Genomic DNA, 72,089 nt, shown 5'->3' on the forward strand with positions numbered 1-72,089 from the left:
TAAAAATTGAATCTTTGTGAAAACAAAACAAAACAATGTCTAAAGATTGGGAGAATGAATGGGAAAGTGACATATGTAGTAGGCAATCTTTGCAAACCAACCCATACTACGATAATAAACAATTAAAAACCAGTCAAACTATATCCGACTCGACTGACAATGTAAACAACATGGCGCCAACATATGCAAAAGTAACTGCTGGCAACTTAACGATTAATACAGATACAAATGGTACAAACGATACAAACGGTGTCAAACCAATATTCATTAAAGAAACAGACGTATTTGGAGCCTCAAACCCAGCCAAAGAACTCTGGCTTTCCCACACAGAAATATTCAAAGGGATGGCAATGTCAATAAAAAGAGAACACATAAAAGGAATTCAGAGAATAGGCAAAATGTAGAGATTATACCTAGATACAGAAGAAGACAGACTTAAACTCCTAGGTGAAGGAGTAGTTCTCAGAGGAAAAACTATCCCCCTTCTTCCCAACAACCCCAACAATCCAAACTACAAAAGCAACCTAAGAAAAGTCAGAGTAAAGAATGTGCCATTGTCTGCTGATGATGGCCAGATACAGAGAAAATTAGAGATGAGAAACATAAAAGTCATTTCATTATACAGAGAAAGGTTGAGAATTGACAATAAAATGACAAACTGCCAGACAGGAGATAGAATACTTTTTTGTGAGAAATTTGAAAAAACAATTACCCAAAACAATGCAATTCGGGAAATACCTAGCAAGGGTTTCACACTTTGGACAGATAGATGAAAACACTCTATTTATTTGTAGTAAATGCCTCCAGAAAGGCCACTTTACAAGTGACTGTCCCAATGAATGGGTGTGTAGGGGCTGCAACAAGTCAGGCCACAAATTTTTAGAATGTCCCATCTTTTTGGAAAGAATGAAGCAAAAAGAAACAAAAGACCAACAAGAAAAGGAAAACCAAATTATTGTACATGACTCTACAAGACAAGAAACAGAACAAAATGAGCACATAGAAGAAATTACAAATCAAAGCAACCAAGAATGCGACACAACAGATGAATGTACAGATCCTTTTAAACAACCAAGTGCAATTTTGGAACAGAACAGGAAAGTAACCACAAACGACAAAAAAGATCAAGCTAAAGAAATGAAAAAAGAAAAAAAGAAGAAAAACATGCCAGAAAAAAATGAAAACATTTCGCACAGTGTAGACTCAAAAACTAAAAATACTGATAAACCAGCAAAGGAAAGAACAAGTCAGAAACAATTGGACATTAACAGATTTACTACTCCAAATAGGAGACAAGAAACCCTGAAAGGAAGAACACCACCAACTCCACCAGACTAAGATAGAGAAAACAAGTCTTCAAAAACTTAATCAAATAATTAAAACATATCTTTTATCTTAACATAAAAATGAAGAAAAAAAATATGTCATTGTATATATAGTCTTTTTGATTGTCATTTATCATTTATTACAATAGCGTAATAACACAAGTGCATTTTATATGTCATACACTCAGTATCAACATAAAAGTAAATGCTATCTCAATTATAAAAATGTTAATATTAATAATACCAGTACTTTTGTATTTTATCAACACATTTACCTTAAAGAAATGTAACTCAAATACACTTTCAAAAATGGGTTTTCCCATAACTATTTTTAGTAACAAAACAAACATTATTCGCAACAAGTATAACGTAATAAAATCACAACAAAAAGTATTTAAAGAAATGAAAACAACGGCTATACTTACATTAGCTGTTCTGACAAGTACCGCTTGTCTAATCTGTTCTAATAAACCTGAAATTCTTTCAATTAAAGAAACTAAAGTAATACATATTTATATACATAAGTTTTCATATTATTATTACATGGCGATACTGTTTGTAGATAGATGTATTAAGGTACACAAACAAAAGTTATGTAACACGGTAATGAAATCGTGTAGTAAACGAATGACTTTATGTTTTAGAACTTGTTGTATTACTATTACGCAATGTGTACATTTACAGCTATATAGACATTGGTTAGTATGTAATTTGTTGTATACCATTTGTTACGAGAACACAACAGAGAAACCAAAAGACTATTTAACATCGTATAGGTATTCTCTGTTTTTATCATACATGTGTTACAGATTGTATGATACATACTTTGTACGCGCATGGATTGTCTGCCTGCGCTATTGCTATATACTCGTATTTATATATTGTATACATTGTCCAGTATGTAAAACTCTTATAACATGTATAAGATCAGAAAACATCATGAAGTTTATATGTAAAGTAAGAACAAACACGTTAAACTACCATACACGGCACCCGGGGACTTCAGCTAAATTAGTTACCTTTCAAAAAAAAGCAAATGATATAAAAAAATCTAAACCTAAAGTCCCAGAAAAATATAACTATACAAATAACAAGTGTGTTTGTGTGAAAAAAGAACAACGTTTATTTGTATCCATACTTTTTAAAAGTAAAAGTGTGCTTAGGAAGGAAAGAATACCTAAACCACATAAGATTAAAATCAAAATTATAAACACCTTTGAAATTTTTAAGAATGGCAATATAAGTAATTCGACAACTCTAAACACCTTTATCATCAGGTTGTCACGTATTAAACCTTTGGAATTTATCAACAAAGAAAGTAATTACAAGCCAGTCAAGCGTACTTTAAATAAAGTAAATAAAAAATTTAAGAACAATCAAAACAATAATCAATATGATAAAAGACATCCATATTTGTACGCTTAACGTCAAAGGACTCAGAGATAAAGAGAAAAGAGCAAGATTTTATCAGTGGACAAAAAATCAAAAAAGTCTTATAACTTTTATACAAGAAAGTCATTTTGACGAAAATATAGAACAAAAATTATATACTGAAACTAGTAACCATTTCTATTTTAGTCATGGTACAACCCAAAGTAAAGGTGTAGCTATTATAATTGATAATAGACTAGAATGCAAAGTGATCAATGAAAACAAAGACAAAGACGGCAGAATACTAATGTTAAACATAGAAATAGAAAATATAATTTATTCGCTCATTAACATCTATGCACCAAACATAGAAACTGAAAGAAACAAGTTCTATAAAAATCTGTCTGATTTCATAAGTAATTATGCAATTGGAACTGTAATAATAGGAGGTGATATGAATGATGCACTGTCAAACTGATAAACGTAAAAATATAAAACCAGTGAATAGTTTAAAAACTTTAATTAAAACGCACAATCTTATTGATATTTGGCGATATTTAAACCCCCAAAAAATTCAGTTCACCTGGAAAAGACAAAATTTCAGTCAAGCAAGTCGAATTGATTACTTTTTAATAAATAAAGACTTTGTTCTTAATACAAAATCAAGTGATATTAGACTTGCATTAATAAAAAGTACAGACCACCAAGGCGTATCTCTCAAATTACAAAGCGTAACTGCCGACAGTAAAGGCCCGGGATACTGGAAATTAAACAATTCTATTCTAGAAGAAAATGAATATTGTAAAGAAATAGAAATAATAATTGAAAAATGTAAGACTATCATGCAAGACACAATTATGGATTTGCATCTTCTTTGGGATGCGATAAAACTTGATATTAAACTGTTTACCATAAACTATTGCAAAAGTAGAGCATACAATAAAAAAAATGAAATAAAACAATTGGAAAAAAATTTAACCATTTTAACTGAAAAGTATCAGAAAAATGAAAACAATGATGTACTGCAAAAAGTAAATCAAATTGAAAATCAGTTAGAAAAGCACTATGAATATAAAGCAAAAGGCGCCCAATTAAGATCGAAACAAGACTGGGTAGAAAAAGGCGAAAAAAATACAGCATACTTTTTAGGCTTAGAAAAAAATAAACAAACAAAAAAAACAATTATAAAACTAAAAGATCACCAAGGAAATATTGTTACAGATCAAAGCGAAATACTTGAAATTGAAAAGAAATTTTACGAAAAACTATATTCAAAAGAAAACGAAGATATTGCCCAATCATGGGAATATTTTAACAGCACTGAAATAAAAAATAAATTATCAAAACATGAAAGTCAGACGTGCGACGGATATGTTACAATAGAAGAATTAACACTAGCAGTTAATAATTTAAAACCCAATAAAAGTCCAGGTAAAGATGGTATCACGACAAATTTTTATAAAAAGTTTTGGCAATCATTAGGCCCAATCCTTGTTAACATTTTTAATACAAGCTATGACAGTCAAAAGCTACCATTTTCCCAAAGACAAAGTATTCTTAATCTAATATACAAAAAGAATGATCCATTAGATCTTTCAAATTATAGGCCAATTTCCTCATTAAATTCAGACTATAAAATATTATCATACACGTTAGCTCAAAGAATAAAAAATGTATTAAATCTAATTAAAAACGCAGACCAAACAGGGTATATAAAAAAAAGATATATTGGTTTCAATCTCAGACAAATACAAGATATCATAGATTACGCCGACAAATTTAATGTTGAAGGTGCAATTTTGTTTCTAGATTTTTCAAAAGCATTTGATACTTTAAAATGGTCCTTTATGTACCAAACTCTCGAACATTTCGTCTTTAATAGTTCATTTATTAACTGGATCAAGACGTTATATTCAGATATAAATAGCTCAGTGTTCAATAATGGATGGATTTCTGCACCAATTAGTCTAAAAAGGGGGGTACGTCAGGGATGTCCTTGTTCTTCCATGATCTTCGTGATCGCAGTAGAAATCATGGCATGTAAATTAAGAAATGATAATAACATTAAAGGCATTGAAATAAAACTTGACCATTTAAAACATAATTTGAAAATTTCCCAGTTAGCAGATGACACCACTTTGTTTCTCAAATCAAAAAAATGAAATTATAGCAGCATTAAACGTTATTGAAATATTTGGCACATTTTCTGGTCTTAAATTAAATTAAAATAAAACGGAAGGCATTTGGATAGGAAAACTAAAAAATTGTAAAGAAAAAGTAGATGATAGAAAGTTCACAGATAAACCCGTCAAAGTTTTAGGCTTGTATTTCGGTACAAATCAAATAGAATGCGCAAAACTAAATTGGGAAAACAAGTTTGAAAAAGCAAAAAAACTAATGAAATCATGGGAAAAAAGACATCTTACTATCATCGGTAAAATTTTAATAATCAAATCACTTATAATTCCACAATTCACATATTTAGCAAGTATGACAGTCATAAATAAAACGTATATTTGCAATTTAGAAAGAGAAATTTTTAATTTCATTTGGGACGGAAAACAAGATAAAGTAAAACGATCAACTCTTCTATCAGATTACAGCAAAGGAGGACTCAATATGATTGATATCGACAGTTACTTTAACACACTTAAAATTAAATGGGTATCAAGATTAATAGAGTCAAAACATGAGAATTGGTCAATTATTCCAAGATTCTTTTTTGATAAATATGGTGAAAACTTCCTTATCTTTAAAATGAATTTAGAAATTAATAATTTTAAACCACTTAAAATTACAACTAGATTACCAGAATTTTATCTAGATATTGTAAAATGCTGGATACTTAAAGGTGGAGGTCAAACTAAATCGCCCACTAACTTTAGAGATATACGCAAAGAAATAATATGGGGTAATAAAAACATAAAAATAAAAAATAAACCATTATTGATGTTAAGCTGGATCAAAAGCAACATAATCTATATTAATGAACTTATTGACGAAAACGGTCAAATCGATGAAAAGACAATACTGCGAAAGTTAGAAATAAAACACAAATGGATAGCCGAAATATCAATACTAAAAAAAGCTATACCAAGAAGTTGGACAGATATCCTAAAACAAATAACTCTGTTAAAACCCGAGTTAATATTAACGAAAAATTAATTAGAATGAATAAAACAGAAATAAATTTATCAGACCTAGACAATAAAACCGTATATCAACATTTTATAAAAAACAAAATAACTCCTAACATTGGAATAATAAAATGGCAAAGAATATTAGACGCAAAACAATTACAAATTAGACAATCCTTATCCTTTACGAACAATGAAATATACATAAACAAACTTAAAGTTTATAAATGGAAATTATTTAGCTATATATTACCGAACCAAGAAAATCTTTTCAAATGGAAAATATCAAATACCCCAGAGTGTGCTTTATGTAAATGCACAGATAACTATCAACATTTTTTTAACGACTGTAGATTTGTAAAAGACTTTCGGAATAAAATAACAGAAAAAATGAAAAACATAAACTTTTGTAAGAAAATAACCCTAATAGATATAGTCTTTGGATATAAAATCGGAGACCGACATTATAATGACATAAACCTTATTATAACTTTGATAGGTTTCTCAATTTACAAATCATTTTACACATCGGAACAAAGAACAAAATCCGCTATATACAATATCTTTAAAAACGAACTTGAATTATACTTTGAAGTAAACAGACATGTGAAAGAACGCAAAAGTAATCTAATTCGCAAATTTCAAAAATTTCTGTCAAATGTGCTAGATTAAAATATATATATATATAAATACATATATAGTTGTGAAGCATAATGTATAGAATAATAACTAATGTATCTATAAAATGAGATACTACACGTGCAAATTTAAAATTGACACCTCTGCGTCCGTTAAGAAAAACCTTAAATTACACTTATTTTAAAACTTTAAATCATAATACAAAACCCCCCAAGGGTCACTGGGGAATAGAAGTATGGTCACCATTGGTCTTCCTCCGACCGGCAGTAAAACCCGTGCTAAAGTGGGGCGTCCGTTTGGCTGTGCGGGATGTACAAATTTGCAGCCACGTCCGGTCAGAATGGGGACGTTAAATCCGATGCCTCGTGTTAAGAGAGTGCCACGCTCTTTGCACGTTAAGAACCCTTGCAACAACTCTTTGAGGGGTCCGTAGGTGACCTGTTGCAAGGCTAAATTTCTGTCCCTATCCAATATACCCTCATTTCCCGTGGTAGTCTAAATTTCTCCGACCTTAATCCCTTAACCTATTACAGAACCTACCTATTGTATTTATTGTGAAATTGTTCTCGTCCTGAATATGCATGAAATATTTGCCACTGGACGTTAAGCAACCAACAATCAATCAATCATAATACAAAATTCACGAAATATTATGAAAGACAATAAAAATTCTATTTCGATAACAAGAAACATATAATACCTTACCTTTTGATTATAATCCAAAATCAATAAGATTAACACATGCACTATATTATCCTTCAATCATGTCAGGTTACGATTATTTGATCACACTGGACACACGCACGATTTTTCTAAACGAGTAAAATAGGTGTCTAGTAGATTGTATAAGGATGGAAAAGTAAAGGTCAAATCCGGAACAAAAAATACGTAAATAAAAATTTAAATCATTTTCAAATATATATTATATATATTATAGTATATTTGTATTTGTAATTAGCTAACAGTTATAAAGTAAAACTTATCTTTAAGACACCCTGTTCTTAAAGATATTAATATACCAGGGTACCTTGTTTGTGAAAGCTGTAGTAATAAGGTTATTGTAACAGCTTTAGAGCAATAAATCAATTATCATAGTCAAAAAAAAAAAAAAAAAAAAAAAAGTTCAACTTGTATTAAAAAGACATGTGGAATAGACGCAATTTAACAATGCATAGTAAACGGACGGTATTACAATAAATTCACCCTACAGACTACAAAACTCTTGACTTCTTACTGACTAAAATAATGCCTAACCCCCCCCCCCCCCCCCCCCCTCCCCCCCCTACTTATACTCCCCCAATTAACCTGAATAATCATAAAAAACTTAACTCCCTTAACCAATGAAAAAGAGACACATAAACTGGTAGGGCTAGTAGGGCACCTGGTAGGGCACTACAGCTCCAGTGGTAGGGCTCTGCAAACTTGGTCAACAAAACAGGAAATGTCTGTCATTGATAGTTAAATTACATTAATGAAACAAAGAACAACCTTTAAAACAGTGGGCTGACTAATTATAACTGACAAACTTATATATGAATGATGAAACTTGTTAACCCCACCTTAAAAAGAGCAAGGTAAATGATAACACTATTGCTATAACTGTAAATACAAATACATATAAAATCTTGAAAAAGGGGGAGAATACCAAAATACAATATTCATTACAAAACGCTATTCCAAGCATGTCTTTGTTGATGTGATTTCCGAGTATTATCACTCAATACTAATACTCCTAATACAATTCAACGCCTCTAATTGTACTAACTTACCAAATATCCTATGATACGCTCTGGTAATATATTTCTCGCTCGCTATATTTCCGCCAATACGCCAATTCTCGTTACCTGGTAACTATCTGAGATCTCATCCTGAGTTAGGTAGTTTACAATGGATCATTCCGGGAACCGGGCTACGCGGTATATCTAACTACCGTACTGTCTACATAGTAATGTCACGTCCATTATACAATATTACACAACACTCCCCCCCCCACTTTGAAAGGAGTGAGTTTACTTCCTATTCGAATATTCACTATATTTCTTTAGTCCACCCCGTCTGGTCGCACCACGGGGATACAAATAAATCTCCAAAATATATATAAATATATTTTCCAATGTTGACTTTTCGACAACACACATATTTCAAAATTCCACAATTGCTCCGTTGTCGCTCTGCGGAGTTAATTTATAACTAGCATATATTTCCTTGATATATATATATATATATAGATGTATTAAACACAATCTATTCACATCTGATGTAATTTCCAATCACAATTTACAACTGATTTTCTATGTCCACATGAATCTGCTCTATTTACATTTCAGAATAAACCTGTCTCCTGCAGGCTGCTTAACTAATATATAACACAGTTCACTATTTAGCCATATAGACTTTTGCCATTCTCCATGGTTAATGCAAAAATTTCAGCCACTGGCTGACCCCTTAAACCTGCCAAAATCATGGCAACTTGTCCAATTCTCCGCGGATTATTAATCCGTATGTTTGAAGGAATTGTGCAGTAGGGCGAATCAGTCTCTATTAAAATACGATGATTTGGAACATTCCTTGCTGCATGTATCTGATCCTCGTGAAAGTCCTTTACCTTTAACGAAAAACTAAAATACGTATTTGGAATTACCCGACGCCAAGTGTCCATTTGTGTAGTGCTTCCATGATAACAATGAAGATGGATTTTTTGTTCAGGTTCACATTTGCTTTGCACTATTTCTAAAGCCCTGGTGTAAACTGCTTCAGACATTGTTTCCGTGGCCTGGCCACGCAAATGCAGAATGACTGGTTTGTTTGGTCTCGCCAAACCCAACAATTTGTCCAAAATTTTCTCTTGGGACACCCAGTGTATTGGATTTACGGTTCTGTCCAACCCAATTTCACCTAGCGCATATACGCGCATCTCTGATAATGCCTCTTGCATCGCTGTAAATTGGTCATTGTTGAAATATGGTGCAGCTTTTAGATGCAGTCCTATGGCGATTTTCCATTTGGAGGTGTCCGGTAAAACCTGCGGATATGTATCCGGATCACAATAAACCATTACCCCTCCAACCACCTCAACTGAAATATATGGCTGTGGTATCAATTTCTCCTGTAAATATTGTTCCACAGACATCGCCAAGGAACCGGTCAGCAAAATACTGGCCCTGTCTAAATAAAAATGGCTGTCAAATACTGCTGACACAAGTGTAACCTTTTGTATACGTTTAATGTTATTGTTACTATCTGATGCAGGATTCGATACCTGTATAACAGAATGTACCGGCATATCCGTCTTTCGGCTTTTATTTTCTGATTCTGAACGGGAAGAATCCCGGGATTGTCTTTTCCTGTTTAAAATTTCCCTGGCGTCCATAGGTTTGCCAGCAAGCTGACTCTGTAAATTACTTAAAGTCTTCACTACAGTTTTAACTGTCGGTGGATTGATTTCACGGGCCCTGCCCGATATAGTGACCATCTGTCGTCCCTCAGTTGGACGACTGCTCTTATAGGATTTCGGCAGTGGTAGGTTTACCAACATCTCCGCCTTTCTCTTCACTGGAGACTGTTGTTGCTGTCTTGGGGGCAACACATACTCAGTTCCAATTCTGCGGAATTCCACCCTCCTACTTGGAGACAACTGTGAAAGCAGTGTTATTAGGATACGCCACTGCATTAGAACTGCTGGCGAATTCACAGGATACATCGTATAAATGTCCTCTGCTGGTGGGTACCAGTTCATTACCGCAGTTAAATTCCTCATCTGGTCCTGGCATCTTTGCATCATTGTGCAATTTCGTGGCAAGATATTGTTACTATTGATGTAACGCACCAAATCATACACTGTAGCACGTGGACCAACAATCCACGAAGCCAATTTCTGGATGCCTGCACCTCTTAGTTTTTGAAAACCTGGCTCCTTCTCAAATTGATCCAAGGGACGGTCTTTAAAAATATATGGCAAGTGATACTGCCAGCAGTGGTGTTTTAACTTTTTGGTCGATTCTCCACACGTTAATATTGGGCACGTAGAATGTTTGTTGCTGTCATGGTATTTTCTAACATCAGGCTGTTGAACATCCTGCTCCTGACTCTCGGTCCCTTTTGCTGCTGGTACACTGACGGATCTGGTTCCAGAACCGTCAGTTGATATAACTATGTCTGCCTGGTGTTCTTTTACAAGAATAACACGTGACGAATCACGTTCTTCTTCCACTGGGGCAGTAGGCTCTTGTGGAACCTGAATATCTGTCTAATCTATATAATTTATGTCATGTAGATCAAGAACATCTTCTGGACTTTCTGCAGGTTCTGTCTTGAACTCTTGATCGTGACTTTCACGTACATCTCCCCGCTGTTCCCCCGGGGGGGAAAGGCAATGGTGTCCCTTCATATGCCTCTGAAGGTGTAGGCCAACTGTACTCATCACCCTTACTTGGCCTTTTACTCATGATTAATCAATCCAAAATACACAATCTGAAAAACACAATAAAAACTATTTATAACATATGCTAAAAATGTACATCATACTACTGATATTGCCTTAAAATATAAATTTACCTTGCGGTGCCAGAGTCCTGGCACCGTGGACATCTAAACTTTACCATAGTGTCCGCCAGCTCTGGTGTCAAATCTACACAAGCTCCATGGTACCACTCATGACAAAAATCACACTGTATCATAAACAGTCCATCATCTGGTTTTCTGCACAAACAGTGTAAGTCTGGGTTAGTCGCCTTGGTCACATCTTCACCGTCCTGTAACCGGTGCTGGCACTGTTTTAACCAGGGTGGTACTTCTCTGTCTTTACATGGCTTTAAACGGTCATGATTTATTGTCAGTACAGTTTTTTGTAATTTTATCTTGTACACATACGAAGATAATTTGGCACATACGAGTCCTGGACCTTTCCAAGGTGGGTCCAATTTCTTCTTCTACCTTTAATTTTTGCAGTGTCTAAAACATAAACTAAATCTCCTATTTTGTATTCTCTCTCCAGGATACGTACATCATAATCACGTTTCATGGTATTCTGTGTAGTTTTTAGCGTGTTGCGCGCTATTTCATGTGCAGATGTTATGGCATCTCTGAGTCTTATCACATACTCATCTTGTGACTCGTCTGTTTTAGAACCAGGTACGCTGTACAATAAATCAACAGGCTGGTTAACCTCTCTCCCAAGCATCAGCATGTCTGGCGTAAAACCAGTACTTCTGTTAACTGACGATCGAACAGCTCCTGCCAACTGTGCCAAGTGTTCATCCCAATTGTTCTGTTGTTTAGACACGAAGCAACGGACGGCGTCCATTAAGGTTCTGTTGCAACGTTCTGCTTGTCCGTTTGATGATGGTCTGTACGGAGTAGTTCTCGCTTTGTGCATTTGCAAGATTTCACAGATGGATTTGAAAAGCTTGCTTTCAAAATTGCGTCCTTGGTCTGTAAAAACCTGAAATGGGAATCCAAAACGAGAGAAAAACTCGTTCACAGCAGCTCTTGCCGTATGTTCTGCACTTTGTGCTGGTAACGGAATACATTCCATCCATTTTGAAAACTGATCAACAATAACTAGTACATGTGCATTCCCAAATTTCGTCTCTGGCAGTGGTCCTAGAAAATCTAAGTGGACACGCTCCATTGGTGCACCTGCATGAAACTGGGTAAGCGGACATTTAGCCTTCCTGTTTGGCTTCTTGTGTAAATTGCATGTACTACATGTTTTGACAAAGTCTCTTATTCGTTGTGTCATACCATACTATTGATATTTCGCCTTGATTCTCAATGTGGTTCTATTCATACCTTGGTGACCTGCAGCAGGAATATCATGACATAATGATATCACTTGTTCAACAAGATCTCTTGGTACTACAAGTCTTGGTGTTCTGTCTTTCTTGTCCAAATTTCTCAATATTCCATTATTATCTAAATAGAACATATCTTTGTTTATCCAATATTTCTTAGCTATTGGACTGCATCTGAATATTGTAGCCTCTGATGGTTCTGTTTTGTCCCTGAACCATACCAGTATTAGCTCCAAGTCTGGGTCTTTAGACTGATAATCTCGTAATTCCTCTGGTGAATAAGTACTAGCTTCTATACCTGTCACAGTAATGGCATTTACATTTGGAAGGTCCAAATATGTCGCGTAAACTGACATACCAAGTGGTGTAGTGACAATTTCAACTGAACTGTGACAAACATTTTGGTTCTGGCTTACTGTATCTTGATTGGTACTGTCAAATTCTTGTGGCTGGACCGGATATGTACCTAAATTCTCATTCACGTGACTTGTCACGTTCTGGTCCCCGTCTTGTGATATTGAACTATCTGGTGTAGCATTATCCTTTATAATCACATTTGTATGTTGTGCATTGTCCTGTTTCATTAAATTGTTCTCAGAAATCAAAGTACTGTTAGTGGTCCTGTATTGTGTGTTTGATCATAACTTTTACAGTCCTGATGCGAAGCTAAGGGAATAACGTTATCTACGTCTTCTTGAAAACCAAGCCAACTTTGGTGAGCACGAGTACAATAATCGCATGCTCCACAGGGTAGATTGTGTTTTAGCACGTTTCCAGCTGCTAATCTATTCTGTGGACAGGCTAAATCTGACAGACGTGATAATGCGTCCGCATTTTGGTGTCTTTTACCTGGCCTGTGCTTTACTGTCATGTGATACTGGCTTAGCTCCTCTAACCATCGAGCTAGTTGTCCTTGTGGCTCTTTAAAGTGCAATAACCACGTTAAACTACTATGGTCTGTACGGACTATAAACTCTCTTCCTAAAAGGTAATGTCTATAATGTCTGGTGAATTTCACTACTGCAAGCAATTCTTTCCGTGTCGTGCAGTATCGTTTATGCTCATGGGTTAATGAAAAACTTCCGTAGGCAACGGGACGCTCTACACCATCTTGTACTTGTATTAATTCTGCGCCAATTGCGAAATTGGAAGCATCTGTGTCCAAAATAAACGGATCTTTATTGTTGGGTAATGCCAATAAAGGAGTTGTTATCAATGCCTCTACAAGTCTGTCAAAAGCCTCTTGCTCTGAATCTCCCCATTTGTAAGGTTTCTTACCGGTCAATTGATACAAAGGGTAGGATAAATCTGCAAAATTCTTGATGAAAGTTCTATGATAATTAGCAAAGCCAAGAAATTGTTCAACCTCTCTTGTTGTTGTAGGTATTTTCCATTTCTTAACAACTTCAACATATTCACTGCCAATTGCCATACCATCTCTATTGATTGTTCTGCATAAAAAGTCTATTTTCTTTTTAAAGAAATCACATTTCCTGGGTTTCAATTTGAGCCCATACTGTCTGAAACGTTCAAAAACTGACCGCAAATTCTGTAAATGGTCTTCAAATGTCTTTCCCATTACTAGAATATCGTCCAGGAAGGCGAGTACAACATTCCATGTTAAACCTCTGAGAACGAGATTCATTACTCGTGAATATGTTCCAGGGGCGTTGCAAAGGCCAAAACTCATTCGGACAAAGTGGAATAATCCATATTTAGTGATGAAGGCAGTCTTTTCCTTGTCTGAGTCCTTCACTTTAATCTGATAATATGCACTATTAGCGTCCAATTTTGAAAACCATTCGTTTTCCGCCAAAGTGTCCAAACATTCAAGGGAAGCGGATAGACATCTTTTTTCGTCACGGAATTCAACTTCCTGTAATCAATGCACATGCGCACGTTGCCATCGCGCTTGCGCACAAGTACTGGGGCAGATGCCCATTCTGACATAGATGGTTCTATGATACCTGCATCTAACATTTTCTTTAAATGGTTTTCTTCTTCGTGTGCAAAACACATGGGTGTTCGTCTTATTCGTTGTTTGATAGGGCTCGCATCACCTGTATCAATCTCGTGTTCAATGTGGTTAAATGTTCCCAAGTCAAAATAATCTAGTGCAAAAACATCAGCAAATTCATGAAGTAAATTTGCAACTTTGGACTTTTGGTCTTCAGCAAGTGTACTGGATTTATCCAATATGTTCTGCAACTGTTCCGGTAGTGTATTGTTATCTCTGGCTATTCCAGTTGTTGCTACTGACGGGGCTGGCCCCGTTTCAACAATGTCAGCTTCAATTGCTTCGCCTAATAGAGTTCCCTTTTGCAAAACTATCTTGTTGTTCGTTACATTAAGTAAACTGACACATGGCAAAGAACTAGCATTGTAATAACCACGTGGGATTAACAGATCTATCTCTTTATTAGGTTCAATTATAAAATCAGTTAACTCTGCTGACAAATCTGACTCTAATTGTACGACTGAATTAGGAGGTATGACTGTTCTATGTGGAACGGTAATTTTAGCTACTCTTGCTATAACGTTCACAGGCGGTACCAGTCCAATATGTCCATGTACCATAGGTAGTGCCTCTCCATTGATGAAGAAGATTAATTTTCTGCAGTCTAAAATTACTTTTGCTTTGACTAGAAAATCAAGTTCTAATAGCATGTCATTATCAATAGGCGCAACATAAATATCTGTCCGATATTTTCTTTCACCAATTTGTAATTCAACTGGTCCCACTACAAACGCATCCATGTGCATACCACGCCCTGCTGCATGCATTGTTGTTTTTCTTTTCATGGGTGGTTTTTTGCTAAGAGATTCATAAACTTTGTCAGAAATTATTGTAACTTCTGCTGCGGTATCTACTACCGAAATTACAGGCTGTCCATGCACTTTTAAAGTCAATCGAAGCATAGATGCTGAGCCTAACTGGTAAATAGTTCCTCCTAAGTGTACGGGATCTTGCAACTGAAGGTCAATTACTTTCTGTAAATCATTATCAGGCTGCGTTGTGTGCAATAGTGAATTAGACAGAGTATCTGTGGATGTTGACATATCACATGTTTTCAACGGGGTAATCCCCGAAACAAGTGTCTTGTTTCTTTCGTTTGAAATAGTGTTCAACGTTAGGCGGTTAGGTATGGTCTGAGTCAGGGTTCCGCCCTTTAGCCCGACTCTTTCTTGTTTAATGGTCAGTGTAATTTTTTCCTGTTGATGAATGCAAGTCAGGACAGTCCCGTTGTATATGGCCAAACTGGTGACAGAAGTAGCAAGCCATATTTGCTAATTTTTCAGGTGGAATAGGTCCCCAGCGCCTTTTAAATGGTGATTGTCGCTGATTATCTTGCCTATTATCCCTGTTACGCCATTGTTGGCGATTACCTTGATTTTGCTGGCTGAATGGTTGGGTTGCTGGCTGGACTTCATTTTGTGCAGGAAACTGTTTTGCCTGCTGTTGTTTTTGAAGCTGCTGTTTAAGGTCTCCTATTTCCTGTTTATGAAATGCTTCCATAGCAGTCATCTTCTCTAGCAATGTTTCCATTTGTTTAGACAATTCAGACTTCGTGTCTGTCTTACCAATGGCGTGAACAGCTAGGTCGCTATCATAATCACTTGGTCCATCCTGATTTGGTGTCGGGTCACGTCTACCGGTTGGTTTACCAAATATAGCTGTGTGGTTATGTTGGAACCATTTTATCTGGTCAATTGCTGCTTTAACAGATGTTGGTCTGGCTGTGGCTCCATGTTGACCAGCTTCTTTATCTGAGCATCCCTGGCATATTTTCCAGATAGCTTGTGTATACATATAACTGTTGGGAAGATTTCTAAAGGCTTTACAGGCTAACGAGAGAACTCGGTCTGCCCAATCTTCCAATTTCTCATTTGTATTTTGTCGTGCACTCATGAACTGAACTTGCAACGTCTCTGGTAAGTCTTGAAAATTGAACCTTTTCTCTATTTGTGAATTAATTCAAAGTAATCCACACTTTGGTCTCTATCCAGTAAATTTGCATAGTAATCACCTGCTTTACCATGTAAACACCAACACAGTTGGTCTTTTCGTTCCGTGGTAGTCCACGAGGATTGATCAGCATACCTTTGAAACTTGGTGTAAAAAGTTTTCCAACTTGAGGAACCATCATACTTCATTCCTTTTGGTATTTCTAGGTTCTTTGATTTTGGCTTTGCTGGAGGCATTAATTGCGGCGACTCCCCATAACTTAAATATGGTCTTGGAGGGTACATATTTCTGTTTATTGTAGAAGAGTATGTTGGATTTGGTGTTCTCAAGGAATATACTGGTTCCCTAAATATTTCTGGTGAAGGTATTCTGCGTCGGATTTCTGGTGAAGGTATATGTGATTCTACCTGTTGACGACGTCTTGGGACTGGGACTGGCCTTTCTGATCTAGGTTCATGCTCGTTGGGTCCTTGCTGCCATCCCAATTTTGATGTCTGCTGTTGTGTATTTTGGTTACGTGAATAATCACGTTTTTCAATGTGCTCATTGGGACCTTGCTGCCATCCCAATTGTGATATCTGCTGGTGTGTATTTTGGTTACGTGAATAATCACGTTTTTCAATGTTTTCCTCAACATTTAATCTGATACTTGGTTTCGTGTACCCTAATTTATCTGTTCTATGAATTTTGTCTGGCTTAAACTGTCGATCAATTGAAAAATCTTGAACTTTATCCTGGTCATCATACTTGATTTGTAGTAATGGTTTTCTTTCATCAGGTCTTGACAATTTTGTTGAATACTGGTGGTCCCCATACTGCAAAGTGTAATTGAATGGCTTGCTCATCGTTGAACTGGGACGTGATAACTCGCGTTTGACTTCCTCAGGCTCAGGTTTAAGCAAACATTCATCAGAAGGTGTGTCAGAATCTGAAAAGTCATTGATTTCTGCTTCTCGTCTTGCATATTCCGAATGAAATCCAGATGTTTTAACTTCACCATAATCAACATAGTCTTGTAAATCATAACTTGACTGAGTCCGTGATTTGTATTCTTGTTGCTGTGTAACTGGTGTAAAATCTATCAAATCCATCAATGCTTCAGTAATTCTTAGTCTTGGTATTTCAGAAAGATGCTCAGGCTGAATATTACCAAATGTCTCTCTCATAGACATAATCTTGTCAGCTATGACATTTCCCACACCAGGTAACAACCTTAATTCCTCATAAGAACAGCTGTTAATTTTTACCCATTGCTGCTGAAAAGCTAATGTTGTCATAATGTTATATTAACACAAACACAGTTCAATTAAATCACTGGTTGCTGAACAAGAAAAAAAAATTAATGTGTATGTGCTATGTGGCTAACCACACAAAAAACGGCTGATTTTTCCGAAAGTGGCTAATTTTCTCCAAATTGTTCTGATAACGGCTAATTTGTCTAGTTTCTACACAAAACGGCTAATTTTAGCAAAACGTGAAACAATTTTCGAAAATAGATTTGTAAACACTGTAATTAACGCAAGTTTTTATGCTTATATTATCTCCGTGTTCAAACACTTCATAATATACCAAATATAGCAATATGAACTTCGCAATTACACGTGATGTACTCACTTCTGTTTCTCATTTAATTCGTCTTTTTAACACAGGAAACCCTGCTCGCCAAGCGCCAGTGATGTGATTTCCGAGTATTATCACTCAATACTAATACTACTAATACAATTCAACGCCTCTAATTGTACTAACTTACCAAATATCCTATGATACGCTCTGGTAATATATTTCTCGCTCGCTATATTTCCGCCAATACGCCAACTCTCGTTACCTGGTAACTATCTGAGATCTTATCCTGAGTTAGGTAGTTTACAATGGATCATTCCGGGAACCGGGCTACGCGGTATATCTAACTACCGTACTGTCTACATAGTAATGTCACGTCCATTATACCATATTACACAACATTGTTTACAAGTTTATCTGTGGCATTCTTGTATTGATTTTACCTGTTTTTAAATAATGAGCGACAAACTGACAAAAGAAATACCAAAGGTAACACATCAGGACAGTTTAGACGTTGTCACGAGGGCACGATATCGAGAAAAATTAAGTAATTGACAATAAGGACCCGTAGAAAATCCCAAAGAAAGAGTTGTCAAATGATCTAAAAGATTTGCCCGATATTCAGTATGAAGATGCATTTTGTTTACCCTTGAATCTATGTTTTACTTAATTTGAAGTTTAACGGGAAGTGTACGGCATAATGTTATTAAATACTATAAGTACTGTCAACTACAAAATCTTTTGTGTTTAGGTCTACGGTAAATTTAATTTCAACTGCAATATTATTTCTATTAGACATGTTAGTTTGAAGTTTTTAGAAAGTTGTGTTGTTTTTTTTTTATGTTTATACAATTTTGTCTGCTGGATTCCGATTGTGTTTGTTTCGCTCTCCCCATTTTTATCACAAAACACAAGTTAGTATTATCAATGACAAAACTATTTCATATTAATATGGTAAAATCTTTATGACATATTAAACAAGTATTCAACTTTTTCTATATGTAATGATAAAGGATGAGAATATGATTTTTAAAGATATGAAATAGTTATCAAAGGTACCAGGCTTATAATTTGATACGCCAGACGCGCGTTTCGTCTATACAAGACTCATCAGTGACGCTCATATCAAAATAGTTAGAAATAAGTGAGCAAACATGTGGAGCAATCTTGCAATTTGTCTTTCTGGTTTCCATTTTCATTTTCCACGGTGTTTTCCTGCTTCGTGCTTTGTTTGGCATGTTTGGCTTTTTTTTATTCGAGCGTTGCCAGTGGGTCTTTTGTGGACGAGACGCGCGTCTGGCGCAGATTCAAAATTTCAATCCTGGTGTCTGTGATCAGTTTACTTATTTAAGTTTATGATGCGGATGAACAAATATATTTACCAGATTTCTGGAAAAAAGTCTTAAATCGTCCTGTCTATTTGATCGAAGAGGTCAAAACAGATGTGTATACGCCCAGTTCCCTTCAGAGGAATTACTATTTTCATCAGAATCCTCCTGAATGCTTCCAGACTGCTGTAATGTAGGCATCAATGAATGTTAAGGATTCAAAAACCAATGCTTGGAAGCAGAGGAATCACTTGCGCTGTTGGCAATAGTAAGATCTCGTTGTTTGGGTGGTGATAAAATGAAATTTGACATTTCTAGCTCGTCGATTTCTGCATTTTCGTGACTAAATCCCCCTTCCGGTTGAAATATTGTGATTCATTTCAACGTCACGGTCTACGTTAGCTCCGAGGTTATCTACATCTATATTTTGGTTTATTTCTAAATGTTGGTTAGTGTTTGCACTTTTAAATTTTTTTTGTGTAAACAACAGCAAACGATACTGCAACTAAGAAAGAGAAAAATTCCAGCTACACACGATACAAAAATAAAAACTTCAGTACCTATGTCCGACAATGATAGGTCTGAGGTGCAAGTTGAAAGGCTTGTATATCATTTTCCATCCGTGAAAGTAACCGAGAATTAGGTGTCAAATCTACCTGGTAGAATGCTGCTTCGTCTTGATGAATTTCAAGATATCTTCAAGTTGTTCTATCCCGTCTGTGTACTGACATTTAACCTTCTGAAATGAAAAAAAAACAATGTACTTTTTTATTCTTATTTACAATTTAACTTTTATAATGCCACACCAAGTTGTAAAGGCAAAATATAAAAAATGAAAAAGGGCCTTCCTTTTTGGCTAAGCAAAATGTTACAGTACTGTAACTATTATTATTTTTGACGGTCAAACCATCGAAGAATAATGAATCGTTATTTAATTCCATTAAACTGACCATAACCTTTATTTATGAAATGCAGTTTGAAAGCATATCAACTTTTAACCCCTAGTCTATCAGCAACGGTTGTTTTCTATGTATTGCATTCCTTCTGTCTCTACTAGCAATATGCCACTTTATTCTGGCATGTACTGTGAGATTGAACAAAGTCACATTTCTCAGTGAGTGTTCTGTATAGTAAATACATTCTGCAATAACATATAAACAATTGCAATATTTCAAAATAAATTGCATCCCCAACTACACTGACAATGTAGAAATAAAATGAGACAAGTAAGATTTTAAGTGAGTCTCTAAACCACTTTGTTCTGCACCTTCCCAAAACTGGTCTAAGATGACTTTTTTGCGGTCATTCTCGAAAAATAGGCAACCGACGCTTTAGGTATAGTATGCTTTGGATGTTGCAGATGTCCTCAGACTTATTCCTGCAGATTCAGAGAAAAGTTTGTTTTATTGCAGACTACGCACCTAACAGTTGCTTCTTTGGGTACTTTATTGTCCTTTGACAGGGGCGTGGTGTACAAATGATCACTTAGGGCAATGGAATCTTCAATTTGTCTGTCGTGGCAGGTTGCAATTTGTCTTATTGTACTAATTTAGAAGATGAGGATCGCTTACATTCATTACATATGGCTACATGCCGAATGCAATTGTCATATCTTGCCTTGAATATTTTGAGACATACTTTTTCCATCCTTGCACACAAAATAATGTCTATGGCAAAGTTTATAATTGCCAGTGTAACATACGGGTATGGCATCAACGGTGAAAGATAATTTATTCTGGACTTTGCCTAAGTCACTGCTATATATTTCCATGGCCAGGGTAATCTCGGACTGACATTTCTCAGCTAAATGCAAAGCAATAATGTTGAAAAGCTTTTCAGTGTTTTTGTTTGGTTCTACCAGGCAATATTTCTGCCAATTCCTTAATATTTTAGATATTTTTCCTATGATTATTTAAGAAACGCTTTGTATCTAGAAAATGTTTTGGCTCTGTTAATAATATGAATAAGGCATTGAAAAGCCAATTAATCGACACAATGAACTACAATGCATTGTGGGAAACTCATATTGTGTATGTCACTCGCAAATTCAATATTTTTTATTAGCCAACATTTCAACTGTAAAATTATAACATTACATTGTCTTCCATTTTCCTGCACATGTTAAAAAATATTGTCTGTTGGCTGAAATAACCAACATTAACTTTCTTTTCCCTCTTGTCCTTGTTTAACATGTTTTTATCATTAGTTTTGCACTGTACCATTGCATTCATTACGTGAAAACCAAATCTAAATTATGTGCATATGTACATGTAAGTGCTAATCTAATATAGCAATACTACCCGTTTCCTTTAAAGCTCCAAGAAAGACCATTTCTTCCCCATCTGTGTATCCTTGTTTCACGGCATTCTACAACAGCAAAATATTGTTTTTAAAACATTAACAAATTTCTCTGCCATCCAGATGTTTAAATAATTTTCCACCGATAGATAAGAATGAACCAATATTAATCTAACAGAGACTATGATTAACAATATTATCAACACAAGTTTTTTTAAATCATTTATTTCAAAGGTGAGAGGACTATATGGATTAACAACTAGTAAAGCTAGCACTAAAGTGAAAGGATGCAAGGATGTGTTAAAAGTATATGTGTACTTTTTTCGACAGTTGGATTTGAATCATCATTATTGCAATCGAAGTATGGAAACTCTTACTTTACAATGGCATGTTAGTAAATGTTAGTAAATTTTGAACTTTTTAAAACTTCAAAAATTATTTTACTGAGTGTTTATGGTTTTCTGTATGATAGTTTAATACTTTAACATTTATATCGTAAATTGATATAATAATGATTTAAATTAAAATGAAACAATACATTTAACTGAATAGTGTTGTATAAGGAGTATGTAAGAAATTTAGTGTAGATCAGTTGATTTCATAAACTAGTATCTGACAACAGAGCTTTTCTGTTGATCATATAACGGGTTCTGGATGCTATTGGTGATGATAGGGTTGATTCGGATGATAAGAATTCTAATTCTTCCATGGGTGGTGCATAGGGTTCTGGTGATTGGTCTAAAACAACCATATGGGATACCAATGGTATTGATGATGTTGTACTGACTGGTGCAGGTTCTCGGAATGATTCTATGGAGTGAAATGATGTTGACGATCTTGATGAAGGCTTTTGCGGAGTTGAGGTTAATGGTGGATTTAAAATCTGTTGAGGAACCACTGGTCTGGAAGAGTCATGCTTAAATATGCTGGTGCACATGTTGGCTCTGTAATAGCATTTCTGTTAAAAGGTACATATTGTGGTTGCTGTTTTCGGAGGTGCAGGTATAATTTCAAAATTTTAGACACAGTTAACTATAAACACATAAATGAATTACAATATATTAAAGAGCTATAGTTTCATACCTATGGTGGGTGTCATCTTTTGTATGATGCCTTCAACTGTTATATTTTGATATGTAACTAAAAATTATGTTTCTGTTTTTATACATTAATTTTTACCATGGGTACTGTCTTTTTGGGTAGGATGAGTTAAAATAGGTCAATAAATTTAGTGTTTTTTTTAAATTAACTACTTTAATATTGGATATTTCTTTCTTTTTTTCATTGATAAGAGTAATAAGTAATTGTTATCAGTAAAACATGACTCAAAATAATTGAAAGGCTAAATAAAATACAGAGTTGAACAGCATTGAGGATCATAAATAGACAGAAAATGGTAACAATTTCATACCTGTAGTTGTTGTTTTACTTTTTGTGGTAAACTTTGTCCATGTTATGCCCTTAACTGAAAAACAAAATACAATAATTTAACATACTTAGAAAGAATAATGATAATGACATATACGATTCTGTTCAGATTCATACAACATACAATGTTGGCTATAGCTCTGTCTTTATCTATAGCAAGTTAGAACTTTGACATTAACTTATTTTTTATAACTATTCTATGGATATTTCTTTCAATGAAAAGGAATATAAGATATACAGAAAGATTATAATCTAGTTTCATATCTGTGGTTGTTGTTTTAGTTGTTTTGGCTGGATTACTATTGTCTTTAGTCTGTTTATTTTATCTTTACCTGAAAAGGTAAATAATAACCTTTATCATTAGCATAAGTTTATCTAGAGGGAGTTAAAAATATGACATCAAGATTACTCTTTTTGATTACTATTCTAATGCTATATATTTTTTCAATGACAAGGAATAGAAGATATTTAAAAATATTAAGGCATAGATTCATACCTGTAGGTTGTATTTTTGTTATTTTTGTAGTCTTAGTTCTTTGACTTTGTGTTATCTGCTTTTGGTCTTTTACTGAAAAAAAAATTATTTACTGATGGTACAGGTTGACCCTAACTAATTGTTGTTGTAATAACTGTCAAATAGTCATGATATTCAAATATCTTTGATCTTTTCTATTTAACAATTGATCAAAGTATGTACAAAATTATAAACATTATTACATACCAGTACTAGATGTTGATATTGGTGTAGTCTGTTCTTGTTCCATACTGTAAAACAAACATAATAGTTTTTTTTTCTCACAATAATTGAAAATTTAATGTAAATTTGCACCAGATGGTATAGATTGAAAACGTTAATAGTGAATCTCATACTTAAATATAATACTACAGGTTGCATTATTCTGTTGAAAATCAAAATTGTTATTATGTTTTATACTATGTAACCACATTGGTACAATGTAGATTATCCTTTATTAACACATTGATCTGTGATTGTAATCCAATTTTTGTCTTTTAAGTGTATTTAGCTAAGTTGCACATACAGGTTGAGACCACTAATTACATTTGAATAGTAATTTTCAAAATACTAATAAATAAAACACAGCCTTGAAAAATTGACCAATCGACACTATGAACTGTAATGCATTGTGAGTTACTACAAATTTACTAGGCATCACATAAATCATATAGAATTATATGTTAAAAACTATGAACTCATATAGTGTATTAGACTCAAATTCAACATTGTTTTTTATTAGACAACATATAAATTGTAAAATCTATAACAATACATTGTCTTCAATTTGCATGCACAGGTTAAAAAAAATTCTCTGGTGCCTGAAACAACCAACATCAACGTGTTTTCCTTCTTGTCAACACAGTAGAACGGGTTTAGACCATTAGATGTGCTTAAGCTTTGTACACAAGCATTCATTACGTGAAAACAAAATTTTAGGTGCTGATCAAATATTGTAATAATACCTTTTTCCTTCAAAGCTCCAACAGAGACCTTTTTCTTCTCCATCCTTGTGCCCTTGTTTCACAGCATTCTACAACATCAGAGTTCATTAAAGATTTTTTTTTTGCCAATTGAATTACTAAAATAATTAAGGAATAACTGTACTGTAAATGAAGAGTTGCCACCGTCAATTGTCGATTTGACAGTCGAAAATACAGTCTTACTGGGGAGGCGTAGTAATAACAAAAAGAAATGATATGTTAGAGCTTGAAAAAATGTATAAATTTGACAATAAATCGAAAAAATGTATAAATATGACAATTAAAAAAATTATGCAAAACTTCACGAATAATTTTGGTGCAAAGACGCTAAACGTGATGTCATACAAATGAAAACTTACAATATGGAGGTTATTATGTTACCTCTATGATTCAAATTTTGATAAAATCACATTAATACAGTAAATTCAAGGTAGGTATCTAACATTTGTTGATCCGATTAATTTTAAATGACGGGTCCTTCCTTACTTACTTACGTCTTATCAACTGTGGATTTGACGGTAACTTTTAGCCAATGAAAAAAATTGTTACATAAATAATGCATTCGAATTTTGCATTTATTTAAGTTAAAAATTATAGGGCCTTGTTTGATGGTGGTAATGGGGGTAACTTCATGACGAATAATGGTAAAAATTCTTGCCAAATGACGTTAACGGTATTTTTTGGTGCATGACAATAAAATATGCACTTTCTTTTAGACGACAAATCACCATAAAGATATTTTGATGAATCACGGTAAAATCTTAATCAATTTGACGCTAACGGTAGCCTTAAATGGCCTTTTGACGCCTGACGTTAAAGGGCATTGCTACCCTCTTGTTTATACTGTTTGGCTCTTAAAACTATATATTTTGCCACAAGCAAGGGGTAAAATACAAGAATTCAATTTCATTTTAAGTCTCCCTTATCCTATTAGTAAGGAAAAATGGTGACATTGATTACTGTTATTCCTTTTGTTTGTTGCCATTTTTTGTGCTTTTAAGTTGTATTTTTTAAGTTTACGAAATTAAGAATGTGCAAGTTAACAAGTAGTTTCTGAGTTGAAAATGTAAGCTTTCCTTTGCTCTTTGCCATACAAAGTCATCAAGTCTAAAAAAATATAGATATACAGACAAAAACAGAGTCAAACTCTTGAAAGCTGTGCATGTGAAAATGGATTGACATGGGGTTAAATTTAAAAAAGCCATCAAGTTATCCCCACTGATAAAAAAAATTACCTTAACTCCTATTGGAACTACCAGATTTTCTTTGGATTTTGCAGAGCTGTTGTCATGTGCTGTCTGTGCTTTCAGTGCAAGATTTCCTCCTGCCTCTCATATATTCTTATTAATAAATCTCTTTGACCTGTGCAGATGAAGAAAAAAGGGTTAATGAACAATTGGACTAATTCAATTTAAATACAGAAATAAAATACACAATTTTGTATACCTTGTTTTACGAAAAAAATCTTGTCTTGCACCTTAGCCTTACCCTATATTTTTACACCCTCATATCTAATTATATTTAATCTCTAAGTTTTTTAAATGGATCATATTAAGATTTGCCAGGATATCATTTCTGTGCTTAATTAGTGGTTTAAACTGGTCTTTGAGTGTGAATAATTTTTATGCACCAGCCACCTGTCCTATGACATGGACCTGTTGTTCAGTGGTTGTCGTTTGTTGGTGTGATTCATATGAGTTTATCGTTTATGGTAGTTTTTTTTATATAGATTAGACCAATGGTATTTCTGTTTGAATTGTTAAAACTAGTCATTTATGGGCTCTTTATAGCTTGCTGTTTGTTGTGAGCCAAGGCTCTAGATCTGTGTTAAAAGTCATACTTTAACCTGATATCATTAACTTTTTATACATTCTGACTAGGATATGGAGGTTGTCTCATTGGCACTCATACCACATCTTCTTATTTATATAATATTACACACGCATGATCTTCATTATATTTGTGAACAGCAAGCAAAAACCTATTTCTAATGAAAAATCAGTAGATTGCATCCAAGAAAAAAACTTTTGTTACATATAAATTATTAGACCAAATTTGATAAAAAAAAATCACAATTTCATACACTTTTGTTATTCTTTAAAGAAAGAAGAAATCTTTTAAAAAAGGATGTGTTTTAGTAGTACATTTTTGGTCTGGTGAGAATTAGTCTGCAGCAGCTTCTATAACAAAACTACAACTTATCAATATATTGCAAATTTTCTGAAAACTAAAGGGCAACATTCACTGTACTCCTGTGGAGATACAAATTCCCTAATATCAAAAGGTCAGTATTACTCGATTTATTTCACTTGACTGGGCAGAGTTTAACTGGTTGGCTCATAATAAACCAGTCCATCTCCCGGGGGAGTTACTTCCTATATTTTTAGTGGTATGAGTGTGCCGCAAAACAGGGTCACTTTTTCATGCCCTGCTTGTTAGAACAGGGTCCCTTTTTAATGTCCTGCTGGTTAGAACAAGATCGCTTTTTCATGCCCTTCTGGTGAGAACAGGGTCTTTTTTAAACAAAGTATTTGTCTAGAAAAGGGTCGCTTATTTAACTGTTTAAGATACAGTTTAGAACCCGGGTCTAGAACTGCATCTATTTTATATGGTCTAGAACAGGGTATACATTTTTTTAGCGTGTATAGAACAGGGTATGTTTTTCAATATTTTTGTTAAGAACAGGGTATGTTTCTCAATTTTTTCTGGTTAGAACAGGGTATGATTTGGCAAGTGCTGTCGGCACAGTTATACCTGAAAGGAGAGTCAGTAACCCCCCCCCCCCCCCCCCCCCCCCGGGTCCATCTATAGATAGGTTTTTAGAATAAACTCGTCAATGAAGCGTCCAGTCATTCTTTTGTAAATTCCTTTGAAGACACTGATAGGTGATTAGAAATCAGTAATAATTATAACAGCAATCATCCTAATCACACACATCTTCAAATAGACTGTCCATATGCAAAGTAAAACGTAAGCTCTGCTCGATCAGTTGAAATAACATTGGTTATATGTGTCAGTTATAACATTGATAAATCATACCAAGACTGTGGATATCATTGGAACTGGTATTCATGGTATTCATGGACCTTGCATTTGGTGTACTGGACTCTCTACAAGGACCACTGCTGCCAACACCACTTGTCCTTGGTGTATTAATACTACTTGTGCTTGGTGTATTAATACTACTAGTGCTTGGAGTATTCAACATGTTCCGGACTGGTGTTTGACTTATCTGCAAAGATATTTTCATTTCTTAGGTGTTAAGCAGTTTCCTCTCTGCAATTTTACAAATAGCCTGTATTTCAGTATGTGTACTTGCACAGTCGCCTGAAGATTTCATAATCATAGCGAAAAAATGGTGGATATAAAATATTTTTAGTAGTATTATAATAGAATAATAATTATAATACTACTAAAATTATTTTAATTCCACCATTTTTTCACTATAATTATGAAATCTTCAGGCGACTGTGGTACTTGCATGTCTTATGTTTATATTCTGTATGCTGAGACATGGAACACTGTAATAAATGAGGGGCCTGATGGGGGGGTCTCATCACGATTCACGAGTTGATTTTTTTGTCAATCACGATTCACAGAAAATAAATTTCCATGATCACGGATCACGAAAATATAAAAAAAATTAAATCTGTAGAAAAACGGATCACGATAACGAAAATGCGCCGATCACGAAGAACGAAAATAACCCATCAGGCCCCTCATAAATAAGTATCAATATGCCAAAAATAAAATATAGGAATACAATCACATCCAATTCATGGTCAGATTATATGTTTTTATACAGACAAGTTTGTCTAAGAATTTACCTTTCTTATGCATGTCTTAGTTTCTAACAGTATGTCCCATGCTAAATTTAGACATTGGGGTTTTCCATCTGATTTTCGTTGATGTAAGCGATTATGAGGATTTCGTTATAAAATTGTTGCAAAGTGCTTTCTTTGAATATCACCAGTTTAATGATTTATAAACTAAAACCGGCGCTTCTCTGTCTACTAAGATTTGTTCTGTAATAGAAAATCCAATATTGACACAGCCTATGCCCCTTATATCATCATAACAATATATGTTCTCAGTGAGTGGATATTGAGTTATCTTGTAAAAGGCTGATGGAATTTGCGTTTAAATACATGTATACACACTTACTCTGCTTACTTGTCTTGATGTGGATGAATTCTGATGAAGGATATCAGGACTTGTTGCCAGGAATTCATCCGTCCTTACATCATCCTCGCTTAGACAGTCTTCATGCTCGCTGTCTTGTATCACATCTCTTAAATTACGTGCTGCTCTCTGTCGGACACGACTCCTTTGAATATCAGCAAGAGGTGTTTGGTCCAAAGTTTCATCATCAGAAATATCGTTGAAAGACATGTTTGATACTAGATCTACAGTGATGACAACATTCGTGTTTGAATAGGCGCCGAAATCGCAAGAATCGTGTCTGCGGCTGTGTAAAAGAGATAAGGATGGCATGCCAAGATGCTGATTGGCTACGTTAAAGACATTTCCATATACAGATTGGAAAATAACCAAAACTTCAACCGCATGGGATTGATACTTCAGCGCCATTATTGAACCTGAGAGTTTTTATCAGCTTAGATTTTTTTTATAAATGGTGTAAGTATATCATTTAAAAAGCCTCTTAAACTTTACAGAAAAAAACATGGATATTGTGGTATATATATGTGCCCTTGTCCAAAGGTTCAATAGCCTGCAGCACCACCACTGAGTGCTTCAATGAGAAACTCACTAGAGAAAATCTCCTTGACACTTACAAATACCTACATGGTTTAAAATATGTATCTTGTTTTTATCTTATACCAAAAATTAAAAAAGAAATTGAAAAATATTACTTACTGTACATGTACATATGCATTTCAGCCATTTGCATACAAAAAATTGAAATTATAATTTTAATCCTAAACAATATTGTTAAACCAGGCATGCACCTGCCAGTTAATGTTTTTTCTATATAAAAAGAGGGGGGATATGACCTTTATTGGGACTCCAGGATCGGGTGTTTTTAAGCTTTGGATTTCTGCATTGACCCTTTTGGGATCCAGGAATTCTTTTTTCGAATTTCTGGATGTCGGATGTCAGGATTTAAATTCATTTAAAATTCGGGACCTCAGGATTTCGTGTTTTTAAGTCCAGGATTTCGGGATCAGGACCCCTCCTACCCCCACCCCCACACCCCCACCTCTATAAAGAAGAAGAAGAAGAACAAGATGCATGTACATTGTTAACATTATAAAAGAACATATATAACAGAGTCAACAGAGTCATAAATTTACATATTTTCACTGTTGAACACTGTTTAAAGCAGAATTATTTTTAATTTAAAAATTATTTATGGCAGTGGTGGATCAAGAGTAATTTTCAAAAGGGGGGTAGGTGACATCTTTTTTTATTCATATTAAAATTATTTCCTCAGCCATAAAAAAGATGTTTGCCCCCTTACCTACCCTAAAAAGAGCCGCATACTCAAAATATTTTCTTGTCCTGATGTGAAATTTTTTTTTCAATCAGATAGGCATGGAGATAAAAAAAACATTTGACACATTAATTTCTCTTTGTCAAAAAAGAAAAAAGAAAATGCCTACTTTCCTGATTAAACTGATTCAACCTTCGGGTAGGATTTGGACAAACCAAATTATTTTTATAAGTGTGGCCCAGTACCATTGCTAACTTGTACATTTTGTACCAATATAAAAAAAGAAGATGTGGTATGATTGCAATAGAGACAAGTCTCCCCACAAGATACCAAATGACACAGTAATTAACAACTATAGGTCACCATACCACCTTCAGCAATGAGCAATTAATTTAAGATAATTTAAGAATAAATTAACACTATTAAAAAAATGTATATCTCCAGATTCCAAAGGTCACCAAATTGGCAGGTGAGCCACAAACTCTTTCAGAGTCTAGTTTGATGACCTGTTTTTATACGACTGCAAAAAATTTTTGCGGTCGTATATTGGTATGACGTTGGCGTCGTCGTCGTCGTTGTCGTCCGGCTTTGTCGTCGTCGTCGTTGTCGTCCGGCTTTGTCGTCGTCCGAAGACACATTGGTTTTCGCACTCTAACTTTAGTTTAAGTCAATGGATCTCTATGAAATTTTACCAGAAGGTTCAATACCACTAAAGGAAGGTTGTGATTGAGGTTCCATATCACACAGGGAATACTGGGATTGATTTTGGGGTAATTGCCTCAAAATATTAGGAATTAGGGGCCAAAAAAGGGGCAAAAAACAAGCATTTTTCTAGTTTCATGACAATAACTTGTGTGTAAGTGTATGGATCTTTCTGAAATTGTACTACAAGGTTCCATATCACAAAGGGAAAGCTAAAATTGAGTTTGGGGGTAATTGCCCAAAACGTTTAGGATTAAGGGGCCAAAAAGGGGCCAAAATAAGCATTTTTCTAGTTTCCAGACAATAACTTGTGTTCAAGTGTATGGATCTCTCTGAAATTGTACTGCAAGGTACCATACCACAAAGGGAAGGCTGGGATCGATTTTGGGGGTAATTGCTTCAAAATTTTAGGAATTAGGGGCAAAAAAAGGGGCAAAAAAACAAGCATTTTTTCTAGTTTCAGGACAATAACTTGTGTGTAAGTGTATGGATCTTTATGAAATTGTACTACAAGGTTCCATATCACAAAGGGAAAGCTGGGTTTGAGTTTCGGGGTAATTGCCCTAAACGTTTAGGAATTTGGGGCCAAAAAGGGGCCAAAAAACAAGCATTTTTCTAGTTTTATATATAAAAGCAAATAATAATGATATGGTTTGAATAGGTAAATTTAAAATTTTTAAGTTCTTAGACCACATTCATTCTGTGTCAGAAACCTGTGCTGTGTCAAATATTTAATCACAATCCAAATTCAGTGCTGTATCAAGCTTGAATGTTGTGTCCATACTTGCCCCAACTGTTCAGGGTTCGATCTCTGCGGTCGTATCAAGCTGCGCCCAGCGGAGCATTTTATTTTTATTTATTAAACGTTTTTATTTCAGAATGCTTTATGGAGAGATAATAGTGATAAAGAGAAGCGGTGTAGATGGAGCACATTTTCCCTTAACTGTTAAAAACTGTTTGTTTGGAAGGTAATTATAATTAAAGTACTTATATAAAAGAAAATGATTATCTTGAATACCATGCTTCACATGTATATCTCTCTTTCCCATTTCTTAACTTCGTTTTACTTGAAGCAAATGTTATGAAACTAACGCGCAACGCTTATTACTACAAATGTGAGATTGAGTTTTATTTATTAAATTTTAGTGTCATCACAAGGTGTTATTGAATTATGTCACTTTATAAAATTTATGCAAGCTGGGGCATCATTCTTCTTTTAATCCCCCCAAGGGTGACTGGGGAATAGAAGTATGGTCACCATTGGTCTTCCTCCGACCGGCAGTAAAACCCGTGCTAAAGTGGGGTGTCCGTTTGGCTGTGCGGGATGTACAAATTTGCAGCCACGTCCGGTCAGAATGGGGACGTTAAATCCGATGCCTCGTGTAAAGAGAGTGCCACGCTCTTTGCACGTTAAGAACCCTTACAACAACTCTTAGAGGGGTCCGTAGGTGACCTGTTGCAAGGCTAAATTTCTGTCCCTATCCAATATACCCTCATTTCCCGTGGCAGTCTAAATTTCTCCGACCATAATCCCTTAATCTATTACAGAACCTACCTATTGTATTTATTGTGAACTTGTTCTCGTCCTGAATATGCATGAAATATTTGCCACTGGACGTTAAGCAACCAACAATCAATCAATCAATCTTCTTTTAATCCTCATGGCTTTCTTGACAGAAATTGAAAGGATCTCTATATACATTTTAGTATACATGTAATGTGCATAATGCAAAAAATCATTTATTTTTTGTTATGCTACAGCAAATACTTTTTTAGAGTTTGTGTGAATTTTACATTTTTTGGGGTACCATTTATAGTAAAATACAGTCGATTTTGAAATGCATGCAAGGTACAAAATGTATATACAGGATATACTGACAATGACTTTGTCATATTAAAGCACCATTCTTGAAAATTCAGTAACCCAGGGTCAAATAGGGTAGACATATATAATTATTATCGGCTTAAAAAGTTTTTGAACTTTATTCTTTGGAAACGCTACAGGCATGTTATGTATTATGCGCTCATGGCGCAGCTGTCTATTTTCATCATGCTTGAAAATATTGATTGGAAAACTGGTATATAATAGTTTTATCATGTTAGACCAGTTACAGATGAAGTTCGAATTTATTTTTAGTCTGATAAATTTGTTCAGAGTTTAAGCCATTGGACTCAAAAAACTCACTTACACAATAAAAAAAATCAGTTTTCAAAACTTTTTTTGTCATGCTTGAAGATATTTGTTAAATAGTTTACACCATGACATGGTATAGATCAAGTTAAAATTTTGTTCTTATACAATGACATTTTAACTGGTAGGGGAGGTAGGGGACTATGTATTACCATGCAATACTCACCATGCTTACAGAGTGCTTGTCTTTCATCATGAGTAAAGATTTTTATTTGATATAAATTTGGTATATATGTATAATATAGTCTTAAAATGAGACGTTACAGATCAAGGATTCAAGTTCCAATTTCGTTTTGGTTAAATTAATTGTTAATGGTAGGGGACTATGTTTTGCCATGCAATACTCTCAGAATGTATTCTGGATACTATCCAAGCTGGTCTGTGACCACACTTGTATTTAATGTAATTAAAGGACTAGTTGTAGATTAGATTATTCTGAAATCATAAAAACTAGTTAGTTTCCCTGCTTGCTGTTAAGGATTATCATTAAGAATGTAGCTTCAGTTAGACCCAAAAGTCAACCCATTATAGTATTAACCATGTAGATTTGTGTAGTCTTTTTTATATTTTTTTCAGGGGCAAAGATTGTGATATAATAATTAAGCTTCCAAATGTTTCCGGAGAACATTGTAGAATTAATGTATCAGACAATAAACAGGTGAATTGTATTTAAAATCTTAGTTAACTAAAACTAGTACCAAACCATGAAACAACAGTACTGATCATGCTGATATATCCAGTGGTGGATCCAGGGGGGGGGGGGGTGTTCCGGGGGTTGGAACCCCCCTTTTTTTTGGCCGATCAATGCATTTGAATGGGGACACATAGTTGGAACCCCCCTTTTTTTGGGCCGATCAGTGCATTTGAATGGGGACATATAGTTGGAACACCCCCTTTTTTTTGGCCAATCAATGCATTTGAATGGGGATATATAGTTGGAACCCCCTTTGTCATGGGTTGGGAACCCTCCTTTTTTAAAATGGCTGGATCCACCCCTGTATATCGGGTAAAAAAAATATTTGTTTTGTTTTCTGACCCTTATGGTTATGACCATAGTTATCGTTGCAAACACTATCATTAAATTAAAGTGTAGATTATCTTCCTAGCATGTCCTAATTTTTATGCCCCACCTGTTAAGTTATGGTTAAAAATGGAAAATGATAGGGAGAGTAGGACATCTTTGTACTGAGGAAACATTTTCCTTTAGTTTTCATGCCAAATTTTATTCAATTGTATATACAACGAAGTTTAATTTGAATTGTAAAATTAACAACTATAAGTCACTAAACAGACTTCAACAATGTGTCTAATTATAAATCATTCTTCTGTCCAAAAATGTTTTATTTTGAAAAAACTCAACTGTATGAAATATGTACTGTTCATTTCTTTTGTAGGTTTTTTTGACAAACTTGAGTATAGATAATCCTGTCTTAGTCAAATCTTCATATTTTGACAAACCAATAAAATTAAATCATGGAGATGTATTCACCATCATAGACAGATCTTTCCGCTTTGATGAAACAGAGGAATCAAAGAAGAGCAAATTAAGAAATCCAGACAAAGATTTGAATTTGAACAGACCATCAATCAGGATAGATGATGCACCAAAGGTAATTTGTATTTTTAGTCCCCTACTTACAAAGTCGAAGTAGACTTTAGGTTTGCACTCTGTCCGTCTGTCGGTCTGTTCATTTGCCAGTACGGCAAATCAGTTTTCTTCACTCTTTTCTTCAGGCTTGAAGATATTGATTTGATTTTATCATGGCAAGTTACAGATCAAGTTCGAGTTTTGTTTCAGTCTAATGATTTTGTGCAGAGTTATGGTCCTTGGAAAATTCACTTAAATAATCAGTGTTCCATACTTTTTAGTCCCCTACTGACGAAGTCACAGGGGACTTTAGGTTTGCACTCTGTCTGTCTGTCCACCCTTCAGGGCAGCAAATCAGTTTTCCAGGCTTTTTCTTTGTTCTTGAAGATATTGATTTGATATTTGGTATATAGTTTTGGAAAGAGTTCCATATGGCACCCCATGGAATAAACTGTAATACATTATTGTGTTCTTTTAGTATGGTGGGGGTGCCATATGGAACTCTTACCGTATTTTAAGCAAAAAGAATAAAATAAAGAAGGGGGATAGCCAGAATTGATTATTGTATATAATCAAGTTCTTTTTGTTTCTTTGTGTATTTTCTTCGGTCAACTATATGTGTATTCAAGGTATTGGATATTTATTATGCATGTTTTAACCAGTTGATATTGATGAAAGCTAGGGACTCATAGTTTGCCCTTTTATTGCATCTTAATTTTTCATGATTAAACAACAGCTTGGGTTATGGCTTCATTGGTTTTTATATAAGTTTTTGAAGAATAATTAAAAAGCAGAAAACAGATGAAAATTAATATTTGGTGCCGAACTGACCAACTTAATGCCGAAATGACTTTAAAATAGTTGCCTATTTGATCAGATGCCGATTTGACTTTTTCGATAGGTGCCGATTTAACTTGTACCCTCTGAACAACAGAGAGGATTGAGTGTATCCTGTTAAACTGTTGACCCTTCATAGTTCTATTTCCTGGATTTAAAATTTATTATTTTTTTAGCCATATTTTGTCAGTTGCTTACTGCAGGTTGACAGTTTCCGAAGGCAGGTCTGGTTTCCTCTAAATATAAATCTTCCCAGTTTTTGAATGACTGAATAAAGCATAAATAAATGTTCTCAATGAATTCTATTTAAACTATAATACAAGACACTAAGAAATAATATGAGGTGAAGACACAATTATAAGGGCTATTCCAGAAATGTCTGTATGGGGAGGGCGGAGGCACATTAATAAAAAAAAATTGCATGGGCTACTTCACATATTTTCCCAATCAAAACTTACAATTAAGGAAAAATGAATTAAAATTTTATTCAAACAAAAAGTGCTTTTTCCTCCCAATAAAATCAATTCTGGAATAGCCCTTAGTGAGACTTGCAATAAGAATAACATTGAACATGGGAAGGGGTGAAGCAAGCCATGTCATATAAAATCTGCAAAAAAAAATCATATTAATTTTCAATTTTTGAGGAAAAATTTAGATGAGCTACTAAAAATGGACTTAACATGAAGAATAAGAGGTCAAAATTTACTCCGAACAGCCCAGATGCCACCCCCTGCAATCTAGAAATTTTCCGGCTTTACGAGAAGGGGGGATACCCCCTCTCGAACTCACCCCCCCTTTTGCCTCTGCGACGCTTGGTTCGGGCCTTGCGGCCCTCGTGATTGCCTGCTACTTTTATGTTTCTTCCTTTTATTCAAAAAATTATTGAGAACACTGATGTTGTATACCTTCTGCAGTGTCGATGTGGCATGCAGTATGTTGGCGAGACAGAACAGCTATTCAACAAACGCATGAATGGTCATCAAAATGACTACACCTGCAAGCCCTACCTCCCTGTGAGTCGTCATTTAAGATCACCTAGGCACGCCCAAACTGATATTAAAAACCTTACCATCACAATCATAGACCACAGTGAGGGTTGGTCAAGGGCCGAAAGACTTGCTCAGGAAAGATTTTGTGTAAGAAAGCTAAGGACAGTTTCCCCAACAGGCATAAATGAAAAAAAATAGAATGAGTCACTCATTTTTCTACCATCATCACTCATTTTCCAGACATCACTTGTTTCCAGTAACTCCGGCTTCCTTACTTGACTCCTACAGTGTTAGGGAAGTTTTTGAATTATACTAGTTGAAATATCATGGTCAAGGTATTTTTATTTCATTTTTTTAGTAGGTAGTTTGTGATGAAGTGTAAGTCCAATCAACTTGAAACTTAGTACACATGTTCCCTTTGCTATGATCTTTTTAATTTTAATGCAAAATTAGAGTTTTTACCACAGTTTCACGGTCCATTAAACATAGAAAATGATTGTGCACGTGGGGCATCCGTGTGCTTGGGACACATTCTTGTTATTTTTGGCATGTCTTTGAGTCGTTTTTTAGAAATTTTAAAATAGTACAAGCAAATCTATATATGATGTTCTGGTAAAACTGTTTAACTTTCTTTATTGTAAAGAATTCAAGATTGCTATAGTTTAACAATCAAAATAGATTGATATATCAGATTCATTTTACTTCGTGATCATACTGATGAAGGACATCTGTTAACTGAAATAATTAACATTTGTTAATTTATTGTTATTTTATGGTGATCTTGTATCCTTTTAGACTGGTTATATATATTTATATGTACAAAATCATTAATGCTACTTATATTTCCTTTTAGTCTTTGAAAAGTAAAAGTAAAAAGAAGTCAAAAGAAGAAGTGAAGTCTAGAAGCAAAAGACGTCGTATGCTGAAGAAACAAAAGTAAGAATTAACATCCAACATGTTTATACTTGCCTCCTCAAAAAGTAACTGTTATATTGTGGCTTATGAAATATCACTTCATTGAATTGATACCTAATACTAATGAATAAAATCAAAAATTAAACTTCCACACTATCCTGAATACAATGTAGTTGTTCATGATCATCTATCACTACGGCCTACTTTTCAGGGAGTTTGTTTACTGTTTTTTTGAGAAATAATAATAACATATGATTACAAATAAAAAAAAAAATTTGAAATTATCAATTTTTTTTGTCTGGAAAAAATCCTGTGAAATGCAAGACAAAGGGAATTTGCAACTCAGTTACTATTCGTATAAAGCTTTATATTGAAGAAGATGTGGCATGAGTGCCAATGAGACAACTCTCCATCCAAGTCACGATTTATAAAAATAAACCATTATAGGCAAAAGAAGGGTCTTCACCACTAAGCTTTGACTAACACTGAACAGCTAGCTAAAAAGGTCCCCAAAATTTACTAGTGTAAAACCCATTCAAACAGGAAAAACCAAGGGTCTTATCTGTATAAAAAACAAGAAAAACTAATGAACCACACCAACAAACGACAACTATTAAACATCAGATTCCTGACTTGGGACATGTGCCAACAATAACAGGGGGTTTAAATGTTTTAATGGTACCAAACCTTTACCCTTATCTGAAACAATAGTGTAACATCACAACATAGAAAGACACCTTATAAAATATCAATTGAAATGGCTTAAATCAAAAGACATATTAACACAAGTGAACATACACTGAACAAATAAATTTGATCTATGATACAATGTAAACAATTAAATAAATCAAATTAGTGAGTCCGTCCAGTTTCAGGTTAAAATTTTGGTAAAAGATTTTAGTCAAGGTAGTTTTGATGAAGTTGATCATGAATTCCAATCAACTTGAACTTTGTGACTTCAACTTGAAACTCTGTATTCATGTTCACCATGATATGATCTCTCTTAATTGAATGAAACTACCAATAGCATGAATAAAGGAAGGGAACAAGAAACTGCTGTAGGAGACTTGCTGTCCCAAGGATTTCAAGAAAAAAATGTTTCTGCCTAGTTGGTCAGCTTGTTACATGTATTAGACAAACAACCAAAACTGATTCTGACATGCCCATTTCAGTTATTGTTACTAATTATAAAGATACCAGTTTTTGTCTCGCCTTGACGGAGTCAAAAAGCGAGACATAGGTATGCGTCAACAATGTATTAGTTTGTGATAAGGTCTAGTTCATGGTGAACCACTAGTGGTAGGTCAATGATATTTGGTATGCAGTTGTATTAGCATTGGCACATCTCATTACCTTGGAGATTATTTGGCCCCGCCCCCTCAGTCAAGGTCTATTGACTTTGAAACTTTTCATAGTTTACATGTATTAGTTTGTGATTAGGTCAATTTATGGGGAACCACTAGTGGTAGGTCAATGATATTTGGTATGCAGTTGTATAAGCATTGGCACATCTCATTACCATGGAGATTATTTGGCCCCGCCCCCTCAGTCAAGGTCTATTGACTTTGAAACTTTTCATAGTTTACTTGTATTAGTTTGTAATTAGGTCAATTTATGGGGAACCACTAGTGGTAGGTCAATAATATTTGGTATGCAGTTGTATAAGTATTGGCATATCTCATTTCCATGGAGATTTTTTGGCTCTGCCCCCTTAGTCATGGTCTATAGACTTTGAAAATTTTGCTAAGTTAACATGTATTAGTTTGTGATTAGGTCAGTTCAAGGGGAACCATTAGTGGTAGGCCAATGTTAATTGGTGTTCAGTTGTATAAGCATTAGCACATCTCATTTCCATGGAGAATATTTGGCCCCCGCCCCCTCAGTCATGGTCTATTTAACTTTTGAAACTTTTGCTGAGTTTACATGTATTAGTTTGTGATTAGATCAGTTTAAGATGAACTGCTAATGTTAAGTCAATTATATTTGGTATGCAAATTTATTGGCATTTGCAAGTATCGTTTCCATGGAGATTATATAGCCCCACCCCTGATAATGGTTCATTGACTTTTAAACTTTTACATAGTTTACAAGTTAATGTTTGTGTTTAGGTTTGTTTAAAGGGAAAGACTTATAATAAGTCAATGGTATTTGGTATGCAGTTGTATTAGCATTAGCACATCTCATTCCATGGAGATTGTTTAGCCATGTACCTTCAGTCATGGTTCATCGACTTTGAATATTTGCATAACTTACATGTTAAAGTATTGCTATTTTAATTTCAACATTTGCATTATCAAAATTACAAAAAAGCGAGACATATCTCTGTGATAACAGTTTATATTCTTTTTACTTAAGAGTTGTAAAGGACAAATGTTAACCATTCACTTTTATTTCAGATATTGGGAACAAAGAGAAAAAGAAGGGGAAAATGACAATATAGATGTAGTTGAAAATGATAAAAATAGACAAATAGCAGGAACAGAAAGAAAACCTAGTGATGATAACTTTTATGTGGACATGTTTAAAGATCCATTATTTTCGAAAATGGTGACATACCAAAAGGCTAAAAGATTATCCTTAGCTTTGAAAGAAAAAGGACAGAAAAATATTGATATTTTAGAATAGAAATTTATTCAGTTTGGATTTATATATAGTTTTATGTTGCAAGTGTTTTTTATTTTTCTATTTTCTTTTTATAAACCCATAATCAAAATCTACCTTTAATAGTCAAGTGGATTGTAAATAGGAATTATTTGATTTCATGTATAAGCAATGAATTTTATATATATTTTGAGATAAAATTTCTGCCCTTATTTTTGGTACCAAAGATATGAATAAGATTCTAGAGAGCATGCACATTGACTACTAGTGAAGCAGCTACTTGTATTCAAGAAAGCTTGCACATTGGTTTATTATACAGTGAAGCAGCTACTAGAATACTTAATTCATAATTTTGAATCAAAACTTTATTGCATGTTTCATGGCAGAAAAAGCAAAGCGTCCAAGAAAATCTTGCCCTAAATGTTATACAGTTTTCTCAGACAAACATGCTCGTAGACATCTACTTGAATGTAACGTTCAATTTTGTGAAAGTGAAGTACCTCAATCTGATAACGAAAATATACCTGTATCAAGTGTGGAAAATAACACATCAGATTATCAAAATGATATCAGTGATGATGAACATGAAATAAATTATGATTGTATGAATAAATTCAGAAATTTATCAAATATATCTCATAATAATTTAGAAGATGAGGACATTGAAAGCTACTTTGATAGATGTGAAGATAATCTGAACGATTCATATAGTTCTGATAATTACTCAGATGTAGAGTTTGATATTGATTGTGATGAAAGTATTGGTGTAGATCAAGAACATAATTCAGAGTCCGATATATCTCGGATTACTTATTGGTTTTGTAAACTTTTATTATTATGGCAATGTATTTATTATATATCAGATGCAGCTATTTGTTTTCTTTTGAACATTTTAGCAACATTTTTTAAACTGTTGTCTGTGAATTCAGATGTTTGTTCTAAAGTACAAAATGTTTTCCCCAAAAACATGTACCAGTTGTCTAAACTTTTGAAGAGTAATATGTTAGATTTTAAACAATATGTTGTTTGTACCAACTGCTATTCATTGTATGAATTCGAAGATTGTTATCATATTGTTGAAGGTTCAAAAGTCTCTAAAAAGTGCTCTTTTATAGAGTTTCCTAATCATAGACTTCCTTATTTAAGAAAAAGATGTAATCAGCCTCTTTTAATGGAAATTAAAAGTGAACCTTCAAAAATATTAGCCCCTTACAAAATATACTGTTACAAATCTATTGAGTCAAGCTTAAGTTATTGTGTTAAAAGACAACATTTTGAAGACTTATGTGAACAATGGCGATTGAGAGAAACAAGAGAAGATATTATGTATGACATTTATGATGGAAAATTATGGGATGATTTTAATGGAAAAAAATATAATTTTTTTACAAAAGAGGATAATTATGGTTGCATTTTAAATGTTGATTGGTTTCAACCATACAAACATACTCATTGTTCTATAGGTGTCATGTACATAGCATTTTTTAATCTTCCACGAGATCAAAGATTTAGAAGAGAAAATGTTTTACTAGTTGGTGTTATTCCGGATATGAAAACAGAGCCTAAGACAAACACCTTTGTTACCCCTCTTGTTCAAGAGCTAAAGAAGTCTTGGTCAGATGGTTTTCAATTGTTTTCAAATAAGTCACCTTTGATATTGAAATGCTTTAAACTTGCACTCATATGTGTTGGATGTGACATTCCTGCTAGTAGAAAGCTGTGTGGTTTCCTTGGACATGCAGCAACCTCAGGTTGCAACAAATGTAAAAAGAAATTCCCAGGAACTGTAGGTGAAAAAAATTATGGTGGTTTTGATAGATTAGAATGGCCGTCCAGAGACAACGAAAGTCATCGTCAAGAATGTGGTTTTATAAATAATTCTACTAGCAAGGGAGATAAAGAAAACCTTGAACGTCAGTTTGGTACAAGATATTCTGCATTGCTTGAGCTTGAATACTTTGATCCAGTAAGAATGACAGCAATTGATCCAATGCATAACTTATTTTAAGGAACAGCAAAACACATGCTTTCTGTATGGAAGACAAAGAAATTATTATGTGATGACGACTTTAAAAAAATTCAGACAAAACTGGATCCATTTGAATGTCTCTCAGATGTAGGGAGACTACCTAAGAAATTTGCTTCATCTTATGGGTCATTTAATGCAGATCAGTACAAAAATTGGACCCTATTGTTTTCTATTTATGCTTTAACTGATTTATTGCCAAAGGAACACCTTGAATGCTGGAGAAAGTTTGTGTTAGCATGTAGACGGTTGTGTTCAATGTTTATAAGTGTTGGTAATGCAAAAGTTGCAGATAGATTGCTAATTGACTTTTGTAAAAAATTTGAACAATTGTATGGGCAAGATTTTGTCACACCAAATATGCACCTTCATGGGCATTTATATGATTGTATAATAGATTTTGGACCAGTATATTCTTTCTGGCTTTTTAGTTTTGAAAGAGAAAATGGTATATTAGGCTCTTACAAAACTAATAAAAAAAACATAGAGACTCAATTAATGAGGAGATTTTTAAAAGAGTCTTTTGCAAGGGAAAAAGAATTCCAAATGGATGAAAAATGTATGTCTTTATTCAATGATATGTCAAATACTACAAGGGAGAGGGGTACATTAAATGATGTTTCTGTTTCTTTGAAACCAAGCGTTCTCGATATGTCATCACAATATGTACCTGTAAAAGAAGTATGTTGGGATTTATCAGATAACATTTTTGTTCCTAAAATGAAGGATGCTGTTCTGAGTGATTGTGAAATAAGACTGTTAAGCCAAATGTATTCAACACTGTATCAGTATGATTTTATTGTTTGTCCCTCTGTCAAAGTGTGCAAAAACTTGTATTTAAATGGAACATTGCTTGGTTGCAAAATGAGCAGAAGTGTTAGATCATCCTATATTTTAGCTTATTGGTGTAATAACGAAGGGACAATTGATACTGACAATTTTGATTTATCTCCTCATCCAGGACAAATTGTACAAATGTATAAGCATAGTATTATTGTAAATGGAGAAACAAAGACACATTTTTTAGCGAAAGTAAATTGGTACAAGAATTTACCTGCTTCTGTACAGCACTATTATGGTAAACCGATTGAAATATGGTCTTCAGAATTATTTGTTCAAGAAGGGCCTGCTTTATTTATACCAGTCCACAGAATTAAATGTAGGTTTGTTCATGCGAAAGCAAAATTTAACAGCAGAAATGTAATTATTGTTGCACCAAGAGAGCGTCATATTTTATGAATATGGATCCAGTTATAATGATACAATCTGTAATCATATTGTTTTACTTTGTACAAAAAAATACAACTATTTAAGAAAATTGATTATATGACAATGTCAAAATTACAATATTTTCTTGTCATGATTCCTTTATTTAATTTCATGAATGTGTCATGACTCTTTTGTGTTTTTTAAAGGAAGTACTTTTTATGGAGTGTATTTGATTATTGTAGATATTTATGATGTTATGAGTATTCTTTTTGTATTGGGTATTAAGAATAAGTGTCTTAATGCAGTGTGTTGTACTAATCTTACATGCCAGTTATTGCTTTGAAACAGTAAAATGTAAACAAATTAAACATTAAGTTTACTATTAAATAAACAATTTCGTTACACTTATTGTAGTTATTTATATACCACTGCTAATTATTTATGTTTGTTTGTTTAAAAAAGCTTGAGTTCATGCATGGTTCTTCTAACCAGGTGTTATACATGTATCATCAAATCATACAAATTTTTAATAAACTATTTGATCACTACAGATCATTACTTAGGGAAAATCCTTTCAAATATATAAAGATGTGTAAATTTTATCACGTAACAAAGTATCGGAGAAAGGTCAAATGTTTTCTCAACAGTTTAAGATAGTGAAGTAGATTTATACTCTTTCAGCGAAACATCCTGTAGACAATGGTATTAGAGAGTTTTGCTGAGATTGGTTTATAGACACGACTATTTATAAAAGGTTAAATAACTTTCAGTTCAGGACGAGATGGACCTATTAAATCGCTATGAAAACATATATGAATTTGAATGATCTTTGTTCTCTTGTGCTCAAACATTGAATGTGATTGTCTTTTGTTTTACACTTAAAAATACACAGAGTGAATCAAACATGTTCCTTATTAAATATTTCAACATGCACAAAATGCCACGTTTGCATGTCATCCCATATAAATGTAGACAAAAAGTGGGGTATAATGTTTTTGTCCTCTGTATTTACATGTACAGAAAGTTACATTTTTGACGTGCATAAAATGTCACAGAAAGTCGGTCCTATACATTTTGACATTCAAAAAATATCCAAGGTTGTCTATTCTATACCTTTTGACACGCACAAAATGTCAAAGATTGTCTGTCCTTTACCTTTAGACATGCACAAAATGTGAAAGGTTGTCTGTCCTATACCTTTTAACTTGCACACAATGTGAAAGGTTGTCTGTCCTATACCTTTTGACGTGCATAAAATGTCACAGAAAGTCTTTCCTATACATTTTGACATTTACAAAATGTCAAAGGTTGTCTGTCCTATACCTTTTGACATGCACAAAATGTCAAAGGTTGTCTGTCCTATACCTTTTGACATGCATAAAATGTCAAAGGTTGTCTGTTTTATACCTTTTGACATGCACAAAAGTCAAAGGTTGTCTGTCCTATACCTTTTGATATGCATAAAATGTCAAAGGTTGTCTGTCCTATACCTTTTGACATGCACAAAATGTCAAAGGTTGTCTGTTCTATACCTTTTGATATGCATAAAATGTCAAAGGTTGTCTGTTCTATACATTTTGACATGCACAAAAGTCAAAGGTTGTCTGTCCTATACCTTTTGATATGCATAAAATGTCAAAGGTTGTCTGTCCTATACCTTTTGACATGCACAAAATGTCAAATGTTGTCTGTCCTATACCTTTTGATATGCATAAAATGTCAAAGGTTGTCTATTCTATACCTTTTGACATGCACAAAATGTCAAAGGTTGTCTGTCGATTACATTTCAAGGTTCACAAAATGTCAAAGATGGTCTTTTGTTTACATTTCAACTTACCAAAATGTCAAAGATGGTATTTTGTCAATAAAAAGGCGACGAAATATTATCTGTAGAGGAAGGTAGTCTTTTGATTGTATTTCATTATACACAAAAGTCAATCAAAAGATGAGTTTTCATGCAGTGTTTGATCTGTATTTTCAAGTTTCTTCCAAATTTCAACGTCCTGGTTTTTAGTATCACCTAAATTCATTTTCAGGGGTATATTTGTGTCTGGCTCTCCAACTATATTGTATTCTAGCAATGTCTGTTTTCCTAGACCACTATCTTCTGAACTTTCTTTGATAAGCGAATAATAATAGCTTGTCCTCCTGGAAAGAGAAAAATGAACAATTAATATTGCATGTAAAAATAAACCTATCAATCCGTTTTATTTTTATATCCACCAGAAGAGGAATGCCTTTTTTTTTCTTTTCTTTTTTTTTGCTTGTTAATTGCAGTTTTACAGTAATTTGGACAAATTGTTTCTTTTTGTGTTTTGGGATACAAGTAGTTCGGACACATTGTTTCTTTGTCCTGTATCTACAAGGAGTTCTTGGTGATGCACATGTCACTAAATCTTTTTTCGCAATGTAAGTTGAACTATCTGCTACTATTCTAAGCTCTTCTGTAGAATACAGAAATTGTCTATATTTTGAAATTTAGAAGTGAAACTAGTACAAATGTATGACTTTTCATAGAATTAGGGCGACACGTGTCGTTGTCATGTAAACACCAACGATGTCATAGGGTTAATTTGCAATAAACCATTTGGTTATCAATGGTCCATCAAAATAGAGAATGTTTCTGTTCTGCCCAGTTACATCTCGCTTTCACACTTCCAAAAGACTGTAGCTGAGAAAAACCCTCTAGTTTGAAGACCCATTGATGATCTGTAACCATCTACATGTACCTTACACATATTTAAGGGTCATATCTTTGAAATTACATGTAAAATATAATATTGTTTGTTAAATTAAATATATTTTAGTTTTAATATTCATGTACAGACAATTATCAATATATTTAACTCTGATATTTAACTGTTAATTTAAAATTATTGTGTTTACTTTGATTATTTATGATGCAAACTACCTACCATACTTATATAATTATATTAATATTAACACTTAAAGCCTTACCACAGTAGTGGAAAGAAATTTTTGTTCATTTATGATCAATTCATAATTAAAACCTGGGACAAAAAGTGAACAATAGTCCTAATATCTCCTTTTGTGCCATTCTGAACTCTTTCACCAACATAAATTCTTTCTAAAGATGAGTTGATGGCCATCAAAGACGGTCGGTCTTCCACTATTTGGACCTTCAAACAAATTGCTGTGTTTTATTTGACATACCTTCCGGTTAAATTAAAGGAATGAATGCCAAGACACAACTGAACAACAAATTTATATCAACTTATAGTTTCATTCCTTTTAAAATCACACGGAAAAAAATATATACATACATTTGTTCATCTTTTCCAATTACTTTCCCCTGTCTATGCTCTTCCTTCCCTGCGCAACTCTTGCCAATTGGTAAATTTCCTTGATGCAGTTTGGAGCCCTTGTACTAAATGAGGTGCGTCGTCATTTTCAGAACTAGACGGACTTTCTGTCTGGAAAAGTATTGCTTTTTCCCAGTGGTCATCATCCTACATTCTCCTTTTCAACAGTTTCTGTTTCTTTTTTTTTATATCATCCTGTTCTCCATGCACATCAACGGGCTTTTGCATGTTTGTGAAAATTTTTGAGGCAAAACTGGATTCATGGCAAGTTGCCTTTGTTCATTTGTAACTTTTTGCTTATCATTATTAATTACAGCGTTGTGCATTAGAAGAGCCAAATCGACATACTCTCCTCTTTGAAATGTTTGTCTTAAACTGACTTGCATGTCGTCATCAAGGCTAGGCGAGTAACTAGGTGTGAGTTTGAACATTGAAATCCTTTATCTAACTGTGATATGCCATACACCGATTTTATATCTAATATTAGAGAATATGTTTTTAATATATTGGCAAATGAATGGAGTAAAAAAGATGAAAATAAATTACATGAAATTAAACCTAAATTATGTAAACCTTTTCATACTTGTATGTGCAGAAAAGATCAGTGTGTTATTTCTAGATGCCGTAATGGTCATACTAGAATAACATATGAGTATCTTCTAAAAATTGAAGAAGAACCATAATGTATATCTTGCAACTGCAAGTATATTATTAAACATGTCTTGACTAATTGTATTGACTGCTGATATCGTAGGAAGCATTTCAATGTCAATAACATGTATGATTTATTTGAAGTATAGAGTTCCAATTACAAATAGTGTTTCATTCTTAACAGAAGTTTGAATATATTATAAAAATGTTGTATAAATTCTAAATGATTTTAATTTTTATCACGTTATTTTAGCGTTGAATTTTATTTGTAAATAAACAATTTTAAATAGACTTGAGTTTTAGTATTTTGAAGGACCTGTTGTCTGATTTTAAAAATACACTTTTACAGCTGACTATGCGGTATGGGCTTTGCTCATTGTTTAAGGCCGTACGGGGACCTATATTTGTTAATTTATGTGTCATTTGATATCTTGTGGAGAGTTCGTCTCATTAGCAATCATACCACATCTTTTTTATATTTAAATTGTTAAAATATTTCAATTAGCTATAGCCGCGATATAGCCTTTTTGCGCTAAGCCGGCGTAAAGCAAATACTAATCAATACATAGATTTTCATTCCATTACATAATAGTTCGATACATAATAATATAGTGCATTACCTTACATAACATTAACATTACTATGCAGTACATTTCAATACATTATTACATAACATTGCTTTTACAATACATTAACATTTACGTAACATTACAGTACCATACGTTACACTACATTAATATATTTCATTAAATAATATTACATTAAAAAAAAACATTACATTGCATTACAAATTAAATGAATTAAACGTTTTCGTAAAAATAACGTTATACACAGTAGTTTACTTTTCAACAAAAGTCTGTTCTATTCAAAGACAAAAAAAAAGCTCGACAAATTTTGTTATTTCCCACAGTAGAATCATTATTAAAACTTGAAATTAACTTAAAATATTTCTCTGGCAACGTTTGAATCCTTTACAAAAATGTAGGATTATTTAAAGTAAACAAGACTAAGATATATATTATTTTCCTGCAATATGCGATTTAATTTTTGTTTATAGACATGACTTCGATACCTTATAGAACATTTTTTATATGTTTGCAAAACTTATGTTCCGCTTTAATTTTGAAATGTTTACCAACATTTGATATTGATCCAAAATTATTTTCCTGCCATAAATGTTTATTAAATATTCGACGGAAAAATATGTTTTTCTACACTTTAAATTTTTTTCACAGATTAATGTAACTTGTCAAAAGTTAAGATTGGTTTTCATAATTATTTGCTATTTAAGGTATTTTTCAAGAGCAATAGCAGATAACCAGTAGGTAGTATTATTTTTTTTCTTAAGTAAATGACTTGTTTCTTGGCGTAAATACAATAGTTAAATTTTGATTATTCAATATAACGCAAAATAAATGATTTACAATATAGTCTTGATTTGCTCGCGATTTGAGTTTTTACACTGAATTTTATTTCGAAAAATTACAGGAATGTTTTACCAACTATATTCCATTAACATTATTTCAAAGTACAGTACATTACATGACATTATTAATTTATATTGCTTTAAAATGACATTGCATTACATAGCATTTAATTTACATTACATTAGAGTGCAATACAGTACGGAACATTACACTACATTATAATACCTAAAACAACATTACATTACATTTACATACATTGCATTAATTTGCATTTAAATACATTTATAATAACATTACAAAAGATGACATAAAATTTACATTTTCATTACATTACATTACGCCACATGAACAACATGTATTCATATACACAAACAAGCGTAAATGCTTTCTTACAGACATACAATATGCTTTCTTACGGACATACAATTCATGCATACAAAGAACGGTGTTTGCAAATTAACATAAATGCATACTTGCATGCAAAATAACATTACATTACATTTATATTACCTTACATTTACATAACACTTACATTTCTATTACATATACATTTACATAACATTTACAATACATATATATTACATTACATTATAATTACATATACATTACATGACATTACATTCATATACGTTACATTACATGACAAATACATTACATTTCATAACATATACATGACATAACATAACACATACATTACTTTACATTACGTATACATTGACATACATTACACAACATAACATTACATATATATGCATTTGATTACATTTACCTTTCATCACACTAAATTTACATCGTATTACATTAAATTACATAAACATTACATTTACATTAAATAACATTACATTTTCATTATGTAACATTACATTTCCATTATGTTACATGACATTTACAATACATTAAATTACATTTACATTACATAACATTATATTTCAATTACATGACATTAAATTACATGCATTACATTACATTATACAAACTGGCATTTATTTACATTTACATTAACATTCAAACGACATTACATTACATTGCATTTTATATCATTACATTTGGATAATATCACATTTCATAACATAATATGCCATTACATAACATTACAATCAATTGCATTACATTACATAACAGTACCATACATAATAAAACTGCAATACATAATATCATGATATATTTACATTATATAAAATTAACATAACAGTACAGTACACTGCATTATATTTCATTAACAAGATGGATGCATATATATATATACAAGCTTCAATGCTTTCTAAAGACTTATACCAATGCATGCAATACATACAATCGATGTGCAAACTAACATAAATTTATACATGCATGCAAAAATACATAACATAACATAACATTACATAAGATTTACATTACATAAAATTTGCAGAGCATTTACATTACAAACAGATATATAACCATACAGACATATATATTACATAACATATAAATTACATATACATTGCTTTTCATTACATATACATGGCATTACATTACATACACTTTACTTAGACTTTACATTACATTACATGTATATTACATTACATTAAATTATATTATATTACTTATACATTACATAACACGACATAACATATAAATTGCATAACATAACGTTACATATACATAACATAACATAACATATTCATTACATTACATAGTTTATATATTACATTACATAACGTCACATATGTGCTTCCTTACAGACATACACAAATTCATGCATATATAAAACGGTGTACATAAATGCAAACTTGCATGCAAAATAACATTGCATTACATTTATATTATATTACATATACATAACATTAACATTTTTATGACGTATACATTTACATTCAATTTACATTACATAACATCATATTACATGCATTAATTAAATTACAGTAAATGATGTTTATATACATTTATAAGACAGTTTTTTACATTAAAATTTATAACAACATTACATTACATTTACATAATATGACATTTCATTACATTACATAACATTACAATTCATTGCATTGCATTATATTAAATAACATTACAATTAATAATGAAAATGTGCATTACATTACATACATTATATTTCCAAAATATAACGTAAATATTACTTTACAATACATTTCAATACATTATTATTAAATATTTCTTTTATTCTTGATCAACAATGCATTAACGTAACATTTAAGTACATTATATTACAGTACAGTTCATAACTTTACATTATATTTCATTAACAACATGCGTACATATACATATACAAGCTAAAATGCTTCCTTACAGACACACTACAATTCATGCTTATAATTTTTATTAACTATGTATTTGCATTCAGGTATCACAGATCAAATTCATTCGTTCATTGTGTGTTAATTTGCGTTTTTTGATTGAGTTAAGCCTTCCAATTGATATTTTTTAGTATGTCTTTCTATGTTGTGAGTTTATACTATTGTTTCAGAAAAGGGAGAAGGTTTGGAACCATTAAAACGTTTAATCCCGCTGCAATTTTTTGCATCTGTCCTAAGTCAGAAATCTGATGTACAGTAGTTGTCGTCTGTTTATGTAGTTTATACGTGTTTCTCGTTTCTCGATTTTATATAGATTAGACCGCTGGTTTTCCCGTTTAAATGGTTTTACACTTGTAATTTTTGGGGCCCTTTATAGCTTGCTGTTCGGTGAGCCAAGGCTTCGTGTTGAAGGCCGTACCTTGACCTATAATGGTTTACTTTTATAAATTGTTACTTGGATGGAGAGTTGTCTCATTGGCACTCATACCACATCTTCCTATATCTATATACATAGAAAGGGATATGCAAACTGAATAAATGTATACTTGCATGCAAAAACACTTTACATATCATTACATAAAATTTGCATAGCATTTACCTTACTAACATGTACATTACATTACATATACATTACATAAACATTGCATTACATTACATATACATTGCATTACATTACATATACATTGCATTACATTACATATATATTGCATTACATTAAAATAAAATTGAGAATGGAAATGGGGAATGTGTCAAAGAGACAACAACCCGACCATAGAACAGACAACAGCAGAAGGTCACCAACAGGTCTTCAATGCAGCGAGAAATTCCCGCACCCGGAGGCGTCCTTCAGCTGGCCCCTAAACAAATATATATACTAGTTCAGTGATAATGAACGCCATACTAAACTCCAAATTGTACACAAGAAACTAAAATTAAAAATAATACAAGACTGACAAAGGCTAGAGGCTCCTGACTTGGGACAGGCGCAAAAATGCGGCGGGGTTAAACATGTTTATGAGATCTCAACCCTCCCCCTATACCTCTAGCCAATGTAGAAAAGTAAACGCATAACAATACGCACATTAAAATTCAGTTCAAGAGAAGTCCGAGTCTGATGTCAGAAGATGTAACCAAAGAAAATAAACAAAATGACAATAATACATAAATAACAACAGACTACTAGCAGTTAACTGACATGCCAGCTCCAGACTTCAATTAAACTGATTGAAAGATTATGTCTTCATCATATGAATATCAGGCACAATCCTTCCCGTTAGGGGTTTAGTATCATACCATCATAACATATATGAGAAGAACATAACCCGTGTCATGCCAACAACTGGTTTTTAAATAAATGTGTTTAGTGCCGATGCAAAGACCCTATAAGTGAATCAATATTAACGCCAAAATATGCAATCTTTAATGACCTGACAACAGTATCGTAACTATATCCCTTCTTAATAAGTCTATTTAAAGGTTTTGTTAGCTTCAGAGGTGAATACTGACATTTTTGTGCTTTATAAAGAATATTTCCATAAAAAATTGGATGTGAAATACCTGAACGTATAAGAAGTCTGCATGTTGAGCTATATTTACGAATGATGTCCTTATACCGATGATAAAATTTAGTAAATGTTTTGACTAGTTTGTGATATCGAAAACCCTGGTGTAATAATTTTTCAGTAATACATAAATTTCTCTCATTAAAATCTAAAACATTGTTACATACACGAGCGAATCGTACAAGTTGAGATATATAAACACCGTAAGATGGTGACAAGGGAACGTCACCATCTAAAAATGGATAATTTACGATAGGAAATGAAAAATCATCTCTTTTATCATATATTTTAGTATTAAGCTTTCCGTTAATGATATAGATATCAAGATCGAGGAAAGGGCAGTGGTCATTGTTAGTATTAGCTTTATTTAAAGTAAGTTCAACAGGATAAATTTCTTTAGTATACACACTGAAGTCGTCATTATTGAGAGCCAAAATATCATCCAAATATCTAAAAGTATTATTAAAGGAGAAGGTATGATAAGGGGCGTTTTTGGCCCCCTCTCAAAAGAAGCCTTAATTCATACCATTGTTAGCCTTAGTATAGAAACTTAAAAAAAAAAAGATTTTTTTATGTTCCGGTTAAAAGAAGTGAGTAATCCTTATCTTTTTTTACTAGGTTTATATTATATAATAGAATAAGCACATAAGAATTGCTGTATCTGTACAAATAACCATATTTCCAGATAAGATGGTTGGTTTGAGAATAACTTGAAGTTACAAATGAATAGTCACTTTAATTTGAGTTTACAAGATCCTTTGTAACAACCTAACAACAGAAATATTCCCTAGCAACGGTTATTTAAAGGTGATTTTTGTCCTCTTGAGTATAAATCTAGCAATGTTTGTGTTCATATAATGGTGTTACATTATAATACAATTTGTGAGTAATCCTTATCTTTTTTTACTAGGTTTATATTGAGCATAGCAACACAATTGTTGCTTAGCAACAGCATAAAATATCAAATTAAAGCTTACTGCAAATGAAGTAGTCATTTTATTGTACTAATAAAAATAAATGCAAAAACAGGATGCATGTTCGAGAATAACAATTGGTAAGAATTGAAAATATCAGTATAATTTTAGCTCTATTATATAAATGCTTGACAACAACGAAGCAACAGAAATAGCGCATATAGCAACGGTTAACATTTTATAAGATACTAGTATGTTACAGGTGTTTTTAGTCACTTTCTTTACATAACTGCATAATAGTTCATTATAAATCTTTTCATAGAGCATTTTTTTCTCACATGAACAGTTGGTTGCCTAGTAACGGATTTTACTAATTAAAATACCATAACATATCATTTTTTTGTGCAATTTCTCTTTGAAATGGCTTTGAAATATTTAAAATGCAGTAAGTGGTGTCAAATGCTTAAAATTATCAAGATGAATATTTAGTATGCATTGCGTTACAGTAATAGCTTCAATCTAGTAATGACCATGGTCCCTAGAAACCACTGAGGACTTTATTAGGCAATATGAAAATCTTAAGTAACGGCTTGAGTTTGCTTTTTGTAGTTCTAGTTATCAACATCATGTTTATATTTACCAGTATTTCCTTAGCAACAACAGCAAGTCAGATAGGGAAGTGTTTGAACAAACATATTAAGATACTTTTCATGAGTATTATTATTTTAATTTGTACCATCTTATATTCTAAACTTAACTTTTCAAAATCAACAGAAATAATTTTCTATTGGTCCAAAAAGGTAATGTTTTCGACTTATGCTAGACTTATGAATTCAGTGGGTATCATAGAAACACAAAATAGATTTAATACTTGACTATTATATAATAGCGTTCGACTTTTTTTTGTGTTATTACATTTAAAAAGCAGTCTTTTCTTATACAAAATACAACAATCTCATGTAAGTTAAATGTATACGAACAGCATTTTGTTTCATAGCCTGTTTACTCCTTATCGTCTGAGAATTTGATATACCAATTTTAAGTACACCGAAAATTATATAAAAATCTTGTTTAATAACATTTGCATTGACAATAGAATTCAATAACATGAATAAGTTATGACCATTTCATTTTAGAAAAGTTATTTAACTACAATATAATGACCAAATCAGCATGATTCGGTAAATAATGAGAACAAGGCATTAGCTGTTTGTAAATGCTCATAAAAATATGTGAATTAATGAATTATTTGGACATTTTCTTAGCAAACAGAATTTTAATTAAGTTTATGCTCTAAAATATAAGTGAAGAGTAGCTGTCAAATACACACAGTTTGTATTATATTTATTTTACTCCTCTGGCAAAGAATCACAGTCACTTTCATCAGAACTAGGTATGTGAGATGCATCTAAGACGGATGTTTTAAAGTCTCCCCTTGAAACAGACTGCTGTTCAAGTCTTTGATACCCTAGATTCCACAGCACACTTGCAACGTGTGCACAACAACCAACTATTCGTGCTCCCGCTTTGCATGTACAATACCATCCTTCTATACCTCCTTCGTCACTGTAACTTATAAAGACAGTATGGGAAAGTTTGTTACTGTGTCTTGATTGTATTTTAATTTTGAGCAGGTTTTCTTTAATTTTGCACACATACATTTCAAATTTTCCATCTTCACCCTCATGTTCTCTGACATAATTAGGGGCCTGTTTAAGCTGATATACCCCATGGTTATTTCTCGTAATTTCTCCATACTGAGAACGGGAAAATCAGTTATTTCATCTAGAACATTTGATGCATCAACTAATTTGTAAATGGTACGTTTTGTTAATAAACCTTCTTCCGTCACCATCTTTTGGATTTCATTTCCACTTTTACATTTTTCAAGCATGGCTTCAGCAATACTTTTATCATCAGGGTGTGTAGTAGCAAGTGGTGGGCGAAACTTATTACAAACAGCACATACAATGCGTAATAGATCACCAATGATTGGAATAAAATGGTTTGATACTACTTTGTCAAAAAATCTCCATTGCTTGACACGAGCATTTACACTTTCAACCACCCATCTAACTTTGGTGACTAGTCTACTAGCGTTAGCTTCTTCTACCGGGTGCTGTTTGGACCCTTTTTTAAGGTAAACGGGCATTTCTAAATTCTAGCCTTGCTCCCTTAAAAAAGTCTACCACGTCTCGGAATCCCCGGTCTACAACACAAACATCACTAGTCTGTAGCCATTCATTCATTCCTTCTGCATTGACAGAAATCATATGCTTCGTGATTGCTGCATCATTATTTTTTCCGTTTGCAAAATATGGACCCAGAACTGACAGGATATATCCATCAGTTCCAACAACAACCATTGGTTTGACTAGAGGTCTGTTTTTATGAAGGCTGTATGACAACCTCTGGAATTCATAATCAGAGCTTTTTTGAAGGTAGATATAAGTACCGTCCATGACAATAATTGCAGCATCTTCGGAATCATTGGCAAACAGAGTTTTAGCTATTGGAGTGGTGTGATTCCGAACAAAATCTTCGTGGCTTATATGTTGAAACCCAATAAAATGTGGTACAAAATCCTGCATAAGAGAAACTCTGGCACTATGAATGCATCTTTGCACCTGGCTTTTGGTTAACGAAAATATTGTTCCAAGTATATGGTTTGGAAGTCCTGTCCTTAGTTTTGTTAACAAGACAGCTATACATGTGCGTACAGACCTAACATTGGTTTGACGTGCTGAAACAATATATGAGGAGAGTTCATTGAATTGCTGCTTTGATAATCCAGTTAGATTGTAATAGTCACCATCAGATAATGATAATGGGTTGTCAAAATTCAGGATATGAGAGTTTGCCAAAGTTTGTCTTACATTTTCTAATAATGAAGTTATATCAGAACGATTCATATATGTTGTAGTGTATTTTGCAGTTAATGCTTGAAGTGACGTGTTGTCGAAAAGTTGTTCAGATAAATGGTGTTTGCAACAGCGTGTATTCCCATCTATAAAAACGGCATTTTTTATAAAGGCTTGGGTTCTTGCCTGTAAAGGAACTTTGCATAACTTGTTTCTACTGCTACCTTCCTTCTTGCATACAATGCAGAATCTATGTGATGTGTGAGTGGAAGAAATGTTCAATTCAATTTGTTTCGGACTTAATATTTTCGTAGATACGGCTTCTTCTATATTTATAACAAACTCAGAGTCACTGTCATCTGAAATACACTCGAAAAGACAGTTTGAAACTTTCTGTTCATTGTTTACACTTTTTAGTGTTTTCCTGTATATTGCTCTACACTTCTCACATACATGTATCACATCATTTTCTTGAATGTTTCGCTCAATTCTTTTCTTTACAAACTGTTTCAGTGCTTTAGTGGTGATTTTACGCCTGGATTTTAGATGACATCTCCCACAAACAACACACTTGTAGTCTTTAGCCATCAGTCACCTGGAAAAATGTAAAAAAATATTATTGATTAATTTAAAACGTAAAAATATATCAGCATATAAGATAAGATAAATTTTATTTCCCATAGAGGACCTTTTAAGGGCATAATCAGTATAATGAGTTTTATATTAAAAAATTACAATATAGATAGTACACACAATAAACCTCATAACATGAAATATAAATGAGTTAATAATATATGTAGCCATATAACCAATAATGTTTAGTGTTTCTTGACCATGCACCAGAAGCAGCATTACATCCATTACAAAAATAGCTTTTATTAATGTTCTAACACTTTTTATCACAACATACATAAATAAAAATCAGAAAGGGTTATTATATAGTCCTCCTCGAAGATATATATAGTGCTCATGAACAAGGTTTTTATGCAGTTATCTAAATGCAGAAGTCACCTAGGGTAGGTCCTTAAAGGATATACATTGTAGTTACATGTTTTGTAAAGTTTTTGTGCAATGAGAATATTTGGATTTAGATGCAGCCTCTAGCGCAACTTGTCGCAATGCTCACTCTGATAAAAAAAAATACAAAAAATTAAATAGAAAACACAAACAATTGTTTAATCAGAAATAACAATGTTAAAATGAAAAATAGACAATATAAGCTTAGTTTTTAAAGGAGTTTACTTCATTAAAAAAAAATATATAGCATTCAGAAAATTAGTTTTTACAGAATAACAAACAAACTTGCCACAAAATTCTACAAACAATTTACCAAAGAAAAGAAGAAAAAAATCCAAAATTTTATTTATCATTAATACAATGTCATTTCAAAATCTATAAAACTTATCAGTAACAAGAAATAATTGTAACAGAATGCTTTTACGAAGTCTCCAAAACAAAGCTCCAATAATTCGTCATTCCCATTGTCGATTGACATTGGGCAATGTCCAGTACAAATTGGTTTATGATATGCATAAGTGACGCCTATGGATATACCCTATATGTCATTCAAATCTTCTTGAAATTACGAACAGGAATTTATATGGTTAAAGGGGGGGGGGGGATCCCCAGGGGACTCTCCCTTTATTTCATATGATTTGTTTTTTTGTCCCTAGCAAGAATATATATGGTTTAGGGGTGGGGATCTCGACCGTTTACAAGTTTTTAAAGAGGAGGGGGTGGGGGTGACCCCAGGGGACTCATCTATATTTCTTTTGATTTGTTTTATGGTCCCATACAAGAATATATATGGTTCCGGCGTGGGTATCTTGACAGTTTACAAGTTTTCAAAAAGAAGGGGGGTGGGGGTTACCCCAGGGGATTTCCCCTTAATTTCATTTGATTTGTTTTATAGTTCCATTCAAGAATATATATGGTTTAGGGGTGGGGATCTAGACCATTTACAAGTTTTCAAAAAGAAGGGGGGTCGGGGTGACCCCCATGGACTTCCCCTATATTTCATTTGATTTGTTTTATTATCCCATACAAGAATATATATGGTTTAGGGGTGGGGATCTCGACCGTTTTCAAGTTCTCAAACAGGAGGCGGTGGGGGTGACCACAGGGGACTCGCCTTTTATTTCATTTGATTTGTTTTGTTGTTACATACAAGAATATATATGGTTTCAGGGTTGGGATCTTGCCCGTTTACAAGTTTTCAAAAAGTAGGGGGTGGGGTGAACCCGGGGACTCCCCAAATATTTCATTTGATTTGTTTTATTGTCCCATACAAGAATATATATGGTTTAGGGGTGGGGATCCAAACTGTTTACAAGATAAAAGCACATTCTCAAATTGAAACCATATATATTAAAAATGGCGATAACTCACAAAGGAGATATACTAATATCTTGAAAATTGAACTAGACCTTCATTAAGTCCGAGGAAACAACATATTTAAATTTGAAAAAAAATTGTTAAAGCGTTTTCATGTTATTCTGCTGACAAGCTGTTTGGCAGCCGCCCGTAGATCCGCCCAGCCGCCAGCCGTATGTCACCATTTTAATAACCGATATTTCCTTTGAAAATCCGGTTAAAAATAATGCTTGTTTTAGGTCACTTTTTGGCCCCTACTTCCTGAACGTTTGGGGCTATTACCCCCAAACTCAATCCCAACCTTCCTTTTGTGGTATTGAACCCTCTGGTAAAATTTTATAGCGATTCATTCACTTAAACTTAAGTAATTGTCTGGAAACCAAATGTGTCTTCGGACAACGACATGATAGCAATATACGAACTCAAATAAAAATTTGCGGTCGTATAAAAAGTCTTAAACAAACAGTTTGCGATGCATGGACTCGATAATATGTATCTGTGTTTCGTGTGTATTTTATATAAATTTTGCGGTCGTATAAAAAGTCTTAAACAGTTTACAATGCATGGACTCGATAATATGTATCTGTATTTCGTGTGTATTTTATTTTATTACATATATCGTACCTAATGCCCCTTTCAAGTATTATCAATTATAATAATTTTGCAACTTACATTTAAGTTTAATACATATATTCTCTACCATCTCCTTTTTTTAATATTAAGGACAATCCATGCATGAAGAAACCAAGCCATGGCCCTGGGCATGGGGATTGCTGTGATGTACAGCAACGTATCTTAAATCTAAAAAAGAAAAAAAAATTATGTTGATTACAAATGTATCTGAGATTTTCGCTGTGGTTTAAACTCTTTGTATTGCAACAGCACCGACAAGGACACAAGAACAGCAATGTTAACTAATTTTTCTATTCTTATAGTTTAAAGATAATCATATATTTGGTTATAATACTTTAAGGTTGACACCTCATGGAGATTATCCTTACGTACTATAGTAATCAAAAATTTTCCAGCCGCCTTCCTGTAACAGTGCAAGGCCGTTCTATTTCATATTAAAAGTTTAGGTAATTCGAACCGGGCATATTGAAAACTAAGTCGGATTAGTCCTATAAAAATAAAAATATGTGGTATAATTGCCAATTAGAGAACTCTCCATAAGACACCAAATGATACAGAAATTACCAACAGGGGCGGATCCAGCCATTTTTAAAAGGGAGTTTCTAATCCAGGATAAAAAGGGGGGTCCAATTATATGTCCCCCTTTAAATGCATCAGTGATCGTAAAGAAGGGGGTTCCAACCTCAATACCCCCCCCCCCCCCCCCCCCCCTCTGGATCCGCCACTGACCAACTACAAAATGATGAACGAAATACAAATATGATATACAGCGACAAACGGCAACCACTGACATACATGCTCCTGACAGACACATACAGAATGTGGAGGGGTTTTTGTTAGCAACAACCTCCCCCTGAGCTGGGACAGTTGTTGTGTAACAGTAAAACATAAGAATGAACTATAAAAATCAGTTGAAAAAGGATTTACTCAGCAGATGAATACAAAGCTGAAATATTTCTTAAAAAATCCACAGAGTTGGCGTGACAGGGAAACATAGCCTTTTTGTTTGCTTGTTGATATTTTAATCATGTTAATGATTCCTTTGGAATGTAAACATTATCTTTTAATCATAATTTTGTCAAGATCTTCAACATAACTGGATTCAAGTTCCAGTAAAGAAACGGGTATGAATTTTACAGCTGAGAAGTAACTTTCCATCATTGAAAATCATGAAAAGAAATAACAGTAATAATCATTATCATTCTACAATTCCATATAGTGAACATCTTTATGCCTTATAAGTGTTTGTTATTTCGTCCAAGAACAAATTATTAATAATATTCAGATAATACTATTTACGTAATTTTATATATAAAAAAAAAAAAAAAAAAACAGAATCTGAGGTTCGAACTTTACCCGTCTAGGATGGGAAGCAGCGATGTGTACCATTGCGCCACGGCGGCAGATCACTTGTATATCGTAATTTTGATGTACTTAAATTTTCTGTCAAAATCAAGTGACGAGTATATTTTTCTTAATTCAGTTGATAAACCAAATAAATTTATCGGGGTTGGTTACTTTTTACAAATATCGAAGTTGAAACAAAAAATACGTGTATTTTACCGCATAGTATTTTCTACAGAAATATTTTTTACCATTGTTCTGATCATGATCGTCTGCCGCTTCCCTATCATCACAATGAAACTCTCAAGTTTATCGGCGATTTGTTGCTCTGTTTACAAAATGTTTTTTAACAGATTTCTGATAAAATTATCTTTCAATTTATATAAAAAATATTGTGAAGTACATACCTTTGTTTTTCGGCTCTCCAGGTTGCTAATGTAATCTATCGTGTCAGTTCCTTCCGATAGAAACAGAGTCACAAAATAAGTCTTACAACCCGGCAGTTCGAAATGAACTATTGATTGGTCATTAAATAAAATTCGTAGTTGATATCCATGTATTTCTATCACTGGAAAAGTCCACATAAGTCTTTTAACTTAATCTACGTGTATGAAAATGAGCTTGGAAAAATGTACGTAAATTCGGGAAAAAAAACCGAGTTCATTCCGTCAACCGGTAAAAAGTAAGTTTTGGGGCAAAATTCCGGCAGTTTTTTTAAAATTTCAGTATGAGCGGACGATCGCCCCAAAAAGTCCTTTTGCAAGATGATACAAACTTACATTTTTGACAATATCTGAAAATATCTTCTTGGGGCGAGCGTCCACTCCTATTTAATTCATTCGATATTACAGTTAAGTACTTACGATTTTGTTGTTTTTGCGTTACTAGGCAAAGAAAAACGTGTCGTTTTGATTGTTAACAGTTTGAAATATTCGGACTTCAATGGTGTTTATGTTAGTTCGATATTTATGGAAGTTAAAAAACATATATTTCATAAAAACAATTGTCTTTAATTTTTCACTAAAATAGGGGGCCGATCACGTAGCTTATCATACCTTCTCCTTTGTGTATCAGATGTTGTTTCGATGGGTCTTTGCTGATTTTTGTCATAAATTGTAACTCATAGCAATACAAAAAAAGGTCCGCAATAAGTGGTGCACATATTTATTGCATTGCATTACATATACATTGCATAACATTACATATACATTGCATTACATAACATAACATAACATAACATAACATAACATAACATAACATTACATTACATTACATTACATTACATTACATTACATTACATATACATAACATATACATATCATAGCATATACATTACATATACATTGCTTTACATTACATATACATGGTATTACATTACATATACTTTACAATACATAACATATATTACACTACATTACATTATATTATATTACTTATAAATTGCATTACATTACGTTAAATATACATAACATATAACATATTCATTACATTACATAACTTATATATTACTTTACATAACGTCACATATGCTTCCTTACAGACATACACACATTCATGAATACATAAAACAGTGTACATAAATGCAAACTTGCATGCAAAATATCATTGCATTACATTTATATTACATTACATTTACATAACATTAACATTTTAATGACGTTTACATATACATAAGATATACATTACATTACATTTCATTACATATACCTATACATTACATAACATTACATAACATTACATTTACGTTACATTACATTACGTATACATTACGTATACATTACATTACATATTTCTTTAACAATTGATCAACAATGCATTAACGTAACATTAAAGTACATTATAATACAGTACAGTTCATAACAATGCATTATATTTCATTAACAACATGCGTACATATACATATACATACACAAGCTAAAATGCTTCTTTACAGACATACTACAATTCATGCATACATAGAAAGGGATATGCAAACTGAATTAATGTATATTTGCATGCAAAAACACTTTATATAACATTACATAAAATTTGCAAAGCATTTACCTTACTAACATGTACATTAAATTACATATACATTACATATACATTGCATTACATTACATATACATTGCATTACATTACATTTTACATTGCATTACATTACATTACATATGCATTGCATTACATTACATAACATAACATATACATTGCATTACATTACATACACATAGCATTACATTACATATACATTGCATTACATTACTTATACATTGCATAACATTACATATACATTGCATTACATTAAATTTTATTATATATACATTACATATACATGACATTACTTTACATAAACATAACATAACATTACATTACATACTTATACATTTATATAACATTTACATTACATAACAATACAGTACATTAGACTACAAAACATGACATAACATTGACATTTCATTATTTTACGAATAGACAACATGCATGGATATACTGATACTAGCATATATGCTGTTATCTGCTCGTTAGTCGGGTTGTTTTCGAAGGTCGGTGGTTTTGTCCGGGCACTCCGGCTTCCTCCACTGATATACTTGGCTTCCACAAAATAGCTCAAAATATTGGCTTTTAAAAGTCGCGTTAAAACACAAATAATCAATCAATCAATCAATTATAACATTAAATATATATAACATAAAATTTACATTACAATTACATTACAATTACATTACATTAGACTGCAAACATGACATGACATAATATTTGTATTACATTACATTATGTCACGTATAAACAACATGCATGCATAAATGTTTCCATACAGCTATACAACAATTCATGCATAGTAACAAAGTGTTAGGGAACTTGCATACTGCATATATATTTACATAATTGCATGTACACGTGCACACATGCAAATAAAGACAATTCAATCACAATAAACAGATAATATACCTAAATACATTCATGCATACGTCTTTTTATACAAACAAATTTATAATCAACTGACTTCATCGTTTTAGGAAAAATAACGGGATGTTAAACACAATAGTACACTTTCAACTAAATACTGTATTCATAGAAAAAAAAAACTTTCGGAAAATCTTGGTATGTTTCACATTAGAATCATTTTCGAAAAATTGGAAGTATTTGCTAAAAGTAAGTGCATATAGCCAAACTTAAACTTATGTAGAAATCAACTGAAAAAAATTCTTTGACAAATTTTGAATTGTTCTCAAAATAAAAATTGCTCGTAAAGATTTGGTCTTGGTTCACAAAAAAATAATCCGGAAAATTTAGAATTTTATTTAAAAAACAATTCGCAAAATGCATGATTTTTTAAAATAAAATGCACTTAAATTTATATCATTTTCCTTAAATAAATGTAGCTTTTTTCACATTTAACATTCTCATGTAATATTTTCAGTTTATTTTCTAAAAAAATATATCTTTAAAAGAGTACACATAGCTGTCTGTGACATTCTTTTAATTTTCCTAAAACTTTTCAAAAATTTGATATTTTTTAATTTTAAAATGTTCACTAACATTCGATATTGACCCTAATTTACAATGTATGCTCTGAAACGAATCTTTTCTTAACTTTTGACGGAAAAATAATTATTCGCAACTTTTAAATTTTTCCACAAATTTATGTTATTTGTCAAAGGTTGAGATTTTTTATAATGTTGACCTAAGGAATTAGACTATTTACCCGGTTTGTAATAACATGAGCAACACGACAAATAATGACCGTTTACCGTCGCAAAAACAATAGCAAAAATTCAGATTATTTTATATAACGCTTACATAAATAATTAACAATAATATCTTGATTCGCTCGCAATTTGAGTTTTTAAATTCCATTATATTTTCGCAAAATTACAGGATTTTTTTACCAAATTTGTTTTTTCGCAAAAAAATATTTCAGTGCCATCAATTTATTTCCAAATAAATGTTTTTTGTTTGTTTATTCTTTTAAAAATTGCGTTAAATATTATTTGTCCAACAAGTTAGTGAACATTGTTTATATATGTAAATATTTTTGTGACACCTGTATTTATACATATATTCTTACATATTTCCATCCACACATAAATGTGATCATCCTATACATCAATTCATAAATATATATTTATAGTAATAGATAACTGCATACATGCATGCATCAAATTAAAATTACCTAGTAACGTACATTCATAAATACATAAAGACATACTTGCATGCAAAAATACAATACATTACATTCCTTAACATTTCATTTACATTGCATTACATTACATAACATTTACATGTACACTACGTTGCATTTACTTTTACATTACAGTAACAACTAATTACATTACATAAAATAAAATTTACAATACAACTTCGTTACATTACTTTTTTTTATACATTAACAATACATTAGAGTACATGATATTCTATAACTTTGAAATTTACATCTCATTAATATTGTATTGCATTACATAACATTACATTACATTAACATAACACAACATTACATTTACATAACATTACATTTACATAACATTACATTACCATAACATTACATTACATTTACATTAAATGACATTACATTTACATTAAATGACATTGTGACAGAAAATCACATTACATAACAAAACGTTCCACAACATGACATAACATTAAAATTAACATTAGATTAAATTGCATTGCATTACATGACTTTACATTGCACTGCATTACATGACATTACATTGCATTTACATTAAATAACATTTGATGACATAAATTTACATTACATTACAAAACTTGACATAACATAACATTAACATTTACATTACATTATGTCACGTATGAACAACATGCATGCATATAGATATACAAACATAAACGCTTCCATACAGACAAACGTCAATTCATGAATACATACAAACGTGTATGCGAACTTGCATACTGTATATACATTTAAACGACTGCATCCATACGTACATATAAGAAAATAAAGATAGTTTAATAATAGTAAACAGATAACACACAGATACATTTTATACATACGTCTTTTTATACAAACAAATCTACCTATTGTATTCATTGTTAATTTGTTCTCGTCCTGAATATGCATGAAATATTTGCCACTGGACGTTAAGCAACCAACAATCAATCAATATCATCAATATAATATAAGTCCTGTTAATTTGGTGGGACATTGAACATCATAGGCGGATCCAGGGAGGGGGCCTTACCCCCCTTCCCCCCTTTTTTTGTGTGAAAAATTTGGTTGATTATATAGGGAATCACTGAAGCATGACTGGAGCCCCCCCCCCCCCCCCCCTCCTTAGGTCAGTCAGTGGGCCCCCCCTTATAAAAAGTTCTGGATCCGCCACTGAACATGAGGAAATAGCCTAAGTTCAGTGTCCATATGAATTGATGTCAATGATTGGTTGAGCTTTTGATTTTGCCATAAATTGCTTAATTACGGGACTTCCGAATTAGAATTTTCATCGGAGTTCTAAATTTTGGTTATTTTACCATTTTTTATACAAACTAATACCTGAAATTAATCCAAGCAAGAGAGTGGTGCCTGATTTTGTCCTCATGTGTTGTAGAAGGTTCAGTATCAAACTAGACTGTGCCCAAATACTGTACGATCCTTGACTGATGATATAGTGGAAGGGGTTGAAACCATCTGAACAGTAGGAAAGAGCTATGGCATTCTTCTCCCTCTGCTTGCTGAATGTATCCCAACTTGACGACTCGTGTAGGTCTGCTACAAAGCGTGACTTTTCTGGAATGCATTCCATCAGAGCTGTTAGTCTGGCCATGGATTTCACCTCCCTAAGCTGCTGAAGTCTTGGACCAACTGGTATTGTGTAATATCTAACAAACAAACAGAATTAAAATAACATTTTGCACATATAACTTGTGTCGTGTCATTTTTTCCACATTTGAACAATGTATCTACTTTAATTTTTATACAACTTTAAACATTTAATTTAATACCACTTGTCATGTGGCCGTTAATGATGAGCAATTCTTTAAAGAAAATATAATGATATTTTATTTTCGAACCTGGTTTTATCATTAAGGAAATCAGAAAAGAAATTTACTATTAGTGTTCAAACTGAAAGTTGCTAAAAATTCTTCAAATAGAACAATACAATCATTCCAAATTCCCAGGAAAATAAACGCTGAAACACGTATAAATAACAAACATTCTTTCTCAGATCCCGAAAAAATAAGGTCCAATTTGCAACGTCCATTAAATGGTCTCTGCTTTCCCCATGCAATTATTTTAAAACATAATGGTTTTCTACAGCAAATTAAAGGTAAAATAAATTGAAGGTACCCAACAAAAAATTAGCAGAAATATTTACGACTTGCTTTGTTCCCACTGATCTATCTCGGTTACAAATTTCACGTTTGGCGGTCTGTGAATCTATCGTGATGAAAAAATGTAAGCACCTTTATTGCAGCATTAACCATATAATTCTCTCTCTCTCTCTCTGATATTTATATACCTACATTTCAGTGATGGTCTTTAGTATGATGTTCTCTTTAGGTGCTACTTCCTGAAACAGCATTAGCAGTTCATTCACATCTTCCACACTGATGGAATACTTGCACTTCAACTGTAATTTAAAAGACACTAATGAGCCAAATTCATTATAAATTTTTATCTGAAATGTGTTTTTTTTTTAAACATATTCAAGTTGTGAAGCTACTTAATACATGAAATCAACATCTTAAATTTGAAAGTATGTGTGATTATGATCAAAGATCCTAAAGATAAGTGCATGTACATGTACCTGTGTGATTCTTGTTGCTAAAAACACAGTTGTTGCTGATGAGTGCTGTTAGGTTATATCATTTAAGTTGTCATACACATTTACATGACTCTTAAATGCAATTAGTAAAAAAAAATAACCTAATATATATGTCAGAATTAGAAATCAGAGAAACGGGTCACAGAACATATATACATAATGAGTATCTCCCAAAATATAAGTTAATCAATGCATTAATTCACCACATAAATAAATAAATGTCTGCCAGGTGTTGATTCAGAATTTTGAAAAAAAGGTGTCTCTGGGCAGGCCAACAAATGGAATCAAGCTCTGTATGCTTACTTTCAAAATCACAGCCATGAATGTGATCTGTGTAATGTCTGTGGCATTGTGCAGTGGTCTTCTACGTGAGTCATCTTTGTTATGAACCCCCAAGGGTGACAGGGGAATAGAAGTATGGTCACCATTGGTCTTCCTCCGACCGGCAGTAAAACCCTTGCTAAAATGGGGCGTCCGTTTGGCTGTGCGGGATGTACAAATTTGCAGCCACGTCCGGTCAGAATGGGGACGTTAAATCCGATGCCTCGTGTAAAGAGAGTGCCACGCTCTTTGCACGTTAAGAACCCTTGCAACAAATCTTTGAGGGGTCCGTAGGTGACCTTTTGCATGGCTAAATTTCTGTCCCTATCCAATATTCCCTCATTTCCCGTGGCAGTCTAAATTTCTCCGACCTTAATCCCGGACGCCCCTATTACAGATCCTACCTATTGTATTTATTGTTAATTTGTTCTCGTCCCGAATTTGCATGAAATATTTGCCACTGGACGTTAAGCAACCAACAACCAATCAATCAATCTTTGTTATGAATTAGGTGTCCAAAGGGTGTTATTGGGTGGTCCTAAAAAAGAATACTTCTTTAGAATTTTCATTATAGGATCTCATATTGCATATCAATGCATATAATGGTTACAATTAACCCAGATGATCTATTTTTGGAAAAGCATAGCACTAATCACTAAATCTGTGTACGAACTGGGAATATTATACTGACCGGTTATATAATATTGTTACTGGGGAACCACTGTTAGTAGATCTATATAATAGTCAAGGTATGAAGGAGGTGTGGATGGGGTTTTCAGAATGGAAAATAATAATTAAATGAAATACGAAATAGAGAACAAGTAATGGTCAATAAAAATATAGAATAGAGAATAATTAGGTGCTAATTTAAAATACAAAGAATAATTGCAAAAATTTCAGTCTAAATTTCTCCGACCTTAATCCCGGACGCCCCTATTACAGATCCTACCTATTGTATTTATTGTTAATTTGTTCTCGTCCTGAATTTGCATGAAATATTTGCCACTGGACGTTAAGCAACCAACAATCAATCAATCATAACTTGGACTGTTACCAGTATAAACACATACTATTTCGGTGTAAGATGAATTCTGAAGTAGGCAATAAGTAAAGGTAGGGGAAGTACATAATTTTAGTACAAGTTTAAACTCTTAACAAGTTCAGGGCGTATAAATGTTGAAAATATACCATCCAATATACCCTCATTTCCCGTTGCAGTCTAAATTTCTCCGACCTTAATCCCCGGACGCCTCTATTACAGAACCTACCTATTGTATTTATTGTCAATTTGTTCTCGTCCTAAATATGCATGCAATATTTGCCACTGGACGTCAGGCAAACCAACAATCAATCATCATTTGTTGAATTTGTTCTTTCATACCCATATACGTTAATTTAATCAGATATTGGTCTATAACACTTCTATCTTTGTTGTAACTTAATGCCCTATGTATCTATTCAGTGACAGATTCATGTTCCAATTGCCGGAGATTTGTTAAACCTACATCGTCTTCTTCTTATAGCCCCCAAGGGTGACTGGGGAATAGAAATATGGTCACCATTGGTCTTCCTCTGACCGGCGGTAAAACCCTCGCTGGGGTCGGGCGTCCGTTTGGCTGTGCGGGATGTACAAATTTCCAGCCACGTCCGGTAAGAATGGGTACGTTAAATCCGATGCCTCGTGTAAAGAAAGTGCCACGCTTTTTGCACGTTAAGAACCCTTGCAACAACTCTATGAGGGGTCCGTAGGTGGCCTGTTGCAAGGCTAAATTTCTGTCCTTATCCAATATCTCATTTTCCCGTGGCAGTCCAAATTTCCCCGACCTTCTTCCAGGACGGCCTCTATTACAGGACCTACCTACTGTATTTTTTGTTAACTTGTTCTCGTCCTGAACATGCATGATATATTTGCCACTGGACGTTAAGCAAACAACCAACAACAATCTTATGCTGTAAATTGGTTTAAAAAAGCAGTTTTGATATGACCTAATGATTGATTAACTGAAGTGTCTAACATGTGCCACCACTGATTTGCAATACCATCTAAGTAGAATGGTAAGCACAATATTGCTTCCCATTATTCTTATCTCTGAAGGGTTATAAAAGAAATAAATGTGGTCCACCACTGTGCAGCATCCATGTTTCCATTAAAATGAGTCATATTGACATGTACCTACCTTGGTTATTTGATTGGTGCTGAACTGAAGGTTGAGTTGGTGCAGCAGCCTGAATTTGTGGTGGTATGGTAACAGCTGGTTGTAGTGCCTGAATGTGCTGAGCTGGAGCTTGTTGTTGCTCTGGTATCTGTTGAACTGGTAGCTGTGGAGCTGGTTGGGGCTCAATTATTTGCTGATTAGGTTGTGCTGGAGCTTGGTTCTCATGGGTGGGTGGCAAATGGACCTGTACCATTTCCTCAGGTAAAATCTGTATCAGGGGTGCCTCTCCATTGTTGGCATTCATTGGTTGTGGCATGTTTGCAGATCTCAGCCAATAACTCATAAATTACCGGGATGTTTGGGTCGTCCACCAGTTGACACAACTAACTTTTCTATGTGTTTGTTGGGTGGGTAGAGCATGCAGGGTGATGAGTTATGTGGGGAGCTAACTTTCAGGTGCTGCGTGCTTCTTACAGAGAGCTGACACAATTGTCTTTGGCAGGCCTGAAAATAGTCAAAACCAAGGATTCAATAAAAAAAAGAGTCTTTATTGCTTGATAGCGTATGGCAGGGTCTATAATATATAATACATCAAAACATAATAATAGGCAGCAAACTAACAATATCATGAGTCACACAAAAGTTCGTAAACTAAGCCTTATATGGCTTAGTAGAATAAAACCAAATAAAATATAAATTTTCTAGGTAATTCATTCTTACTGATGTTTATTACTGAAGATCGAACATGCTTTTTAATGCGCCTTAACCAAACCGACATAAATTTTCAATTGTCTTTTTTCTACAAATCTTTAACATTAAATTTTTGTCAGCTTTATAAAATATTAAAATCAAATATAAACAATCCTCATTGTTTAAGATGACTCTCCATAGCACATGCCACAATGAAACATGAAATTAATCTCAAACAAGTTTATATACAAATAATTTAATTGAAACAAACACATGTAAACAAATGTGCATATCAAGGAGGGATAACTACTTAAGATATCTCTGGGGACCTAGCTCACATACTAAAATTAAACATTTTTGGACTACTAAGCTTAATTTACTCTTAAAGTAATATATTTAGATGCACTTAAACTACAGGCAACAGTCTAAACTATTGGGATACTTATTAAACAAATTCTCAAAATACAGAGATCACAAGGCTGGAATGGGAAATTCAGGAGAACTAGCGTTTCTTTGCTTACACAAGCTTTGTAACTTAGCGACGATGGCAAAATAACATTAATGAATGAATAATAAATGTATTACACTAACAATGACTTATTTTTTTTTCTAAACTTGCTAAAGTGGGGCGTCTGTTTGGCTGTGCGGGATGTACAAATTTGCAGCCACGTCCGGTCAGAATGGGGACGTTAAATCCGATGCCTCGTGTTAAGAGAGTGCCACGCTCTATGCACGCTAAGAACCCTTGCAACAACTCGTTGAGGGGTCCGAAGGTGACATGTTGTAAGGCTAAATTTCTGTCCCTATCCAATATACCCTCATTTCCCGTGGCAGTCTAAATTTCTCCGACCTTAATCCCGGACGCCCCTTTTACAGAACCTACCTATTGTATTCATTGTTACTTTGTTCTCGTCCTGAATATGCATGAAATATTTACCACTAGACGTTAAGCAACCAAAAATCAATCAATCAATGTAAACTGGTGAAAATACACAATATTATTGGTCCCACATTTTTGTCGAAGAAAACCCTGAGTTATCTCCCATATAAATAAATCTATGGCAGCCCGCAATACTTAAACTTAACTGTACATTCAAGATCTGTATACAGTAAGATAATAAAACAAAAAGTAGTAAACTAAAATTATTACAAACTAAACTGTAACTTCAAGACAAATTTATTTATTCAATTTATGTTTCCGTTTAACATGTTTAAGGACTTTTTGCCAAAAGTACTTTATTTGACTTTTAGAATATCAAGAAATGCTGTGACTTTACATTTCGGACGGTTTCTTAAATAATTTAAATTACCAACCCAATATTAAATACAATCAATTAAGCTTTCAAAATTAAATAAATCGTATCATTAGTTTTTAATTCATTATAGAAAACAAACAACTACTGAACATCAGATTCCTGACTTAGGACAGGTGCAAACAAATGCAGCGGGTCTGTTTGTTTTGTTCACACATCGTTGTCAATATAATGGAATTTTATGCGAATGCCATACAAGTGAGAGGTTTAGCTAGCTATAAAACCAGGTTTAATACAACATTTTCTCATTTTCTACTTAAGAAAATGCCTGTATCTAGTCAGGAATATGACAGTTGTTGTCCATTCGTTTGATGTTTTTGAGCTTTTGATTTTGCCGTTTGATTTTGGACTTTCCGTTTTGAATTTTCCTCGGAGTATAGTTTTTTGTGATTTTACTTTTTGATGACGGGCGGTTTTTTTTTTTTTGTGGAAAAATTCAAATATCCTTTTCCATCGTTCTGATCCTGTGATTATGCTAATCATCTAGACACTCCAACAGTTGATGTAGCCACACTAGCTTATCCAAATTGGCCCACAATAGGAGAAACATTCCTCGACTAGTACTTAAGTGCACTAGCAAGTGAAACATAATGCCAAGTCCTGGTCTGCAACATAATACCAAGTCCTGGTCTAGC

General features: G+C 33.2%; 2 protein-coding genes and 2 long non-coding RNA genes across 4 annotated transcripts; 2 read left to right on the plus strand and 2 right to left on the minus strand.

Annotated features, from left to right (window-relative positions):
- Positions 1–24,324: 24,324 nt before the first annotated feature.
- LOC127732291 (uncharacterized) lies at positions 24,325–28,229 on the minus strand. Its single transcript, XR_007996160.1, has 4 exons — positions 28,170–28,229; positions 27,382–27,574; positions 25,578–25,704; positions 24,325–24,392 (listed from the first exon to the last, which is right to left on the minus strand). It is a non-coding gene; the product is annotated as an uncharacterized LOC127732291 (long non-coding RNA).
- Positions 28,230–28,672: 443 nt separating this feature from the next.
- On the plus strand, positions 28,673–34,125 carry LOC127732338 (uncharacterized). The gene is made up of 4 exons (XR_007996200.1): positions 28,673–28,980; positions 31,378–31,467; positions 33,267–33,348; positions 34,085–34,125. It is a non-coding gene; the product is annotated as an uncharacterized LOC127732338 (long non-coding RNA).
- Positions 34,126–34,137: 12 nt separating this feature from the next.
- LOC127732339 (uncharacterized) lies at positions 34,138–43,263 on the plus strand. Its single transcript, XM_052241384.1, has 3 exons — positions 34,138–34,300; positions 36,958–37,040; positions 39,416–43,263. The coding sequence occupies exon 3, from the start codon at positions 40,000–40,002 to the stop codon at positions 41,626–41,628; it is 1,629 nt and encodes a 542-aa protein (XP_052097344.1). The 5' UTR covers positions 34,138–34,300; positions 36,958–37,040; positions 39,416–39,999; the 3' UTR covers positions 41,629–43,263.
- Positions 43,264–66,738: 23,475 nt separating this feature from the next.
- On the minus strand, positions 66,739–69,767 carry LOC127732272 (uncharacterized). Its single transcript, XM_052241348.1, has 2 exons — positions 69,473–69,767; positions 66,739–66,779 (listed from the first exon to the last, which is right to left on the minus strand). Exons 1-2 carry the CDS (start codon positions 69,765–69,767, stop codon positions 66,739–66,741), a joined length of 336 nt encoding a protein of 111 aa, XP_052097308.1.
- Between the last annotated feature and the right edge of the window lie 2,322 nt (positions 69,768–72,089).

Source organism: Mytilus californianus, unplaced genomic scaffold (genome assembly GCF_021869535.1).
Source record: "Mytilus californianus isolate M0D057914Y unplaced genomic scaffold, xbMytCali1.0.p SCAF_23, whole genome shotgun sequence".
Taxonomy (NCBI): domain Eukaryota; kingdom Metazoa; phylum Mollusca; class Bivalvia; order Mytilida; family Mytilidae; genus Mytilus; species Mytilus californianus.

Coding starts and splice junctions, on each gene's coding strand:
- LOC127732272 (XM_052241348.1), bottom strand. CDS start 69,767: ATGCCACAACCAATGAATGCCAACAATGGAGAGGCACCCCTGATACAG. Junction 66,780..69,472: donor GCACCAATCAAATAACCAAG/GTAGGTACATGT, acceptor TTTAAATTACAG/TTGAAGTGCAAGTATTCCAT.
- LOC127732339 (XM_052241384.1), top strand. CDS start 40,000: ATGGCAGAAAAAGCAAAGCGTCCAAGAAAATCTTGCCCTAAATGTTAT.